Source organism: Micropterus salmoides, unplaced genomic scaffold (assembly GCF_014851395.1).
Source record: "Micropterus salmoides isolate LMB-PRFRI ecotype aquatic unplaced genomic scaffold, ASM1485139v1 Ms_hic_scaffold_15, whole genome shotgun sequence".
Taxonomy (NCBI): Eukaryota; Metazoa; Chordata; class Actinopteri; order Centrarchiformes; family Centrarchidae; genus Micropterus; species Micropterus salmoides.
In genome coordinates this window covers 27,756,424-27,827,749 of record NW_024040596.1, presented here as the reverse complement: position 1 = coordinate 27,827,749, position 71,326 = coordinate 27,756,424, and the positions used below count along the sequence as shown (strand labels likewise).

Sequence of the window (71,326 nt, the reverse complement as noted above, 5' to 3'; positions counted from 1 at the left end):
TATACCATAAAGAAACAAATGGCTGCCTGCAATGGTGGGGAAAAAAAATAAAAAATCTGTACAGCATTTGAAAATGCTCTCAAAAATATATAACTTGAAAACACAGTGTTGGTCCATTAAAAATGGAGTAACATGATCAGATTATTTTCTGCTGAAAGAGTAACTCCTTTTACCCTTTTTTATGCAGGTAATTCCAGTAGAAACATGAATTCATTCCGTCTCCTCTACTTTCAACATTGTCTGACTGCACGAAGCCCACAGGCGTAAATGCGCTTTGATTGCTTTGACATCTTTTGCAACGTTAACCCAATCTTGTCCTTTCACTTCCAGAAGCTCGTCACTAATAACCACATAAGATGTTTCTCACAGACGAAACTGTGGATTTATTTCACAGGAAATGAATTTGTCACCCTGGCATGTGGCAGGATCGACATTACCATTGTCTCTTATCAAGCTGCTGAAAACTCCACGGTACATTTTTTGAAATGTTTTTTCCTGTTATAAATGAACCATTAGGGCATGAGGTTGAATTAGTGGGCGTCGAGCTCAGCACTGAATCATAGTTTAAAAATGTACAGGGGGAAATTATTTAGTTGCTCACTCTGTTGCTGTTGTTGCTGGCTGTGGTTTTCCCAGTCATAAAGATTCTGTTAATACTGTGTATTAATTGTACTTGTAATCTAAAAATGAATACAATTAGCATAACATGATCTTACTCTCCTAGAATTGAAATGAAATATGTAAATCTGACATTACTGAGTAATAATTTAGCTACCAGACTGATGACTAATGCCAATGAATGTTTGACAAGATTGTTGTTTGTTTGATGCATGGCATGAAAAACCTCATTAGTTTTCACAGCGATTTGACTCAGTGTCATTCGTTAGTCCTAAACACTGTCCATAAATAAATGCACATCCATTTTTCTTAATTTCTCTCATAGCCATTCTAACCATATAAAAAGGGATTACCAGGATATGTACTGTCCCTGTTCTCCAGCGCTGCAGTGTCCTTCCTGAAAGATAGTTAAATTCCTGTGCATTTATTATTGAAACTGAATGACAAAGCTGCAAACTCCTGGTCTGATTTGAACCCATGTTTTGGTTTAAACCTGTTAATACAGTATTTGATTATTCTTTGCACTACACTAACAACATCAACACTCTCTTTGTGTTTTATTATCACACAAATCAGAAGCAATTTCCCACCTGCTGATATTTAAGTTTTAACCAGCCTGTGCTCACTGTCTCAGGCTGGAGGGGAGCCACATGGTGGCAGTGTCCACAAATACTGTCATCTCCTCTGTCCACATGAAAACGGCCCCTTCCCTCCCCCTCCCTTGGCAACCGAACTGGCACTCTGGGCAACTGTCCAACATCTTTAAATTCTTTCCTGTGTTAAGCTTGAGTCACGAAGACTCTTACGGCAATCATCAATCAGCAGAGAGGTCAATCTAGAGCCATTTGATAGTTCACGTTGCTAATTTGAAACAGTGGTCAGATCAGCTCACAACAGCGCCGTTTAGTCATTTTTTGTCACATTGTGGTGCCATGAATACATGGAACATCATACAAAATAAAGTAAGGGAAAGGTCATCGCTCTTATAAAGATGATGAGTAATGGTTACTTGACTTGATTGAGGAACAGATTCAAAAACACAAACTTTAAAATGTTTTGTTAATGGGCAGCAAGAAAAATCAGTTGGATTTGTTTTTTTAAGTAATAAAGCAACGTTCCTACTGACAGGTGCTCCACTACCTGGGCAGCCAGGGAAACTCCACCGCTCCAACGGATGTGAATGAATCTTTTTATAGACTCTGTTGACATAACATAATCTCATCACATCATTTCACCTGTCCAAGACCCAGAAGTTTAGCTCTGGTGGGGACATCAGAATTCTCCCATTTTTGCCCCGCATTGAAGGGCATTGTTTCTGGGTGACTCACAACTCACCTGGCTTCACTCTCCAAGAAAAGCTCCAAAGAGCAGAAACATGAACACAAAGATTGGTTTTACATTGACTGGACTGGGCAGGATTGATCATGGTCTCTTTCTAAGTAGGGCAAGGGTGTGTGTGCGTGCACGTGCATGTGTGTGCAACGAGCAGACACAGGAAAGCCAGCTGAATTTGGGGCTTGTGTTTCTTCCTTTTACAAACATACCACAATATTTGGTCATCTGTAGTGCCTCCAACAGTCATTCGATTATCCGGCTTTGCAGGACAGTACGGTGCTTTCCACCTACTAATGCAGTATAAGTCACTGGCCCTTGACTAACCAGCTACACGGCTGCCTCTGTACTGCCCGCAGGCTCCATATGACAGATGTTGTTTAGAGGTTGACCAGCCGGCTCCCAGCTTCGACCTGCTGTTGTCCCGGTGCAGAATGACGCAGGTATTGCACATTTTCCTTGGTTATGACTGTGTGACATCACCGGCTCCTCTTAGTGCTCGCTGTTTCCCAGTTCCCCTGACGCGTGATCCGCTCTTTAACGATCGCACTGTTGTGTGTAAACACCGCAAACAACTCAAAGAGCACATACACACACACAAACGCACCTTCACTGCCTCAGGTCTTGCTGTATCCAGGGAGGCACCTGTCATAAGTGACGTCACATACGAGTCAGTGAATGCATGCATGCATGCGTGTGGGTGTGTGTACAGGCTCTTGCTGGCTGTGGGATGTTTGCATAATCAGCACAGCAGCACACCTTGGTCACAAGGTAAAATTTCCACTGTGCTCACAGAAAAAGACCTCAGTTTCACACTTGAGTAGTCAGGGAATGGCCTACTTTCACAGATGGAACTGATTGCAGAGAGAGGTGTCAGGGTCCTGTTGTATGTCCTTTCTGCACATACAGCGTGTAACTAATAAGGGACTCTTCACAGTTAGTTTATAGAATAACTGTTGCATTTCAACTAATTTTATTAGGTAGGCAATCCTACTGAATGTACAGTATGTTTGTGTGTCTGCAGAGAAAAGCTACAGACAGCTGGTTAGCTTAGCTTAGCATAAAGACTGGAAACAGGGAAAAACAGCTGGCCTGGGAAGTAATGAAATCCACCTACCAGCCCCATCTAAAGATCACTAAATATCATGTTATCTCTGATTTGTTTAACCCGTACAAATACTGAAGTGTAGAGACAGCAAGTTGTGGTTTTATGGAGGATTATGTGCATGACTATTTCTTGGCCGGGAGCAGTGAATTCAGAGGAGTTACATGTTGGTTTTTGTTCTTATTAAACAAATGAGATATTACATGTTGATAAGCGAGGCTGCCCTGCGATGGACTGGCGACCTGTCCAGGGTGTACCCCGCCTTTCGCCCGATGGCAGGGGATAGGCTCCAGCCCCCCTCGACCCTGTACGCAGGATAAGCGGTTGATGATGGATGGATGGATGGATTTTATTCAGAGAGATGTGCTTTATTCTTTATACACAGACATGTTCGTGCTCTGCATTGCTTCACTTTGTTCTTGAGCTCTAAATTAATATTTGATCAGAAAATAAAAATAAGGGATTGATATGTATACTTAGAAATTAATAATAAATAAATACAAATTGTAAAAGAGCATATGAATATTAAAAGACAACTGATCTACAAATGTTCTTACTTGCTTTGACATGAATGGCTTAAAATAAACTTCTCCAGACATGACTGTTTTGTGAAGGGTACACATATGTGCACTGCTACAGATTTTAATGAGAGCAGATGAGAGCTCCTGTTGCACCCCATGACATAAAGCAATTTTTCTTTATTAAAAAATCTTTTTTTCTCACTTGATCTTAGTGGTATCTTGCCATGCAGATTGTTCTGGTTGTATTTGAGTACATTAGAGAAATCCATCTCTTTTTGCTGATGCCTTAGCGTTTTGCTGATAGCGCTCAAAGCATTGAAAAGTTACATTTTAAAGATTTGTGTGCTTCAAAAAACAATATCCTGGTTGCACAGATGTCACTGTGAAGGGTTTTGTACTTTTTACAGAAGTCATAGTGCCTTTAAACACTGTTGACTGTCTGCTCTACGGATTACGGAGTAACGTTTTTGGAAATATGGTGTTGAATTATTTTAATGTAATTTTCAGCGCTGTTAGAACCACAAATAAAATTAAATTTACCTACGTTGTTGTGGCGTGGAGGCAGACATCTCAGAGGCACATGTCTCTAAACTCCGACAAATAATACAGGTAAGTGAGACATCATGAATTTAAATGTGCAAAATAATATGCATCTCTTTAATATACTTAACCATTCTTTCATTTAATTGTTTTAATAAGAGTTGAACTGCAGTTCACCTGCCCAGGAGACATTAATGGCGGACCTGTTGTTAGCTTGAGCGATGTAACAGAGACCCATCTGTTCTGCTCCGATGAATGATCATAAGGCCAGACTGAAGCATCTAAATATAGACAGGACAAATTAAATTCAAATGACTCAGATGCTTGATGACTGAGGCGAGTGACTTATCCCTCCTCAGTGCCCTGCTTCAGTGGGTCAGTGTTCTGCCTTTTAGCAAACATACATGCACGCCGAGCCGAGAGTCACTTATTCCACTCTAGGTTGCCTTCAACTGTTAGAGGAAGGAGGTGGGGTGGTTGGGGGCGGTGGTGGTGGGAGTGAAAGGAAGATGGGTGGAGGGTGGGAGGGAGGAGAGAAAGGCTAAATCAGTTGGCGGAGGAGAGGAAGCTCTGTCATATCCAGGAGGAAGTGTGAGTCAGTGCTCGTACATTCTTAGAGGCTGATTCAGCGCTGCACAGGAAGTGGGAAACGCTTACTGCTGAGCTTTAACACCAGGAGGGAAAGAACCATGTCTGGGACGGTGTAACTGTAAAAAGAGTCCCCCTGGCAAAAAAAAAACAGCCAAACAAACACATGTTGGCCTAGGTGCTTACGCGTATGCTCATGCATGAAAACAACTCACGAGCTGCCAATCAAAAACAGACCCAAGACCGAGAAAACAGAAAGAAGGAGAAAGCCTGTGCTTCCAGCAGAGAGGCAAAGAGCTGTCAGAGAGGAGGAGGGCAAAGGGTAGCGCTCTGGGTCTTCCTCTTTTTCTTTGGTCCCCAGAAATCTCCCTTTCCTTCTCCCTCTCCCGTCACTTCTCAGATTTCACAGTTCCTGCTACGGCAGCTTAACCCATTCCTTTCCAGTAAAAAAAAACAACAAACATCTGAGAGCGTAAGTCACAAAGCAGGAAGTGATTACACTGACGTCTGTAAATACTTTATGTCTTGTCATTGTTACATCAGCAGTCTGCATTTGTCCCGATCAAGTTTTAATTTTGGTGTCACTGGGGGAGATTTTCCAGTTTGTGACCTTCATTTTAGTTAAATGCCAGGGTTGGTGACATCATGGTGGCATGTGGGTAGTGGTGGTGATGTTGTTTAGAGGATATTCCCCCCCGTTAATATGTGAGTGTCCCACCCAGACTCCCATGGTCGCTGCCTCCGTCCTCGTGATAAAACACCAGCTTATCACCAGTTTCCATTCAGCTTCTTGCCGCTTATATAACGTCAACCCAGGGAGGAAGTGCTGTCCGCTGTGAATGAAGAATGTATCTGTGCGTGTGTGCTGAAGGACAGAGGAAGACATGAAAAGAGTGAGACAACGCATGGAGTGGAACAGGTTTCCACTTGAGCGTAAACCCACCAAACATGCACGACAGTGGAAAAAGTGTGCTCGGCTGATTAATGCATGGGCACACATGCACGCACGCACGCACAGACACAGACACACACAGATCAACCCGTTCCCAAAGTCTCTCACACTTCTTGCACACACATCACTCTCACACTGTGTCTCTGTCTCACACAAAACCATGTTGTATTGTACGGGCTGTTGCTAGGAGACGAACTAATTCCAAACCACTTGAAACAGAGGGACTTACTCCTCATTTCTAAGCCAGTACGTCGGGGAGAAAAGGGAGAGTGAAGGAGAGGGACGGGAGTGAGGAAAGGGGGCTCTAAGAGACAAGAAAGCAACTCTCCCACGCAGAAAAAAAGCTTTCACTCTCAGCGGGAACAAGTCCACAGACTCATCAGTCTCTGGGTTCGACGTCAACTCTGCCTGCAAAAGCATTAGAGTGAATGACGACACACATCAAGCATCAAATGGTTCATGCAGCAAAATGGCTGTTCAGCGCTCCTCTTCACCTATTTAGAACGAGGAATATGAGAGTGACAGAGGTGGCCAAAAAGACTTTTAGGATTCATGTAGGAAAATTTAATTGTGATCTATTATATTTTGGAAGCGACGCCGTATAGAATCATTGCGTGCTCTCTAACTCAAACCTAAAGCATTGCATCAAATCTGGATATCTTTTTGTACAGCTATAGGGCTTTTATGGGGCTTACATACTGTGGGAGAGAAGAAGCTGTCATTTCAAAATAGTGTCGAAAAAAAACTGGCATGTAGCAAGTTTTTTATCCAAGAGACAAAAGTGAGCAATACAGATCAACAATTATTTAAATCTTTTCTTCACTGAAAATATAAATGACAACCTTTAAATCCTGTTGGGCAACTCAATTTAAGGTAAACCTGAGAACAAAAAACTTTTTTAACTACATAACATGTATATATATAACAAGACTTTATTGCATTTCATCCCGAGGGGAACGTGAACGTGACAATTTCATGGCAATCCATCTAATAGTAGTTGAGATATTTCACTTAATCCCAAAAATGTCAACCTCACGGTGGCACTAGATTGAAAATCAGGGGATCGCCTAAGTCAGTAGGATTTAGGGTCCTCAGGGGACCACGAATGTCTGTACAAATGTTCATGGCTATCCATACAATAACATTTTTGATAAATTAGTCTGAACAAAACTGGTTGTCCAATTGAGGGAGCTACGCTGTTAGCGAGGCAAAAATTGGTGGTAAATTTTGATTGGATTCTAGATTTATCATAATGTTGTTACACTCAACAGATAACTGAGAACATGGAATGAAACTTAAGAATAAAAACATTACCTCGTCTATGATAGTCCAAGTCCCGATTCCTGGACCAGCAGGAGCAAATGACATTTAACAAGTAGCCCCACCCTCATTACCAGCGCGCTTAAGCAGGACACTTAACCCCCAACTGTACAGAAGCCATCAGCTCAGACTGTGGTGAGTCAAGTCTGCCAATGTGTGTCAATCATAGTGGCAGTCAGGTGCTTATAATGTCATTACCAAGGTAAATGGGGGCCTCAACATTCTTCAGCACACACACACACAAACACACACACACAGAACAAATGGAGCAGAGAGACGTTTCCTACATCCTGTCATGTGCTCTTCATTTCCATCATGCCATCTCTTCACTCCCTCCCCCTTTAGTCCCTGCATCCTCTCAGCTGCTTCATCCCTCTAAGTCTCTCACATTGCGGGAGACAGAGCGATATCTCAGTCTTATTTCACAATGCTTTCCCCTCAGTGGGGTCCATCCCTGACAGTGGCTGGTCCTCTAGCCCATCATGTCACATGCTGTGGTGGCGTGAGGTCAGCTGCCTGTCTGTCCATCTGTCTGACACGACAGGGAACGAGCTGCGTTTTTTGCGTCGTCAGGGTTTGACGAATGCTGATCTTATGCTTGTCTCAGTGCTCCTCTCAGCCTTCTCTGACTGTGTGCATGTAAACTTAGGGGTTGATGTGAGAGCAGATATGAAGACCTGTCGCAGACTGCTGGTAGCTGACAATTCACCTCTGACCTGGTGTTGTGTCAGAAATACTCCTGGGTCACCTGGTGCAACTGCGCGGTACGCCTTCCTGTGTGTCACCTGCATGATGAAGGCCAAAGAAGAGCTACTATTTTTAGGACGGTATCAGTGAACCAAGGTTGACACAGTCATCAGCATGCATGAGTGACTTATTCCACTCAGGCTGTAGAGGTAGCAGACACTGGTATTTGAGTAGCGGGGGGGTGTGTCCTGAAACATACAGTGTTCACAGTCTAAAACGATCAGAACTTACATGATGTTAAATTAGAAACAAGATCTGTACAAACTGAATAAATAAAACAGCAATTAAACAAACACTTTTGCTGCTAACTTGACCATAATTAAGTACAGTAGCCCTACTGCCGAAGCAGATTGTACAAGGTTTACATATTGCATATAGCGACATGTTCAGTGTAATCCAACATCCTTTTGCAAAACTCACGGACAGATTCTGAGAATCCCCCCCCCCCCCCCCCCCCCACCTCTTCTACATGGGAGAAAGACACCTAGACTGAAAATACTGCAAAACATGAAAGGCTCAGTGACATTTTGCAGGTGAACAAGAACTGCTGTTGGTTCAAACACTGCAGCTGAACTTCAGTATTTACTCTAGAGATGACGAGAGGCTGTCTGACTCCTGTCCAAAGCTTCCTGCCACAGCAGACCCACACTGACACTCCTGTGCACTTTTTATTGAAAATACTGCAGCACACCACATTATTGGAAACCATCAAAGAAAGCCTGATTATTGTTACTAATTTTATTATAGTGAAATGTTACTTTAGCCTCAGCTGTACTTTGAAACTAACTGGTTTAACTTTTTACTTAACATTTCCAACAAGAAATGTTAACAGTCGCTTCATCAGTGAGTGTCCGCCTCCGGAGGCCTGAGTAGGGATTACGACGAGGGTCAGCCCCAGGGGTGACAGTAGCCAAACCCTTTGCTTTAAATCAGTGTGAAAGTTGCATCACTGAACTGTAACACTGGTTTATGGTGTGTGTTTTAACTGAGATGTTCCTTCTCAGAATGTGTGAACGCATCCCTGAACTGCAGGAAACCACAACAGTGAGACTGATGCTTTAGTGTAAGCTCACTGGTTCATCTAACAAGGCTAAAGTTTCCAGTGATGGAAAACACACATTAAAAAATAGATGAGAATTTACATCTTCCTTTTTGCCTTTGGTGAATGGCATACACACTCCCACATAGAAAATACTATTCTATCTATACTAGTCTATTATATATACTACAGCACACAGAGACTACTTTATAAGTCTATGTGTGCTGAGAGGATCCATTAACATTTACAAAAAGGTGCGATGGGAGTCTGTTTTCACGCAACCCCTCCATCCTGTCCCGCTTGCTGTCAAAAGCTACTTCAGCGTTTCACCTTGTGCGTAATCTTAAATGAAAATGCCGATTGAGTGGGACTAAGAAAGTTCATTTTGTTCTGATCTTTGAGTTGTGGGTGATGTTTATGATATCGCACCGCCACGTTTCAATGGTGATGACAGAATAGTACGCATGCTGGTTTCTTTATTAAAGTGATGAATCACCCTCATATGCATGAATCATGCATCAATAATAGCCTAATGTTATGAGCGATGATGAAGATGCAGGAAAACGCATGGCAAAAACAAATTTATTTTTATTAAGAGGAGCCAGTCTCCCCCTCACACTCTGCCATCAGCTTGGTGTTAGCTGCTTAACATCCACTTTTGCTCTTTGAGCAGAGGTCACAACTTTACACAGATGCCCAACATTGCTCCTGCAGTAGACAAAACGTTTACAAAATGTAGAAGCACATGTTTGAATAACTGCTCTTCACCAATGTGAAATGTTGAATCACAGGACCAGTGTCCGCAAGCCCCGGTTTCACCTAACCTGTTGATGTGTCCTTGATCAATGGAGTGAATCTTTCCTGGCCGCAGGGTCGCTGCTGTGCAGTGAACCCTGACCTCTGACTGTCCTGGGTAGTGTTGAAAACGAAGAATGTTCTTGAAAAATGTCACATTCATGTAAACCGTGAGGTGGAAAGGACAGGTTCACAAATGTTCACGCACATGTAAAAATAGGTTGTTAAAATAAAATTCCCTCATGTGGGAAATAGTGTTTGTTGAGCGCTTAATAGACATACTGAACAAACAATAAGATAATTTTCTTAACATCTTATAGACACAATGAACTGCTCGATCTTTTCTTGGCCAGGTTAATAGGCCATGCTTACTTTTTTTTGTAGTCTGTCTCATTATATAAAAAATGTCACCGTGATTTTGAATGAGGTTTGCTTACCTCTGGAACAGAGCGTGGAAGTTTTGGTTTCACCTCAGCTCTTGACGAGGTGACACAGGGCTGTGTGTCTGTCGGCTTGCTTTAGAGTACTCCTGCTTCCCATGACAGCTTTTTTTTTTTGTGTGGGCCAATTTGGAAAAGTGTCGTGTCCACTTTTCCTCCCCCGACAGGTTGGGTCAGGCTGTTGGGACGCCTTCGCACCAAACTCTGTGGTAGGTTCCTCCTCTGCCTGGTGAGTCACTAGGGTTGGTATGAGATAATAGAGTGTTGAACATGCTGTGATTTGCCTCGCTCACCAACAGTTTGAATTTCTGGTGAAGTGTGGTCAAGCCAAAGTAGAGACAGGCACATCATGTAAAACCTACATTGCGGTAATTACTAGTCTCTCCAGTCCATGATCTGGGATATCATCTTCCAAGAGATGTTTAGTCATTGGTTTTAACTTACGGTTTAACATAACTGTCATGACTCAGAGGGCGTCATAAAGCTTCAAATGCATTCACGCTCAGCCCTTGTAGCGGTTGTCTATGTGCATGTGAGATGGTTATCTAGACGCAGATGTGGTCAGCCATGTTTGTTTACCTCCATGCCTTTTTTTTCTGTGATCTTTCATACAGACGTGGAATAATTATGCCTCTATGTTTTCCTTTCTTTCCTCGTGTTTCCTGCCTGTTGTTATTTTGTGTGCGACATTCATCATGATGTCATGACACTCACCCAAAAACGCTCTTATCTGAATCTTTACCCCGACTGAATCCACACATTCATGCTTGTGACTCCCAGGCTGATGTAATACCAGTAGTGGAAGAACTTGGATCTTTACTTAAAGGTTCAGTGTGTAAGATTTAGTGGCATCTAGCGGTGAAATTGCAAATTACAACCATCTGTCTAGTCTACCTCTGCCCCCTACCCTGAGAGTGTAGGACAGCTACGTTGGCTGACACAGCACAAAGGGTGTCGTCTTCTGATTTCACTGTTTTTGCACCACAGTCCATTAAAGGAGGCCTAGTATGCTTTTCCACATTTTATGACTTATCTACAATGCTAAAATGTTGGATGTTCATGTTAAACATGGCTGAAGCTTCAAATAATGAGGTTAAATGATTTAAGGAAATCTCTGTGAGCAAAAACCTCAGATTTCCTCCTGTTCTGAACACTCTGTTTTGAACTGCTTTTTCTACCAAAGGCTCCGTTCCACGACATGCCGAGCCAGACGGAGCCGGTGTTCCATATATGGTCATTTACTCCACACAGCAACGGCACAGCGACACTCAGCTCAATACTCAGCGACAACAACAGCCTGGTGACATGCTTTAGGTCTTGGCCAATCAGAGAATTATTTTTTTGAACTTTGAATCATGCAAAGCTGCCATACAACAGTCACAGAACTACAATATAGGACTGGAAAAGCAGTATTATAGGTCTCCTTTAATAGACGTAGTTTATACAAACATTGACATGGGAAATATATTTAATCTCTCTGTGATTATGAACTATCACCAAAACTGCCTGCCAGCAATAATATCTGGCCCACGGCCAGATTACGGTGCTTTGATAGTGGCAAAAAATATAAATAAATAAATACTTTGATAGAGGTGCTGAAATAGATCTCAGTCATGACAACAACAGTTTCCTCTTTTGTCATGTCACGATCCTGTCCTGAGTGCTGTGTTTTTGGGTTTTGATTCTGAGGGTTTGGTGTTGTATCTGAATGTTAGTCCTGTCTTCTATTCCGTTTCGTTCTGAGTTTATTCATTTATCAGTTTGGTATCTGTTATTTAGTCTGTGTTTTGGTTCCATGTCTTAGTTCCCAGTCCGGTGTTAATGTCTTAGTATTTACTGCTGGTCCGTGTACTTCAGTGTTTGTTATTTTGATCTGTTCAGTATCTGTCTTAGAGTTGTTGAGTTTTGGGTTCGGTTCTATCTGTTGTCCAGTATCTGTTATATAGTTAGTCTGTATACTTCTGTGTTTTACCCATGTCTGCTATGAGTTCTGTTTTATCCCATCCTCAGTCTGTTTTCCCTGTTGGTGTTAGTTTTGTTGTGACCTGTCTGCTTGTGTCTGTTACCCCAGTAATCCCTCTGCATGTCAGTCTCTCTGTTTCCCCCCGCTCTCTCTCTGCCTGCCTGTGTCTCGTTAGTCCCTGTGTATATATATCTGTTGTTTCTGTTTAGTGTTTGTCCGGTCATTGCGGTGTTTTGTCTGCCTTGCTTGTCTTGTCACCCCGTTCCTTTGGATTTCTCTTTGGATAACCTTATTTTTGGACTCCGCCACTTCTCCTGTAAGTGCGCTCGCCTTATGTTTAATAAACCTTTTTTCACTGCACGTACTCTGCTCAGTGTCCTGCGTTTGGGTTCACCAACCTGCTCACCACACAGATCCTGACAAGTGGTTTTGCCTACAAAATAAAAGCGTGAGAAGCTTGTTTGCTGTAATGCTTTTGCTGGAGTTGAATTGAGAGTTTGACTGAAAGTTCTGAACGACATTAAAAGAGTCTATAGCCGGCTTGACACACCTCTGAAAGAGCCGTCCGAAAACGTGATTCCCTTAAATATACTCTGCCTGGAGATACTGGGGAAATGAAGAAGTGTCCGTAGGTTGAACACACACTGCAGCACATCCCGTAATGCGAGAAACAGTCATTACAGACTCCATTTGTTGAAGAGAGAAAAAAAATGTCCTGTAGGAGAAAATTTTCAGTACAAGTACCTCAAAATTCCATTCCACCATTGTTTTATACAGGAAACTACAGCCCATTAAACATGATCATTTGTAATTAATGCCTTATGGTTAATTAATTGGATGATTGGTTTAATAAAACTATTTTGTACATAGAACATTTACAGTATTTTTGGGACATGAGAGAGACATGAAAAAACATCGGCAACAAGGAAACCCCTGTCTGGACGTGAACTGGGGACATTGTGGTTCATGGTAGAAACCAACTCTAGCTAGTTAGCTAGTTCTAGCTAAGTTAGGCTGGGCCTGGTGCAAAGTAAGCTTTTAACGTTGTTTAACTACATCATCATAAACTGTTCCAAAAAAAGGATGTTTTGTTGCCTTTTTATTAATTAACATTAGCTAGCTATAGACTGGAGAAAAAACATTTAATCCACTATGCAAAGGCTACTGGCTACTGGCAGCAACTCATTCATTCATCAATGAATGAGTTGACACTGTGAATCAATCACCCATGATAACTGTCATGCCGTTTGTTTTTATTGGCCCTCTTGCACAATATATGCTTTAGTGATGATTGGCTCTTCAAACCTTTAAAGCTTTACATGAAGTATTACCACGTTTTTCTCAGCGCTTGGTGTATGTGTGAAAATATGGTTTTAAATATTGATACAGAAAGGGAATTAACCTCTGCACTTGAATACTAATAACTATATACTATACACTAATGTCTAATATCAATATACTAATAATTATATAGAAAGGTAAAAACTACAGTCTATGACCTGACACAGCACATTGGAATCACAACTCCTTATATGTGTAGTCTCTACCAGAACCGTGGAAACCTATACTAGTGACTGGCTGTCACTGAGAGGATCTGGTTGTAACAGGAGCCAGACTTCAGCCAAGACTGCTTTTACATTTTTTGACCTTGCTTTTGATTCTATACTATACTATATATATATACTAAAACATAGACATACTGAATGAGACTCTGTTGCATTGAAAAGTACCTAGCTGGAATAAGTAGACATTTAAAGAGAAATGACCTCTAAAATATCAGTGCACAATAAGAAATGTTTCTGGAGCTGCTCCTGTTTGGACCTCTGCACATTTCTCACTTTTCAGTTAGACGTGGTCTCTGCTGAGTGATACGAGCAGCAGAAAGAGAAGCTGGAGGTTTTGCATTGTATGTTCAATTGTTGCCGACTGCAGCTATAAAGAATTGAGACTACTCTCTACCTGTCGAATTCATACAAAAGGTACAGAGGGCAGCGCCAGGCTCTGACCAGGGCTTTGATTCCTGGGATGCAGACACGGCAGGTTCAGCGGAGACAGAAGAGGAGCGAGAGGGAGGTTGGGCATCAGGGAGGCAGTGACTGAGGGTAGTATATTTTCACATTTAACTCTAACTCTAATTAAGGGTTGATTTCCACCAAACCAGACTTGGTAATTGTTGAAACATTGAACCGATTAACCAAGATGGTTTTGGTGATGGTTCGGTCTTTCACATGTCAGCTCAAGTAAAAAGATTGTCACAAAGGTTTTGCATGTAAATAAAAGACTTACAGTGATTTCAAAAGTAAAATGTGATAATATATTCCTGTGAACATTTGCACATTTATAAAAGAATGTAGTGTATATTATGAAATACAAGCTTAGCAAATTTCTTTGGTGGTTTTACTTCTGTGAAATGAAATGTGCTTTATGATATCTTAAAGGAGACCTATTATACTGCATTTCCAGTCCTATATTATAGTTCCGTCTCTCCTCTATGGCAGCTTTGCATGATTCAAAGTTCAAAAAAATAATTTTCTATCTTATACTGGCTCTTCATGCAGGCCCTCATTTCAGCCTCTGTCTGAAACAAGCTGTAGATGCCCCCGTCTCTTTAACGCCCCTGCTCCAAAGCCCACTGTCTTCTGACTGGCCATTCTCTAATATGTTTATCAGGTTCCTGCATGTTCCTTTGTGGGCGTGCCTGGAGCAAATGGCCATGTTTATCATGAACATCTGACATTGTAACGTTATAGAAATGCCAGAAAATATGAAAAAGCATAATAGGTCCCCTTTAACAAGGTGAGAGTGAAACTTTAATTCTGAAGGTGTAAGGTTGAAATTTCTGTTTGATGAGGAAATAGATGTAAAAAAATTTATTTGTTGGCGTGTAGTTTATTTTGTTTATTAATTAGACCAAAAAAGATAGGAGAGCTTGTGTAACATAGCCAACTTGCCACGTGCACACATCTCCCAGCTGAAACTACAAGGGAGGGAGGGCTGAGCTTTTCTATCCGACTATCGAGGGGCAAAGTGGTATTACGAGACAGGATGGGCTGGGACTAGCTTATTAGCATGCCAATTTTAGTAGATATCTCTGCAACACAATACATAGACGTCTTCAACATGACGTCAGAACTGCTACTTCTTCACATTATGTTGATAATGGTAGCTCATTTTTCTGGTAATAGGGGACTGTGTGAAAAGGCACTGGCATTTCCAGGAAACTCTCAACCATGGCATAGGAGGTAGCGCATGTAGCCTGCTAATCAGAAGAGTGATGGTTCAGTCCCTCGGCCCCCAGTCTGCATGTTGAAGATTCCTTGGGCAGGATACTCCACCCAAAATTTATTCCCGATTTTTGTGTGAATGTTTGAAACTTAACAATTCAGCCTCTGCCATCAGTGTGTGAATGTGACAAAGTGTAACAGTGCTTTGAGCAGTCGGAAGACTAGAAAGGCTCTATACAAGTATGGACAGACGATACGCAATTTTCCATAAGTGTTCTTAAAAAACTGATAAAAGCAAATCATATTGGATAAAAAATTGGCCAAATGGATAAAACTAGGATAGGCTGACAAAATAGTGGTGATCATATGGGATAAAACAGGAAGAGGGCTCATTGGTACGTAGAGGGACAGTTAGGTAAAATACATGGAGAACAGACAGAAACATTGGACCAATATATTTTCTACAAGAAGGTAAGAGAAGGCTAAGGTGAGAAATAAGGTGTGGCTGAGTTGAGATAAAAGGCTAAGGTTTGGTTAGGTTAAGCCCAAATATCAATTTGGTTTGGAGTTACGCAAAGTAAGGTTAAAACAAGGACTTTGTTAAGGTTGTCAGTCAAGGTTAGGTAGCCATGTTAAAAGAAACCCTCTGCAGACTTTGTAGCTCTAATAGCATCACTCCAAAACAGAGACTGTTTAGAAAAGTGTTTGGTAATGCTAAAATGTCAAAACCCTGATGGTTGTAGAGAAATGTTTCCATCTTCTTCCAAGCGATGATAGTGTTAACTCTCTTCTTGTGACCCCGTTAAACTACGGAGACTAACAGAATATAAATCCCCCGCCAGGTTTTTCTACATGTGGAGGCTTGCCGGAGAGGAAAGCCCTGCTTTAGAGGTCACTGCGTGACACTCAGATAACTTATTACAGCAGTGACGCAGACCAGACAGGGACCATGTGTTTGTAGCGATGGTGTGAGTCGGGACAGCGGCTGATGACATCACTGATGCCCCCTTCAAATGACAGCACCTTCACCTAATACCCTGTCCTCCTTGAAAGCGTTTAAATGTGTGATAGAAGGAGACAGATGGCTCAATCTCTCTTTCCTTTTCTCTTTTTCTCTTTTTTTTCTCTCGTCATCACTCTTTTTTTCTCAGCATTCTGTTGTTTTGCACTCTGACTTCATGCCGTCCTCGCACCATGCACGTCATCAACAGCTTATCAAAGCAACAATAAACCGCCCACATTACCCCTTCCATTAGGGGCCATTAGCAACCACTTGCATTGTTGGAATTCTGATAGTGGGTCCTGATGGATTCGCTCAGCTCATGTAACATTGTCAAAAAAACAGGGTCTATGTGGCTGAACTTGAGGGCTTAATAGTGAGATGTAGACAAGACCTGTATCGATGATGAAAATGAGTCCAACGACTCAGTGTGGGAGACATAGAACAAATTTATAATAAATGCAAATCCATCAAAATTAGAGGTCCTACAGCTGTTGTTTTGTTTTCATCATGCAAAGACACCAGCTGTAACTAGGGTGCTATGTAGGAATATATACTGTATATATATATCAACAAAAGTTTTGATTACGTTCCAGTAAATATGAAATATTTTATTGCTTTTATTTCCCAACATGCATTAGAATGTATTTGAAATGTGCAGTCTCCACAGGAATACACTGTATTATCTCATTTTACTGCTTAGTTCTTTGTTCAGTACTGAAATCACATCCAGTCCTGTGTTTACATGCAAAACTTTTATGCAAACCGTTTTTTACTTGAGTTGACATGTGAGAGATAGAACCACTTTATATGTAATCATATGTGCAGCTTGTGGATTATTGTTCAGTGGCCTTTACCATTAAAATCCTCTTACCTAAAGGCTTGGTTTACATGTTTAGTCTATCTAAATACAACAATCACATGTCCCTGTCTGCACATTGAAAGAGCTATCGGTGGCAGTAATTTATCTTCCTGTCTTTTAGTGAAAAATTTGCTCTTTGTGTTTCCCAGTGGCCCATTTCACTAAAGTGATTTGCAAGTACTGCTTGAATGCAAATCACAGCTCGCATGTTCCAAATTTGGTGTAAGGGGCCACTGGACAGTCAGAAGGGACAGTAACACAAAAAGGGACTTTTTTACTAACAAGATAACAACTTTGTGAATCAGGGCTACGACTAATTGTTCTTTTCATTGTCTCTTTTATTGCATTTTCTGCAAATACACTAATCTATTAACCAACAAATTGTTTCAGCTTTATTCAACTTCAGCTGAATTTTAGAAGACTTTTTTTCAATAACGAGTAATGTGGAGTAATTTACTGCAGTGACCAATAACTCAATATTTGTCTTTGATTTGATCATGATAGGAAAAAATCCAGTCATTCAAAAAGCCTAGTGTTGTGAGGGAGCTTTGCCTCAGTTTCTTTTCTTGTCTGAGCTGTGGACGCTCATTATATTTTCACCTGTATTGCCGGAGTACTGCTGCAGGGATTCAGCCGTGCTGTCCGGGTCCAGTTATTCAAAAATACACAGTAATATTCCTCATCTTTTGGTGTAGAATCATGTCCCTTTTTTTGGCTTAGCACCATTAGTTTACAGAGCCAGTTCACCTGCCTCTGCATGGCAGCTACTTTATTCATGTACATGTTCCCTGCAGTTTGTGTGTGTAAAGAAGACTACCCCGAGAGAGGCTACCCTCAGAAATAACTAAATTACAGTTTAAATGTGTGTATCTGAATAAACATCTAATTCAGAGTTTTCCTCAAATGCTAAGTGAAGTAAAAAAAGCAGACTTGGGATGTAAAAGTTGCTTTCAGGGTCCATGGGCTTTCAATTAGGTGTCAGAAAGTGTGTGACTTTCTACAACACAATGGTAGGGATGCAGAATGTCTTCTAAATACATTGTTGGTTTGTTTTGGTATAATCCTGTGTGTGTGTGTGTGTGTGTGTGTGTGTGTGTGTGTGTGTGTGTTGGCTGCAGGGAAGACAGTGCTGTCCCACTAATAAGGAGCCAGTCTGACAGCAGTCTGACAACCTCCTGACAGACAACGACCCGGCTTTGTGCTGAGTTACTAAAATATTCTTGGCATCTCTTGCTCGGGGTTAACTCCTGGGATGCCACAAGCAACACTGAATCAATTTAGATTTTGCAAATCCAAGATTCTGCAAAAAAATCTTCCTTCAAATGTGATATTCAGTCTGACAAACGACAGCAGGAGTCACTCAGTTGTATTACTGTAAAATATTTTCTTTTTATTGAATTTTCAGGGTCAGGCATTTCAGATACATTGACAGAATAGATGAATACTTACTGTTTTTGAGCACCCTTTGTGTTATATAACAGCTGCTTATATTGCTAGCCAGAAACCCAGCAGACAATGTAGCTGTAGAATTGAACCACACAGAAATCTACATTGTATGCCAGGTTCAGGACAAAGCAAAGGTACATCTCTTCATCTCAAAGTCTTTTCAAGCAGGCATCCAGAAACACATCGGAAACATCACTTCTTGAAATTTCTGTCATGGAACATCTGTAGTTTAACATTATTAGCTCTTACCAAGGACATTTAAAACAAAGAGGACCTCACAGAGCATGAAGGAGAGAGAGAGAGAGGGAGAGAGAGAGAGAGAGAGAGAGAGAGGCAGAAACAGGGCGAATTAAAAGAAGAATGGCGGAAGAGGAAGGAGTGAAAAAAACACACAAAAAGCCTTGACAAGGGCCCCTTGTGGAGTTGTGACACAGAGAACATCCTGTCTGTGGGGTCACAGGATGGAGCCCCCCTGACATCGCAGCCAATAAGAGGACTGGAATGTGTCACCAGCCAATTGGAGTGGAATGGGCTCGACCGGGAAGTAGGCAGAGCCGTCAGAGACCCAGTAGCCAGATGTAGCTGCTGATTGCTACACAGGATCTACACTGCCTACTGAGCAACTGACAGCAGCCACAGAGCAGTGAACCGTGAAGGCTGGCCAGTTTGGTCGTGCCTAGGCGGGAAGACGATGCACTTCTGCAGACACAGCTGAGTCCATCTGAAGAAAGAGTGAGGAGAAAGAACAAACAGCTCCATTATAAACACACACAGAGGTCAGAGAGGGGGAAACAAGTTGAGCAGCGAGAGGCGAAGACAATTATGAAAAAGAGGAAAGAGAAGGCGTCAGTGGTGAAGGTGGAATGATGCAAGAATAGAGTAGAAGGGAGAGCGTAGTGGTATAGCAAACCGAATGGAGGAGATCAAGCAGAAGAAGAGGAGCCTGAGGGAGGGGAAGGATATGGGAGATTATCTGCTGACAAACATCTCCAAGCATGGCATTATCAGTTGCAGATTCCTGTCATTCCTTCCCATTAGGCCCTAGGCGCAGCAACCGCCATGCTGGGTCCAGCAAAATGGGAGCACTGACCCAATCTTAATAAATTACGACCTAGACACAGGTGACTGCGGGAGAGGAGGGGGGAGGGTTGGGTCCTTTCTCTGTGGTCGCAAATCCAGCCCTGCATACCTGAAGCCTCATGACCATATTGATCAAACATACTTTGACCAGCTGATAATCACTTGACTCCAATTTCTTTTTATTAAGGGAAGTGTGCTTGCTACTCTCTCTCCTCCCTTAACCCCCTCTCACTCCTCCCTCCTCGCATTCCAGCTCCCTGTCACCATTGCTGCTCTTTCTGCTTCTTCTGTCTTAGTCTTTGTTTCTACTCTGCACACTTGCATGACGTTGATGACAAAGGTTGGGAGTAGTTTCATTTATCCCACACAACTTTGATTTGCGTCATTTGTCTCTTTTTTCTCACAGCTGCACTCTCTATGACAGCTCAATGACTGACGCTACCGGTGAACTTAAGACTAAAAGATGTACTGCTCTCTCTGCTGAAGCTTTATAGTGTAGAATCTGAAGAGGTGCAAAGGGATGTGGCCCCAAGGCTCTGTTCTTTGCTGGAGGGAACACAGTTTCTAGAAGCAGCAGTGAGCTGGGTGAGATGGGAAAGAGGTGATTTTGTTGCTGCAAAAATCTATGAATGGCTTTCTTACCTCTGATTGGAAGGGCTTCAGGAACACATGGTTGTTCAGTGGTGTTTCTGGTATAAAAAAATCTGTCCAGAATCGGCAAACCTGAAACATGTATAAAAGAAATACTTGAGGTCAGAGACTCCGGTCACTAAGTTCAACAGCTATACAGGAATAATGTAACACAGATTAATGAAATGATACAGGATGTCGCTTTGCAAAAAAATAAGCTGTATGTTAAAGCTGTCACCAGCACTTTAAGTACAAGTGTGACATTAACATGTCCAGACTGGTGAGCCTGAGTAAGCTCACAGGGCTAGAGATAAGGTAGATAAGGTCTTATATGTCTAATCTCTGTTTTCTCTCTTTTTTCCATGCTTTAGTGATGCTGCCACCGCCGGTGGGCAGAGAGGTCAAATGTACGTAAAGCAGTTTTGTTTTTTCCACTGAAGTCTTTGGTTCGTCAGACAGGGCATGCTAGCAGGACAAACTCAGATGCCGAGGCAGACAGAGACAACAGAGGAACTGAAACTCTCTCACAACTTAACCATAACCAGAATTTTCAATGAAGTGATACCAGCTCACATATTTTTAGATACGCATCTCATAGCAGACTGATTTGACTTGAGGTTCAATTACAGATAGTGGTACCAAGCCATGTTCACCAGTGGGAAGCCGGTGAGGGAACGCGTGATTGTTGCTTCACTAGTGACTATACTGGTTGGAAGGGAACTTTAAAGGGGACCTATTATGCTTTTTCATATTTTCTGGCATTTCTATAATGTTACAATGTGAGATGTTCAAAGCTTCAAATAATGAGGTCAAAGTATTTAATAGAAATCCCTGTGAGCCAAATCCTCAGATATCCCCCTGTTCTGAACGCCCTGTTTTCACAGTTTTTTACTAACGGTTAACTACTAACGGCTCGGTATGATGTCATTCCAAGCTGGATTTCCATATATGGTAATTTGGTCCAGGCAGAGAATGCTGGCCACGTCCACAAAGGAACATGCAGCCCTATCCCTGTGGCAATCTGATAAAGACTTTAGAGAATAGCCAATCAGAAGACATTTGGAGCTTTGGAGCAGGGGGTTTAAAGAGACAGGAGCATCTACAGCTTGTTTCAGACAGAGGCTGAAATGAGGGCCTGCATGAAGAGCCAGTATAAAATAGAAAATAATTTTTTTGAACTTTGAATCATGCAAAGCTGAGAGGAGAGACAGAACTACATTATAGGACTGGAAATGCACTATAATAGGTCTCCTTTAAAGGAGAGATCGTATGAACACCTTGCATGTTACAACCTCCCAGTACAGCTCATCAAAGGTACCACAGAGTTACTGCAGACATGCCTGTCTGTAGCCCTCGCCAGGCCAACAGTAGAGTTAGCAGTGACGAAGAGCAGTGTATAGGGAATTGGACATTTAAAATTAGGGAAATAACACCAAAAAGAATGAATCTTTGGGGTTTAAGTGAAGGTTGCAGTAGATAAGAGGTTGAGGAAGGTGGATCTAGGAGGGGGCACTAGGACGCTTGAGGAGGGGTGAGGCCAGGCGTGCCATTCCATTCCTGCCTGCACTGGGTAAGTCTATTCCTAGAGTGTGGTATATGGCAGTTGATGTGGGTTTCCTCTTAGCTGCCTGGAAGATGACTGTGCCTGACCACATCCACATTCACACACACACACACACACACACACACACACACACACACACACACTCAAAACACATTCACAAAGTGACAACTGTACACACATGTACAGCAAATATACGCTGACATGTACAGACACACACACACACACACACACACACACACACATTCTGAGGGAAGCAAAGAGGAACTGAATCATTACCCTGCTTTAGCCTCAAAGTAGGGGGTGACCACTGTACAAGTATGTGTGTGTGTGTATTTGTGCAAAGACAAGTTGCACTTCTGCAGTAAGCAACATTGGTTGTGTGCTTGTGCTGTTTGTTGCTCAAGTATGTGTGGGCGTGTGTGTGGGTGGGTGTGTAGGATGTGTGAGCTGGGTGTGGATGCATTCCCTCTCTCTCTCTCTCTCTCTATGTCTATGAGTGTGTATGTGTGTGTACAGTATGTGCCTCACTCCATCTTTACAGTCCCAGATCAGCTACTGTTCCAGCGCATGAGGCTTATTATCTACAGTTATTCTTCCAAAAAGAATCTGGAAATGTTCATTTTGAATACCAAAAATTGGACACAAAAGTCAATCACTGGGAAGATTGGATTTTAGAAATACTATTCACCAGGCAAACACATTTAATTTTTTACCTTTTTTTACTGAAAGAAACTCAGCTGTGAGCATCGCTTTGCTGTGCTTGAAATTGTTACTGTCAACAATGGAGGTCAATTTCCTTTTGCAGCAGGAATCAACGTGGAGAACTTTATGTCCAAAGTGTGGACATCCAAACAAGTGTGGACATAAAGTCTGTGTGAAAATCCGTTTAAATCGTTCCCCTCGTTTAAATTTTTTTTGTTGTAAAATCTGTATCGTGTTCTTACTCAATGGTAATGATGGTAAGTATGAATATTTGGGCTTATTTTCACACAGTCTATTATTTCTGTTGGGTTCATGAACTGAAAATGAACGATCAAGACGTTGCACCAATCAGTATGGTTTCACTGACTGAAAGAGATGCCTAGTGTGCAAAATGAGACAAGCTCACAATATAGCGCTCACCAACAGCTTGCCACCAATTAAGCAGTCGTTCCATGAGGCCAGCAGCCAATCAGATATCAGATCTCAGCTCCCCGGGTCCCATTAGACCCCAGCCTGAGAGTCTGATTGGTTGTGATGGGTGAGTGAAAGCATCCAACCAAAGAGAGAAAGCCAATAGCTTTGATTTGGTGGAGACAGAGGTTATGGAAGCTTAGACTTCCTTGCCACCTCTGTTCGCTATCCAAAGTCATTCCCTGTCCCAGAATATTCTCCTGCTATCCAACCGATGATCACTGCCAGACAGGCCGCTGAAGTCACTTTCTACCCCCTCCTCTTGGTCCTTCTCGCTTTCTCCCCCTCTAACTTTTTATCCTTCTTACAAACTGAGGAGATGAAACAGACTTTATGTGTAAAGTGATCCCAAATGGTTTCTTTGGGTGCTGCTAGGTGGCTGTCAGGTCAGGTGAAGACTGAATCCAGGCCTATAGTCCAGAGCGCCAAGGAGCTTCTCCAGAAGGAGTCCGAGCCTCGAACACACGGCCCGTACCCCAGTCCCAGGCTCAGCCCCAGGACTATAGAGAGGGGTGTCTGTGGGCTCTTCCAGGGGGCTGGACTGATGGGAAAGAGCTGGCAAAATGAACAAGGAAAGCTAACTCCCTCCTCAAGCTGCTCTATGAAGGCCTGGCAAATGTGCAGAGAGCAAAGAAAGGAGGTGGCAGAAGAGGGAAACATAGAAGTATACACTAGGAGGACGGATTGAGATTGAATGGTGTCCTATCCTCCAAAGTCAGCGTAAGGGCATTCCTGTGTCCTCGTCCCCTCATGGCCTTTTTGGGGTCACAGGGTTTAAGCACGACTAGCACTGCACCCTGGCAAACACAGCCATAAAGCTGCTTCATTAGTCCCAACACAAGGTATAATGTTATAATGTAAGTTCTGTTTGAGAGCGCCACAACCTGGCTGCTGATACCTGAACTGCCTCAATATTAACACGCTCATTGATAAATAGCCCAGAGAGACTGAAGAAAGATAACTCAGTGACGGGGATGTACGAGGATTTACTGTAATATACCAGATGGCTAAATATTGTTGCTGTTTAAACTATCAATCCTTTCTGTCCTCTTTTAATCAAGAGCTTCAGTCTTGATTTACTAATGCTACTGATCCCACAGGAGTTAGAGGGATTTAGTTTGAGTTGCTCCAATGTTGCATTCAGCTTGTATAATACCTACATGTCCACAGTTCCTTACTGACGTCCTACTGCAGCCACTTTGAATAATCAGCTAGGCTGAGTCACTGTGTTAACTGATTACCTTTGGAAAACAAAAGGAACACCTTAAAAACGCGGCTCTGCGGGCCTTGCCCATTGATCCTGGTTTTCCATGACGTGCATCCGTCTCTGCAGCCTCTTCCTTGCAACACACACTCGCGCGCGCACACACACACACACACACACACACACACACACACACACTGCTACTTATTGGAATTCAGAGTGGGGCCCAGGTAGGGGAAGCTTTGCCCATATATGAGCAAAGGAGGAAACAGGCCAGGTGTGTGTGGTTAGTACACCATTGGAACGAGCGTTCTTGAGTACACAAAAAACGCACATACAGAAGACCCATGCACTCACACAGACGTGCACACCTAAACCAAACTGCATTTAGCCCTGTGACGTCTAAGTTATACCGCTAAGCTCTTAACTGTACAATCTGCCTGCGAATGACAGAGTTGTGAGAGTGACTTGTTGCTGTATAAACAGAGACGAGTCATGCGAAAAGGAAAAGGAGAGGAAAGAAACGGAATGAGTCAAGTGATTGTTAAGATTGTTCTTGTGCTGCTTAACCCAGTTTTAGTGACATAACTCTGTCGATGTCACAACGTCTTACCTCCTGATAACAGCCTGTGTGTGTGTGTGTGTGTTTCAATTACTGCAGAGACTGTGGTTCAGACTAAACCCTGCCTCTGGTGACTTATAGGTCCCTTCAGCCTTTCCCACCTCACTGAATCATCTGCATCTGCCACCTTTCATTATGTAGACCTCCATACGATGACTCAATAAGACATGATTGGTAGCCTGGACATTTGACGCTAACAAGCTGGTCATTTAACACAGACTGCCTCCTGTCCTCCATACCGCCAACTCCGGTCACTCTTGCAGTATTTTCAACTGACAGCAAAATCACACAACTCTAACTAAACTGTTTTTAATCCATATATCAGTATTATCATATATCCTTAAATAATTAGTATATCTATTGGTATGACTGAGGGACCTTTTCACCACATACCAATACTTTATAAATGCAACAGTAACTGTTTAATCATGCAGCTTTAATGAACTTTCTTGTACAGTCTGTCCTTATCCTGTCCTTTTTCTAAACTTTCAGCAGGAAAATACCTAATTAAAAGAAAGATAATATAGTTGAAATGCTTTTGATAACCTTTATTCGAAACTGCCATCCATCCATCTATTATCTGTACCCACCTATCCCTTCAGTCTGCAGGGGGCTGGAGCCTCACGGTGGACTAGAGGCGGGGTACACCCTTGAAAGGTCTGCAGTCTTATCGCAAGTCTGACATATCTGTATATAAATCAACAGATTCAGTTTGACCTTGTCTCTGTGTTATAGAATTGTTTCATCTGTAACCTTTATAAATTTGCTGCTAAAACACGATCCAAATTCTTGATTCATGCATTTGAACTTTGGTCCCCTTGGTAAGCATTTTTTAAATAATAATTACATAATAATCCAAGATGGAAAAAAACAATTGTAACTTTTTACAAATGAACAAGTGTGGTTGGTGTGCTCACCAACTTCCTGCCAAGTAGGACAGGGCAGGGTTCACTCTGTCGGCACAGTGATAAGGCAGAGGGCAGATTCCATGCTAATCTCCACCAGGGAATTTAATCTCCCTCATCAAGATACCTGCGATGCATCTCACCGCCAATCTCCCTGCTATCACACACTCATGCCGGAAATGCTGCCTTGATAAGCGCAGATAGATCCTTGCGCTCCAACCTGACAGTTTACGGCTGCCTCCTTATCACCACTCCTCATACTCTCTAACTTTATCTCTCTCTCTCTCCCACACACACAACTCCTGGTGCCATAAACTACAGAGTAACACCGGGCCAGACAGTGCTCTGAGGGAGCAAAGGAACTGCAGTAAACTTTGTCACTGTGTTGCAGTAAAACAGAGAGACAGAGCAGGGTGTACATGCATGTGTGGCTTTAGGCTGGGCTGCTGGCAGGTGCTGACATGATGGTGGTGACCACACGCATGCACACATGCATGTCTGTGAGAGGTAGCCCTCAGAAGTAATTTATTATTATAATTTGCTGCCACTTTTCCTGTTTGTTTCTTAAAAGGGAGCTGCCACAATACCTCAACATCTTGATGAGATCCAAACAGTTCCTTAAATTGCTCCCTTTTGTTTTACAAAAACCTAAACACGTGGCACGCAGGAGAAATTTCTTTCTCAAGTTTATCTGGGTGATTCAACAAGGAGCATCATTACGTATTAATGTTGGACACCTGCCCTCTGATTATATGACAAGTGAGTAAGAGTAATGATAGTTGGAGAGAGCATCGTCTTAGTCAGAGAGAGTGGGAGATCATTTGAAGAACAACAGCTGGGCAGAAAGCCACGACATTTAAAAGTCCACAGCTTTAAGACACACACACCCCACTGTTCAGTTTGTGACTAAGCCCCTTTTAGACAAACACATGTAACCCAGAACCACTAGCACTGATTCACGCAACGTCTCAAACACTCTCTCTCTCTTTGTCTCACACTCATTTCCACACAACACACACTCAAATACATGCACACATATGCAGCAGTGCTTTAAGAGGTGGTAACCAGGAGAGACAGCGGCTACGGTGAAGGGTAGACTCTAAACATTAAGTCTGCAGTCATCTGTCGTCATTCTCCCCACAGCCAATCACATCAGGACGCTGCCATGTCCATTCATAAAGAAGCCACACTGCGCTGTCCATGCTGTATGATATTGTATCAACCCCTCACTCCCCACCCCCCAACCCCACCCTCCCCCATATGCTGAGTTCATTCATACCCTCTGCTGCTGAGCAGAAGGAGTGGACTGTGCTATCTATGTCAAAGGAAGGGGGTAGAAACACAACGTGACTGAAGCAGAGAGAGGAAGTCGCGCCGCTGTGCAGAAAAAAAAATTGCCTTTTTTTATCACATGGCTGCACCTCACGTCAGCATTAAGACACTGACAGATGAGACCATGTCAGTTATATTATTAAAGCACTGACAACAGTACATACCATCCATTGTACTTCCCATCTAAGCCTGGTCACAGTAAGTAAGCCTCGCAGCAGAGTGTGAGCCCGACAAGTTTGACTATATGTAACAATGAATCAGCTTGTCTGTAATGTGATCGCATTGTGAGGTAACGCTTTCTCCACCACAAATGATCAATGAAACTCTGACCTGACACGCTGAGCGTGATTATACACCGGCTGACCTAGACTGACCATGTGACTTCACATTCAGGCATTTCCTCTATTTTTCACACTTTTTAAGCAACTATCAGGGATTGCTGAGTCTACGGACCGGCACTGAAAGCCTCCTGTGCTTCCTCTCAGTTCTGTGTGCTGCTCAGCGCATTAAGGATCTGGGAGCAGTTTCTCAACCTTAACTTGTAACATATGATATCTATCAACAGCAGCAGCTCTACTTTCTGGGAGTATTTTCCCTGTCTTTCCTTTTTCTTTCCTTTTTCACTTACCCGTCTGGGTGAGAGCAGTGTTTCCTCCCGGCGCTGAGTTTGGAATGAGGGAACCTCCCCCCCTCTCTCTCTTCAGATTCTTTTTCTCTGGTGTCTTTCTTTAAGTTTTTCCTCCATTTCTGGGTGCCCTTTGCTCTGTCCCCTGCTTCAAAGAGGGATTCCTGGTTCCCCTTCTCTTTAACTTTGCTGGGTCCAACAGAGAGTGAAAGAGAGAGAGACAGAGAGAGAGAGACGCTATTGGGTAACAATGTCTCACCCACGTCACTGTCCACGGTTGTGAGGGCAAGTCACACAAAACTTGCCGGAGCTCAACTCCTAAAAGATTTCATCCTTACATGTCTCCTCATCTCTTTCCCTGTCTTTTTTTCCTCCTCCCGTTGCATTCTTCTGAGTGTAATCAGTAACAGGCTTAAAGTGACAGCAGCACTACTACATAGCCGGCTCTCCCACATACACACACACACACACACACTTTCTCACAACACACACACAGACAGCGTGTGAGGCTCCCTCTGGGCTAAAGGTGCTTTCCCAGAGCTCTGGAGACACTACAGCCGTTAAACTCCCTATAAGCCCTGCCAAAGTTGCGCTATCACATGTTTCACAGCAGTCTCCCTCTCTTCTCTCTCTTTTTCTCTCACCCTTCACCCTCCCTTCTTTCCCCCAGCCCCTGACTGACACTGTCGGACATACTCTCTCACCCACACTCAGGACCTACGCTGCACTCTCTTATAGTGTGGCTGTTAAAGAGGGGGCTGAGCCTATTGCAGCAGAGGGCAGTGTCCTGTTACACAGCTCTCAATTGAGGTTAGAGAGAGGACATCCATTCAGAAAAAAGAGAGGAGGGGAAGAAGGAGGGGGAGAGGGAGGAGGAAAAAAGTAAGGGCAGCCTCTCCATCGCTCTCACTCTCTGTCTCTCTCTCTCTCTCTCTCTGTATGTGTGTGTTAAGTGTGCGTGTGCACCCGGTCTTCAAAAGCAGGAAACTCCCCTGCCAGAGAGTTTGGGCGTCTGTAGAAAAGGACCCTCTAAATAAGGGAAAGGAGGCAGGGACCCCCCCCCCACACACACACACACTCAAAACACACACACAGCGGCCACAGTAGAAGGGTCTTTATGACTTCCAGCCACACTGGCAGCCCCTCACTCTCCACCCATACACACATACACCCACATAAACAAATTCTATATGTGCATCTTGTCTCAGCTGCTCCACAGATTCTTGCGACACTTAAGAAATGAATTTAAATAATGCACATGTACATGTGTGACAAAAATTTTCTGGTGGTGTTTTGTGATGAGACAGACAGATAGGCTGCTGATTGTGACCACAAAGAGAAAGTACCAGTGTTTACAAGAATGGACAAGCCAATAAACAAGTGAGTAACCCCCTGGTGACCACAGCTACTAAAAAAAAAGTACCTGAGTGTACCAACAAAACACCAGACAGCGGATGATGACTGTTTTAGGACAGAAGTGAGGATAGTGTGAGACATAATGAAAGTGACATGTAGGATAGGTCATTAGCATCTATTGACCCCTAACTTGGTCGTCCTTACTTCTAAGCCTGACCTGAAACTGCCCTTGTCCTTGGTTCACCACCCTGTTCTCCGCCTCCCATCTTCCTGGTTCTCACCTACATCCTGCTATTTTACCCCACGTCTATTCTCTGCCACGCCATCCCTGCCAACCACACCTATTAACAGTCCCGTCCTACCCCACCCTGCCCCGCCCCTTCCCCTCCTCCTCCCTTATGGTGTTTGGGGCGAGGGTGGGCTGGGGTTTTGAATGGGAGTCTCAAACTTCAGGGACTGCATAGCTGGTTTGTTACTCACAGGAGGCCATGTGACTCATCAAAGCCCATGCTGCACCCATGCTACACTCCTGTTACACATGTTGATGTGTGCAAACACACACACACACACACACACAAATGCCTTTGTCAGGGTCCATTCACTATTTAGTGAGTCATGTAATGGGTTGGGTTAAGTAATATTTGATCTATATAGCCTACTGCATTGTCGCCTCTAAGAACAATCTAATAGGTCAGAGGTTACTATGAAATATTGTTCATCCAGCTCATGGGCAGCAGCTTCAACATCAGAGAGATCAACCTATATTGTATGGTTGTATATGTGTGGATAGAGACTGGGTGGGTGTGGGTAAATCACAGCCTGTCGTGTGTCGGACAAGGGATGGATTTCTGTGTGTTTCTCGTGGTGTTGAATGGGTGCTGCTGAGCCCTGGCAGCAGGCGGGGAGATGACTCAGGATTGGAGCAGGTAAATGACTCCAGACCTGTCGACAAACGGCAGCATTAACCTGCAGGAGTGACCAAGAGGAATCATAACAGAGCACCGTCCTCTTGTCTGATTGGGAACACTATCGCCTCTCACAAGAGCAAAGCTCTCTCTGTTAATTGTCTTTCAGATTATTCTGAAAACAAATGATATTCTTGTGTGGAGCTATTTTAGTACAACCATTTCATTTGGCTGCTCTCTGCCAAAAGCAGCAATCTGACAGATTATTCTTGATCTTGTTATTCAGCTGCTCTGCACGCCAGGGACAATGAGTCATTGGGAAATACATTTTTTTTATGTTAAAAAGAAAATAGTGCAGTAGTATAAATTTTAACTAATTTTTAATCTGCAATAATTTAACCAGAAAACAATTTCAACCCAACAGGAAAAACTAAATTGACAGTGTACCTATTTTTTAACTGTTTTGGGTAGAATTTAGAAAATTATGCAATAACCAATAATGTGTAATGTATTATCAGTAACACAATAACAAAAAAATCTTTCTGTATGATTTAATGTGATTTGTGATTAATTAATGTGTAAATAATGACAATTTCGTTTATTAAATTTAAAAACAACAATGTCATGTGTGTCTTAAAGAGTAAAGTTTCACAGTAACTGAGAGGTTTGCCATTTTAGAATGTGACTCAGTCTATTGTGGGCACAAACTGAGCACCGCCTGCTTACTTTCTCTGGGTGGATACAAGGGCGGAGATGTGTTTTAACACACATACACGGCACAGGCGGGGGCCTTTCCTTCATGTACTAACACACACACACACACACACACACACAATGGAGATTGCAGTGGAAAGGAAGCTGGGGATTCCTGAGATTCCTGTGGACAAAAAGGTGTGAACTCAGGCAGCCGAGCAGCCTGGGAATTCTGCTGCAGTTGGCTTGAGGGTAAGTTTAATGGCTGACCAGAGTTGCTAGTGACACACACAGAGATAAAAAAGAGCTGGAGAGATAAAGTCAAAGAATTCAAACTACGGGAAAAAAAAAAAAGAAGGGGTCAGAGAGACAGAGACACAGGCCCCATCCACGCTACTGCGTTTTTGTTTTAAAACGGAGACCTTTTGCTACTTTTGCATCTCCCGTCCAGACTAAAACGGCGAAAATGGAGACCTAAAACGGAGAAGTTGCCGACCCCGTTTTTTGTCTTAAAACTCAGAGTCTCTCTGATTGGATCTTAGTAGAAACACAATGCTTGAGTTTTTAATTTGGTATTTTTATTAAAATATTTTGTACCGTGCAAATAACACTTAGCCGACACTCGTATTGTGTATGCCACCGCATTTACTTTGCGACGACTTCCAGTCTGTTTTCCGCCGCCACAGCCGCTTTTAACTGCCGTGTTACATGTGTTGACATGGGTTAATGCGAAAAATCTGAATGAGCTACACATGGAGTTCCATCCTCCTCAAAGAAACATAATAAACAATTTAATTATAGTTATATATGTGTTTCAGCTAATGGACGCAAAACACCCAATGAGAATAAGCTGATTGTCTTTCTATAAATATGGCCAGAGAGACTATGAGAAAGATTGGGACAGAAAGAGGAGTAGTGACAGTATGTTTCCCTGCAGTTGTTGAGCAAAGTTTTCAAATTCCACAGTGCAGTAAAACGCAACAACAGCAGATTTTCCACCCGGCTGAGTGAAGTGAATAAGTAATTGTCTTCCTGAAAGTTATATATATATTACATAACATACAAAGAAAAATCCCCCAATTTTATTTTTTTTGAATTAATTATTTGGCAAGCTGTTGTTCTTCAATGTCAGCCAAATATTTTCATGTCTGTCATGCATGGTAAAAGTTGTCCTTAAAAAAACACACCCATGGAGAGTTTGTCATATATGCACCTGTCTCTGCCAAGAACGAAAGTCTCAGTCAGTGATAGACAAGAACATACGTAACAGTGACGTAATTTCATTCACTAAAATTACACACACACACACACACACACACACACACACACACCTCAGAAGGAACATGTGCTTTCAACCCACCCAAGGACATGAGATGGAAATATGGCAGGCAGACTCTCGTGCCCCTGGCCCTGGGCGGAAGTGTGTGTGGCATGGTCGACACTGACTATATTAGGCCAGTCTGTTTCTAGCATGGGGAGACAGTGAGCTAACAGATACAACTGTGATGTCATAGTCACGCTGTGGAGGCATGACTCTGCGTCTTATCTCCCGCAACTGTGTGCTTGTTCTACATTGCTCCCCTCTGCTCTTTGGTAACGTGTGTGCACCCTTCTGTTTCTACGTGTGTGTGCTTATTGTCCGGTGATAACCCTGGACTTTTAGTCTCACACACAGGGATACCTCAGCCGCTCTGGTGACAGACAAGCACCTCCAAGCCTGCAGAAACATCCAGAGCAGCTTGAGGTGTGATGCATTACGGTGGTGCTTGAGTTTTCCATTACTTGTGAAAGTGTCTCTAATTACATCACACACGAATACTTCTATTGTGATGCAATGGTTAAGTATTAGGTTAGGCTATATAAAGTAATAACTGTAGTATTAGGAACAGCGGAAGTATTAAAGGATAATTCCTGTTAAAAAAACCTCAGGTTTTATTTTCAGAACATCATCATTTCTATCAGTTGTGATAACATTGGGTTCACCAAAGTTTGTTTGCAACCTATCACTTGTGTTTCTTGTCCTTTTGGTGGATTCAATCAGCGCGATGAGTACAATCTTAACATTACATTAACATTAACTAAGTGGTGGAAGAAGTATTTACATCCAAAATGTACTTTGCATAACAAAAAGAACACATGTAGCAGATTGGTCCCGTTCATCAAGGTGAATTATATTTAATTTAACTTAATCTAACAAGTTAAAGGCCTCGAAAACAAATTTCTTTTACTGTAAGTGAGAGTGTCCTCCATTATGTAACATTAAAAAAAAGTTAATACATTTGCATAATTTTGATTATTTAAATTGAGACATATCTGTGTATTTTCGGTCATGTTACTTATGTACAAGCACCAATCAGGATTCAGCAGAATCAAAATGTGATGACAGTTAAAAGGGTCATTTGCATTTTTTCAGAGGCGGAAGTGCCACTGTCAATCACATCTGATCCTCCCCTCACCCACACAGTCCTGATGAAGTAGATTAGTTGTGCTTTTTTGAGTATTAAACTTTAATAATCAACTGGTGTTTTTTCCAAACCTTAACTTAAATGGCTGTTTTTTTTAAATCATCATAATAAAATGTTATAGACTTTCTGTTAATGTTGTAATTGTCAGTCCTTTGTTTGTTGTTGGATAGTTTAATTTATACCAATTCAGCGTATTTTATAAGCTTATCATATGTTTTGGATGTAACTAGAAACCACGCAAAAGTGTACTGGAGTAAAACGTACAATATTTTCCTCTTAAATACAGTGTAAGTACCTTAAAACTAAACAGTGTTTAGGTAAATGTTCTTAGTTTATTTCCACCACAAATCAGAATTATCCCTTAATTTTAGTAAGTTTAGTAAACTGCTCCTCGGGTGCTGCGCAATGTCAGGGCACTGCTCCTAATTAGGATGGGTTAAATGCAGATGACAAATTTTGCATGCATTTTACTGTATACAACTGTATGTACTGTATTGCTCTAAAAACACAATACTTCATGAGAGCAATGTATAATGCTGTTAATGTAAAGATGCATTACCAATGTGTGGGTGTGTGTATTCTGTTTTTGCACGACAGCATTGTGACTCCTTTAAAGGAACCCACCGGTGTCGCACTCCACCCCGTCATCCCTGCCCTGCGAGTCCCTCTCCCTCTTTCCTCTTCCTCTTCCCTTCAGAGGTGTCAGAGGAAAAACAGCTACAGTATGAGACTCTCTCTCTCTCTCTCTCTCTCTCTCTCTTCCACAACCACACAACATGGGCTTATGTGAAGGCAGTGACTCTGCTGCTGGCAGGCCCACTCACAGGATATAAGAGCTGTGAGCCCTGCCAAGGCGGTGAGGGGTCACAACTGTGACAGTTCCTCCGCTGGCTGGTGGCTGTCCGAGCAGCAACATCAACAAGCAGACGCCCTCATCGTGATGCTACAGGGTGGAGAAGACTTCTTGTGAAACATTCCACTCTCCCCCACCACTCTGACCAGTGTTTCCTGTTCTCACTTCCCTGTCCTTGCCTCCCACTCCTCGCCTGTCATCCTTTTCGACCTGTCCCACCTCTGCCTCGCCTCCACATGCCAATGTTATCCTCCAGCGTTTCCCACCACCCCATCTACTGCTGCTCCACACCCCTGGGCCGGTCCCCTGGCTCCAGCCCCCACGCCCCAGACTGGTGGACTCCCTCTGGGTTTCCTGGAGAACCACCTTCCATTATCAGAGCGACCGGCCCAGCCCAGTAATAGTGCTGCTGCTGAGCTCATTGGGCCATTGTGGGCCTGGGCCTGACCTCCAACTCTGAGGATGGAAATCTGCTGAAATGTAACTGAAATGACTATAGGCCTGTGTATTGATTAGGGGTCTCAAGCTAAAGCCTACTTAAATATATAGATGCTTGTAACTGACTCTAAGGAAGTGTATTAAAAAGGCATTTATGAACAGCTGTTCTGTAGCTCTTAAGGTGTTTCATGAAAAAACAGGTGTAAGGAAAGAAAAAGTAGATTTGTGTTCAAAACAAGGCTGACGGCAACATAAATAAAAGCTTCTGGAAACATGATGATAATTCTGAAGGAGGCAGAATCTAAAGCCAGCGATAACACCTACTTTAACCTATCTTAAGTGGCTTTAAACCCAGCTATTTTTTTTCTTAAGATGTGTTTTAAATAACACTTGTGTCGTCCCACTGTGGTCTAAACTGGAGCTAATATTTTTAGATTATCGATTATGATAAGAAGATAAATGATAAACCATTTAAGTCAATATTCAAGAACAACCTGTTTCAGCATCTTAATTGTGAGGATTTGCTGTTTTTCTTTTATTTGTTAATAGACTGAATAGTTGGGGGTTTGGACTGTTATTTAGACTAAATAAATTGAAGGTGTCACCTTGGACTCTAGGGATTTGTTTCATTTTATAGACTTTATGATCAATCAGATTAATCGATAATGAAAATAATGGTTAGTTGTATCCCTTGTATAAATGCTGTTTCCAGGGTCTTCAAACATTATAATCTTAAAGGACTGTTATGCATGAAAATGGCCACATTACAATACAATACAGAAGAGATCTGCACCAAATATTAGCTGTCAGGAGCTTCAGTCGATACTGATTCCAGCTTACAAAAGCTCACAAAGTCTCTGCACACCACTGCACACTGTAATAGTCACGTGTTGTGACTGTGTCCTTCTGCAGAGCGTGTCCAGGTCAGGTCACACCTCATAGTGAGCTCGCTTAACAGAGAAATAGAGATTATTATTTTGCAGCTATTTGAGTCATTTAATTAAGTATTAAATTCACCTACACTTTGATGAAAGCCACTATTGTGTAAGCTCAAGGCCAGAAACATGTTTACTAACCCGGCTAATTCACCAATGACGAATGCTCCCTATCACTTATGACTAATGGACTATGCATATGTATGTGCATGCACAAGTGTGGAATGTGAGCATGTCATTTACGGAAGATTAAATGGACGTGCAGTATGGGGGTTCTGTTTTCTCAGCTTCTTCTTTCAGAGAAGCAGACAGAGTGAGAACGAGCAAGCGGTTCTAGCAGATGGGGCTGGGTCTGAAACTGCCATCTGTCTCAGAAGTGCCAGAAAATGAGACATCGGGCAGGGACTGTGCTATGCAGAGTCTTGCTGTAGTTACATGACAAAGATTTAAGCCTAAAATATACAGGAAAGATCTGGGAAGTGGCAGAGCTGCCTACAGCGAGTCTTATACTAACAACATTGACGTTTAAATAATTAGAAACTTGCATTTGCTAAAATACAAAACAAAGATGCACATCCTGCCATCTCTGCCATCTACTGTAGGCCTACGTCATAACCAAGGAGCTGAAATCTCAGAACCCATCAGCTTTTCTGCAAGTGTGTTTTTCTCCAGAATCTTGACACTTTCTGAGACTGTTTCCATCACTGTCTCTCCTATCTGCAATATCAGCAGTTGCTTCTTCTTCTGTCACTGCTTCACCAGCGCTAGTACACTCCTCATAATAAATTTTAATGTTTCTTCGATTGCTGGCAGGGAGAGAACTCTAGCAGTGAGTTGCTTCCCTTAGCGGTCTCTTGTCTGGGGGCTCCGCAGCGGGCTGACTCACAGCCCCAGCCCACTTTTCCCTCCCACTCCTCCCTCCCACTCAGCCCCAGCCGTACCCCAGCGTGGGAGGCAGCGCAGCCCAGGACCAGAGCCTCCGGCTGGGCACACACACGCAGCCAGCTTGGGCCCACGGCTCTGGAGCTTTGGCTTTCATTCCCCTCACCCACACAGAAACAAAAACACACACACACACACAAACACACACACTGCCTACCCACATGCGGTACCCACACTGATTTTTAGACCACCTCTTTAATGATGTCATGTGCCGTACATCTGACGGGAGCAGAGGCAGGAGAAACACGTGGGAGTGTGTGGGCTGTACATGCTGTATGTGTGCTTTTGTGTGTGAATCATGCTGCCAGATTTTTTTTTTTTGGTGTACATTAAGTACACTAAAATGTTTTATATACACATGTCCTGTTGGCTACTGTAAGTAAAGAGCTTCTAAAACGGCTGACCACTGTAGGTTGCGGTTATTTTAAAATCACAGATACAGGGGAGGATTTTGATCTAATGAAAGGACACAGATGAGTAGGATGAATGGTTTCTAGATGTAGTAGATGCACTGGGGAAGTGTAGTATTTTAAGAGACGAGACCCTGGTACAATCTTGATCTAAAACTCATGTCTCCTAGTGCAAAAGTGCATTAACAAATAGCTCAATATCTCAAATTTACAAAAACCTCGATTTGACAATACGAGTCTGGTATCTGCTGCCAGGGTTATCTTCTCCATTTGATAAACTGAGTTCACACTATTTCTGCATCAGATAAAATCATAGTTAATGGTGATTCTTACCAGCAGGATGGGAGCTCTCGATTGCCAGTCTTTGCCGCTTTTTCAGTGATGTGCATCATGAAGAGTTCAGACTGTGAAAAACAGGTGGGAAAGGAGCACGTCACTCACATCATACTGACACCTGTATCGAAGTGAAATCTAGAAAACAATTTTTTTTTTTTACAAGAAATTGGTGGACTTGCACAAAGTCACACATTGTAGGATGCCTGTACTGCGAAGAGGAATCATATTCAGAAGGGCCAGATTGCTCATTAGAATATCTCACATTTGTGTGTGGGCGAGCTTTTAGCAGTCCTTCTCCCTCAAGTCCCCAGCGCTGTTCCAGAAACACTGTTCTCTGTCCAATACCAACCGGGATGCTAACCCCAGTCTGTCCGCTAAAAAAGTAAATCCAAGCACTAACTTCTGTTTCAAGCACAGTTCAGGGCATACGACTTTTTAATATACACATCCACTGTACCAAAACCTAACCTAAAGTGCTCAGTCTGCTACTATATTTCTCACCATGAATCAGATCATGTTATTGATCATACTGGAAGAAATTCGCTTCATTTTAACAGCACAAACATATTGAGTGATGTCTGCACTGAACTACTCTATGCTTTCTGATCTGACAACACATCAAGTGGAGGGAGCACCATGAATGTGAGTCCCTGCTGCAAAGTATTGGACTCACAGCAAAACAAACTTAATACAAGGTTTACATCCAATGAAAAGTATGTCTCTCTAAATATGATGATTTTGAGATGTTTTTCAAAGGACAGTGATGAAAACTATTTTTGCAGTGTGACTGTTTAAAAGCAATACTCAAAGCCAAAAAGCCAAATAAATTTACAATTCTGTCAACTCTACAGGGGGAAATAAATCCAACTTATGCTTTCATGTACTTTTGAACATGATGAATACCAAGTTTTTGTTTTAAATCAATCAAATTAAAACAATGTTCATTTGTTAGAAATATGTAAAATTGGGAACTGACATTAGTGGCACATTAATAACCACTTGTGTGTCACAAGTGCCCCCTGTTGGATACACTAACACTGTCTCTATAACTGGTGCATGGTTTTAATTACAGTCCTCTGAGAGAAAAATAATAATGGAAAAATCAAACAAGAAAAAGGTTTTTGTCACTGATATTGTCACTGTAAAATAAATTTGCAGTTAGTATGATACTTGCATTAAAGAGCACTACATCATTCCATTATTTCTTAGAAAGCCAATGTAATCAGTAGGTCAGTCACTCTCTCTACTCGCTCTCTCGTTATGTATGTCTCAATGTCTCTCTTTCTCTCTCTGCTCCCCTTGTCCCGAAGTCACGGGGTCTCCCCCGGGGTAAACGCATTCCAAAACACAAGAATTTCCTTCAGCCCAACTCACATACCCCCCACCCCCCTTCTCACGCACACGCACGTTAATAGTGCACAATAGTCTTGTATGAGCGAGAGAAGACCACACACTGTTGCAATGCCATGTTCAACGTCTCACCACATTGCAGCAGGACCACACAAACAATGCCAACGCTTACAGAGCTTATACATAATAATAATAATAATAATAATAATAATAATAATAATAATAATAATAAAGTTAAACGAAATTCGTAGAAGCTCGTAATTATTCGAAGATAACAAAAGCTCGTGCATGAACAGTTTACTCATCATAATTCGTGCTTTGTTTTTAGGAATAATAATAATAACAACACTTAAATTCAGAATGCAAATCGTAATTGATCATCTTAAATTGTATAGTTTACCTGTATTCTCTGGTCTTGTACAGCAGCTGGGAGTTAAGTTGCAGAAGAGAAACAGCCCGATTTGCAGACACCTTCCTCGAGTGCAGCGCTCCTGGATCTATCCGGTACACACAAAAACACAAAAGGCAAAGACTGAAACAAAAGATCACCGAGGGCTGAACAAAAAGAAAGCAGAAGCAAAGACAGCCGCAGATATAAGCGGGAGAAAGGAGGAGGATCGATTTATCTCTTGCAGTTTGCTGTAGTAATATTCTGCTCTATTACTCATCTGATGTGAGAGTCCCCTCTCTCTCTCTCTCTCTCTCTCTCTCTCTCTCTCTCTCTCTCTCTCTTTCTGTTTTATCTATCTGCTGCCTGTCTGACTGCCTGCGGGGCTTTTCACCGGTTCGCTCGGAAATGCCACTGACTGGCTCAGCTACCTCGCCGCGGAGGCTGGCTACACAAACTCACATCAGCCGGCCGCAGCTTCGTCCCTGCGCCGGCCGATAGTCAACCTCAGCCCGCAAGAAATCCCCCCCGCCGCCCCCTCAGACTGCGGGGACCGTCCCCTGTGCAAGTTAAGCGATCACAGAGACTAATGGCTGAATAGTGATGGCACTGTCGGTGACAACACCTAAAAGTACGTGTAAAGAATAGACCTGAAAAAGAAGGGGAAGAAGGAAGCGGAAATTTCTGTGGTAGAGCCTGGGACTACTAACATCAGTATCTTAAATCAAACCATAAAAAAACAAAACAAAACCCTCTGGATTTGTGTTTTAACAGCAGAACCACTTAATAAATCATTGTGCACTGCAATAATGCCAATCCTATGGAGTTAATTAATGATCCAAATATTAGATGTTTTAATTAACAGCAAAAAAAACAGAGATATAAGATGATTAATCAAGTTTCCAAAGCAAATTATCTTCTATTTTTGTTCTAATTATTTTCCTTGTAACTAAATGAGCTCAAGAATTGAAACTGTTACTGTTTTTTAAACCAGTTATAAAATAACATTTCTATCTTCAGCTTTAAACAGAATTAGATGCACATTTTTTCTTTGCTATGTGCAAAGGTTACATAATAAAATAGGAGCAATGGTTCCCAATGTGGGGTCCAGGAACCTCCTGGGGTCCTTGAGAAATTTCCAGGGGGTACAAGCACAAGCTGAATTTCACTTAAAGTCCATTTGAGAACAACAGGTGAAAGTGGACGGATGGCTATTAAAGATTTCATTCCCACACAGAGAGACATCATTCTCTGAGTATCTGCATCTATTTAGATTGGGATTGATGAAATGCAAATTTTTTGGGAGCCCCTCTGTTATCGCACCAGGTCTAAATAGCTCTTGACTGACGTTTTAACGCTTTTAAGAATGTAAGAAATGTCACCGTTTGGCATTATCATAAAACCTTTTTAAAGACCAGCTTCTTCTTTCTCTTGTGTCATTTTCTTTACTTTCACTAAATCATAATGCACAGAAAACAGCTTGAGAAGGAAGGAATCGCACTCAGCAATGTATCTTTCCAAAATAACTAAAAAAACTAAAAAGAAGAAAACAAGTTCAACAGAATTAGCTTAGAGCATCGCAGATTACATGCCCCTGCAACAATTTCATGTAGCCACATTAACTAGCTCTCTGCATGTATCAATTTTTAATCAAACACTAAATGTGAAACATTTTAAAATCATATCTTGACTGAGAATCTTCTCTATCTCATGCTACTCTCCCTTTGGGGAAATACACCTGCAGTGGGATTGTACCTGCTCATTTAAATTTATGCATCTACATTTGTATAAATTTCCTGTGAAATGTGCAAGATGATTTGTTATTGCTCACCTGCTTCTTCCCCCTTTTGCTCTCGCAGCCTGCCTCGTCGCTCTCAGTATGAGAGTGAGAGTGATTTGCTACAGCAATCTGGGAAATTAACAAATGTTTTCACTGCTTGTTTTCTCTCTCCACTGGCACAGGTTGAGGAGGTATGAGGTCTCTAAACCACACTGACAATATTACCAGCATGATGACTGGGGTTCATATTGTGAAATTCCCTGAATAAATTACTGTGCCCACTCTTTCTCTTATCTGGTTATGAGTACAGTTATGACCTCAGTTTCTGGTATTTGGGATGGGTTTTTCTTCAATGTAAACTTCCCAGAAATATATATATATAATATATATGAGTTTTTCAGTAAGCCTTATGACAAAATAAATTAACCCTCTACATGTCATCTCTTCATTGTTGAATATTGTGTTCACGTGACTTGAGAAGCTTGATTTCACCTTGACTGACAATCCTTCTTACAGAAAGAACAGACATCATGAAAAAGTGACAGGTCTTTCATATCTTACAGAGAGCTGGGGTTAATCTTGCATATTTACACAATGAAGGAGGCAGACAAAATCAAGTTCATCTCAATACTTGTATGCTCTTGAAATTCACCATTTGACCTTTAATTTTACTGTCAAACTTTGGTCATCCAGGACATGCATGACTGAGGCAGATAAGCAAGAAATCAGACGCACTTGAATGTTTTTGCTGTGTCATCATGAGCCAAACAAATCCCCCACGTTGGATTCAATAAATGAATGGCAGTTCAGTTGAAATGAGATGAACTGCACAGAAATTGAGATTTTAATGCAAAAAGATACGCCAGTAATAATGAACTCACACCTGTGTTTTTTTTTTTACTCCCCACAACATAGACACACGCAAAACACACAAAAAAACAAAACAAACAAACACCAGTTTAAAGTGAGCTCAGTTAGCACCTGCAGGGCATGCAAAAACCAAAGTGACTGGGGATAATCCCACACTTTCCCCTTCATGTTTCCCAACAGAGGGGCTGTGTTTTTGATTCTGTGTCTGTATTGATCTGACTGTGAGTGAGCAATATTGATTCCAGGTCAACACAAATGACCCCCCCCCCCCCCCTCCCCACCCCCCCCCCCCCCCCCCCCCCACCCCCCCCCACACATCATACACGCAGCGAGCACGCAACAAGACATCAGAGACACCGGGGAAAGGTTGACCTGTAATGTCCACTGAACTCCTGTCTGCCCGGACACAGACAGCAAACACGTGATGAAATCCCAACTTCGAGATACCGGGCTCGCTTTGAAGTCAGAGATAAAGACGTTTGCAAGGGCATGTTTTCACGTCGCATGCATTTGATAATGCATTGTGCCGGCAGCAGAGGAGATGAAACCACTGCGCTTCAGGAGGCTCCAAAAACTGCCCATAAAGTTTGACACTTGCGGAAATCTCAGCATTCTTTTCACCGCTAATAGATTTCAGAAAGCAGCGCTTTTGAGTTAAAATGCTTTATCTCAAATGCCATAACAGTAATCCTCTTTTAAGACTTGGCCAATTTCTATTTTACAAGCCAATTTGACAACTCAGTCCTGGTTGATCTTTTACATATGAAGCCTACAAAAAAAGCCACGCCGAGCTGTGTCATTCTTTGAAAATGTGTCCCTTGCAGAACTTCCCTTAAGCTATTGCTGGTTTTGAAATTTTAAGTCAGTGGCGTACTGTAGAAGACAATGGTTTACAATTAAAGTCACTGGTGTACCACAGTGGTAGTGAGGCTACAATACCTCCACCAGTATGTTTCAGTGCTGGTGTTGGCTCCCAGGCCCATTGTGTATATGAAGGCAGAGGTGTAGTGTGTTTTCACTGTCTCCTCCCTGGGAATTCCCCTCTGTTCCAGGCTCTAACAGCCTGTTGGAGCCGCAGCTGTACATATGTGTGTGTGTGTGTTTGTCGGGATGTATACACAGCTCAGTTATTCGCATTTCGGTGCACGTGTAGGCATGCGTTAATGTAAGCGTGCATGTGTATGTGTGTGTGTTTCCTCCCTGATTCCCAGGGTTCTGCGGAGTTAAAGCCTCTTAAATGTCCCCCTGGCTTTTGTCCTCATGTTTCAGCTGAATTTCCCCGCATTCATCCCACCATTCAGACTCTGTGTGTTCGAGCACTCAGGAATGCACTGGGTTTGACAGGCGCCTGAACTGTGTGTGTGTGTGTGCATGTACATGCGTGTCAATGAGCATACAACAGAAAGAAAGACCGAGAGGTTTAGAAAGGGGAGTGGATTTTTCCCCCCCTCCACCTCCTTTTGATGCAAAGGTGCTCAGTCGCACTCGGAAACACACACTCACCTTACCTTTGCACACACATACTTTTTACCTTTCTGTACACACACACACACACACACACACACTCAACACCCACACACTCTTCGAGTCACATGTGCTCTCACTCAAAGAGAGCTCTGCACCCACTCACCCTGACACCCACACAACCACCCACACACTCACGTGCACTGCCAAATAGCTCTCACTCTTTACCCTCCCACCCTTCCCTCCCCACCCACCACCACTGAGCACACACACACATGTCAACACACACACTCATGCACACACACAGTTTCACACTAAGTGCCGGGCATGCGCCCGATCTGGTTTCCTCTTTGCTTGCGAGCGACCCGCAGTGATAAAATAAACACAAATACGTGATAATCACATTCCAGACATTTCTCTCCTGCCGGTGGGAAGTTTCAACTGGTTTTCTGCAAGAGTTGGTTTGACTGTGGTGTGTGTGTGTGTCTGTGTGTGTGTGTGTGTGTGTGTGCGCGCAACAGAAAAAAAGAAGAAAGAAAATGAGAGAGAGAGGGAACAAAGAGATCTGGGGCGAAGTCTCACACATTCCTCAATCCTGCCAATATCCTAGTATACTAGACCATCACAGCTCAACACACACTCCCGCGCGCACACACACACACACACACACACAAACAGCAAGAGACAGCCAGATCTAAATAAAACTAAATAAAATCTAATTTGCACCACAGCTGTGGCATCAATCTACCATGAACAATTCCACTTTTTTTTGCAAATCATCATGCAACATTTAAACAAAACAAAAACTTCCACTGACAATGGCATCATTGACCCCCCCCCCCCCCCCAAAAAAAAAACAGCACTGCAAGGGATTAAAAAGCTGGAAAAGGTGAGTGAAACGAAGCCTGTGAGTGAAAACACACAAAAAATGCATCTCTTTTGATTGCTAAGCCTCTGAATTGCAACAAGAGACAGTCCTACCATATGTTATTACTGATTGACTTGGTTTTTTTTGTAGAAAGAGAGAAAAGCAGTGAGAAAGAGGCTGCATATGTGAGAATCGGAGCGTTGTGTTGAAAGAGCATAGATGCATGGGACCTACCTGAGCACATGGCCCGCATGGCGTGCACACTTCCTCAGTCAACATGCTTTGTTTCTCCTCCTCTCTGCTGCATGCTTCTCCTCCATCTGTCTGTCTCTCCGCGTCTCTCTTCTTGTCTTTCTCCCCCTTACCCTCTCTCTCTCTCTCTCTCTCTCCCTCTCTCCTCCCCTCTCATGCTCTACAAGCCCTCTTCTCTTACCTTTAGTGCTCTCTTCAAACTTCTCGGCTTTTCCCCCCTGGTCCCTCATTTTGCACTTCGCTCTTCCTCTCAGGCTCAATAAAGTTGTCCCTCTTTATGCAAGTGAGAGTGATCCATGAAGGCAGTCTTAACCAGAACGTCTCTCTCCTCCCCCCACACGGCGTGGTGTGTGTGTGTGTGTCATTCCCCTCCACACAAACAAAATTTTTCTGACTTTCTTTATTAGTTGTCTACCTTTCCTTTTTCTCTTACTTTCTTCTCATTTGTCGCCCTTTCTTACTCACTCAATTACACCCCCCCCCCCCCCACACACACACACACACACACGCTCACTCATTTCCTATATTTCCTCCTCCATGGCACATTACACCTTGACGATGAAATCCAAGCTCTATTTCATTCCCTCTGTATATTTCTCTCAAAATATATCGCCTGTTCGTACAGTCCATTTAAACGGGCAAATCTCAGCTGTTTATACTGAGGAGGGAGGCTGAGTTACAGAGATGGAGAATATGAGAGATGGACAAAGGGAGGGCGGAAGAACGGCAACTGAAGATTGGTCATACAAGCTGGAAACGGCCTTGCACGGAGCTCATCGGGTATCATATGGTAAGAGGAAAAAAATGGTGTTGAAATCTGTGCACACATGTTGCCAAACCGTGCACTCAGTTTAGCTATCCATGCGCTTGGAAAACAGCACGCACAGATTCATATTGAAGCACGCCATCCAAAATATGCATCTGGAATTCAAAATAAAAGCTGGGAGTTTTTAAAATATAATGCAATGTTTAGTTGTCATACCAGCTAAATAAAAGCACCTACAAAAGTGGAATAGTGAAAGTAATAAAATATCCAAACTCAAAATCACGTTTATCTGGCCTACTACTAAATGGCTATGCAGAAAACCATTCGGGGGAAACATAAATGCTGGATGGATTTTGTTCACTGGCAATGTGTTTTCTAGTCCAGGAAGTGCTACTTCGTTATAGCACATAGGATTACATAAAAACACTCACTTAAGGGAAGATGGTGGATTTAGTTCAAGATGTAAAAAGTAAATACATCCTGCCTAGTGTGACTACTGACTATTTCAATATTAAACCAAGGTCACATTCCCTTTCCGTAACCTTAACCAAGTCCTCTGAGTTGCCAAAACATAACCATAAAATGTAAGTCATGCTTCGGTTGCCACAAGCGGATATTGTTAGGAAAACAAATGAAACATGTTGTCAGTAAACACTTTGCAGACACAGTTTGTTCAATGTGAACATTTTGCATCTTTGCACAAAGGCCTACGTCCATTAATTTTTTTTGCTGATTACAGTATAATCAACAACAAACAAGAACAAACATAAGCACAGACTGTTTAGGTTGTCTTAGAGCAAACAAAGCATTGCACTGGCTTTTAGGAGAATCTTTAAAAACATCCACCTGTTCCTGATCATGTGAACCTGAGGAAGGACTCCTAATTGACCCTTTGCTAAGCCACGCCCACCTTAGTTACTGTTGCTAAGTCTGAAAAACTGTCTGACCTGTCAGACTTTTATCATGGCGTTGCCACTGTCTGTAACTGCTCTCTCTGGAGAAATATTGCCTAATTTCTGAAAAAAGCGATCTCAGAAAGAAGCAGGGAGTTTTGCAGTTGCATTATACATTTGAAAGTTGTATTCAGGCTGTCAAACCGACGTCAAAATGACAAAAGCTAAAGCCTACTGATCAGAGTAAAAGTGAACCACTGCATCACCTGGCTATTGAGAAAGAGGACAACGATATGAGGGATTAACACTATTCTTGCAAACCTGGGTAGGTCTCTGTTCACTATTACAATCATTAAAAAGTTGCATTAGCTAACTAACATTACATAAGGAACAATCCACAGCCTACATTTTTCTGGATTTGTTTTAGGTTTTAGCGACTTTACAAGTGCCCCAGGAACAGTGTTTGACCATATTTTGGAAAATATTACAGCAAAAGAAAGCTAGAAAACGATTCTTTTTGCATTAGAGTCAATGGAGCGCAGCCATGAAAGTGTTGGACCTCAGTCAGTGCGAGTCCTATACTGCACTGTGATTGGCCAGCTTCGCATTTGGGGCGTGGCGTAGTGAAGGGTCAATCATGCACATCTTCTCTAATAAATGAAGCCATGTACACATTCTTGGTCCATGCTGGAATTTCTATGTTCGTTTTATTTTGTCATTATGTAGATAAAGAAATTTAATCCGGGCAGTATAACATTTCTGTTAAAGTATATTTGCTGTTGCAAAACAGTGGTATATAAAGATAATTTCTTTGTGGTATCCTGGGTGCTTATGTAACAGAGTGAAAATAAGCGAGTCACATCATGTCAACCATTGTCCAAATTCCTTTTTGATTGTTGAAGCACATGCTATAGCTCATCTGGTCTGAACTTCATCCTCACATATGAATTGTGCATTAAAACATCAAGTAGGACTTGCACAGTGTCTAATTTAAATTAGCATAATTACACACTGCTCTGATTGTCACTCTGTTATCTGCAGCATAATGGACACATTATAGTGTTGTCATATATATTTTTTTGCTTTCATCAAATGCCTTTTATTCTGAAGGTTAGAGGTCCACATTTCCCAGTTTCCATGAACACGTCTTTACTGAGTAATTTCTTTCATTATGTAGTTTATTAATGTGTACACAGATATGAAATTTTAATATTGCATGAAAAAAGGTATGCTGTGTGAGTGACAGTCACACACTCCTCCCTGGGATCCAGCAGCCAGAAGTTTCCCCTCACTGGATGCAGAGAAAGCAAGAAAACACATATGTGTGTTGACGTTGCAATCAGAAATTCCAAACGTGGTTTAGTAGGGCAGTGGCAACCCAAACACAGCTCAGGGGGCTACGCGAGGGGATGGATGTTGTCCATAATCTGCCGTTGTCTTTTCCATTCCCCTTCCAAATATTATCCCATGTTTCCACCGGCTCCATAATATTGTGGAAGGGAAGTGGAAGGGGTATCTGGGCGCTTTTGCATGCAGTCACAGTCCAGTGCGAATTTGTCCCATTTTTTGATGAACGAGCTGAGAATTTGTGTGTCTTGTCAAACATGACTTGTTGTTTTTTCTGCCTTTCATCTTTGACACAAATTATGGCCCATCTGACGTCTCAGCGGAGGTAACTTCCTCCGATGTGATCCGTAATGTCACGTAATAACACAGACACATGAGCCTGTCTGCCACCATGGTACACATTTTCTCATGAGAAATTACACATTGAGGCTAGAAACCGAGAAAAAGAGCAGGCAGGTTGATTCGTAATGCTTAATTTACCCGAGAGGCACACTGCCTACTGTTTGAGCCCACGCCCGCCAACAATCAAGGCAAGATAAGTGATTTCATCTTGCTTTCTGCTTTTTATGCAGCAGATTAGAAACTCTTCGGGAACAGCCTTCTGAATGACCATCCTACATGCCCACCTCCTCTTCGCATCCGCCCTTCTTCCCCTGGCCAGCTGTGTGTGTGTGGGAGTGTGAGGGTGAAGGAGGACCACTCTGCGTGGGCTGAACAGTGCCCGGGCTTCTCTGCTGCGGTGTTAATAGGCCTTTTTCTCCCCTCAGCGGGACACAGAGAGCTGTCATTTACATGGAGGTAATGGAGTGATGTAGAAGTGGATGGAATATGTGTGGGCGAACTATGATGAGGGCCTAGCACCTCTCTCTCTCTCTTTCTGTGTCTCCCTCACTCATTTTTTCCCTACTCTTGCTTTTCTTTCGTCTTTCTCTCATTCCCTGTCTCAATATAAGCCTCATTCTCTCCTTTTCTTGCATTACTCATCAGGAGGTCATTGCGATTGCTGCAGATCAGAATAAATCAACAAAAAAGTAAACATTAGAAGTCCTTGACGAAGCTCTGATATGAATATTTTTCTTGTCTAAAGTCTGTTCCTGCAAGTCAAAGAAAGAACAGTAACTGTAACAGGAGCCAGTTAATAGAAATAAATGTCTCTGCATGCTAATTGGATATTCTTTCATAACATATTAACAATCATTTGGCTATCAAAGATTTTTTTTGTCTTGCTTGGCAGTGGCACTGTGTCAGTGGCTGAGCTTGAGTGCCAACCAAACACATGGCAGGATGAATTCACTCTGTGGGAGAGTAAAATAGCCTGTGTGGAAGGGAAGGCAACCATCCAGCCAAGCTGCTACCATGAATTTAGTTGTTCAGTTAAATGACATGAATTTCAGTGAAAGGGTCTAATTATTTTCTGCCAGTTGTGTCAGCAGTGACATTGAATCGTCGGTTGAAAACTTTCATGCTCCCTGTATCTGCTTTATCCAAACAAATTATTGTTTTGCACAGGGATGAATTCTTAAGAGATTGGACATTCATGAACTGTTTTTATATTTGAATATATATATAAATATGTAAATGGAAACAAAGGTTTCACCATCAGAATCACTTTACAGTAAAGGAAGGATAAAAGAAAGTTGAACAACATTATATTGTTTTTTAAGTATCTGTTAGGAAGCCTTTAATCATATCACGTGATTCATTATTACAGGAATTGTAGATATTAAAACGTTTTCTGAGCACTGTGAGGACTTCTTCTCCATGTTGCCGATATAATCACATGCTTATGATAAATCTGAAAATAGAATTTTCTTTTTTACTGATATGTTGAATTCTGAGTGCAGCTGAACCACACAAAAGGAGAAAAGGACGAGTCATGTGAATAGACAAAGGTCTGCTTCGTCGGAGATGATTTGCAGTTTCTCTTCGCGTCAAATGAAACAAAAAATGACCTCCAATGTTTTGAATTTTGCATCTAAAATCAATCTGAGAGGAAACAAAGCAATTGTTTTTTTCAGAGAAATCAGATATTGTTTGCGCACATCATGTTCTGAAAGCAGGGGTTTCTTTGCCAAGAAAGGTACTTTTGCTTTGCCTGTTAATGCCGAGGCGTCACTCAGTTGAGGTCTTTGATGAAGGGATTGTCCATGGGAAAGTTTGGGATGGTTGTGGTGACAGTAAATGACACAAAGTGTGTGAATGTTCCTCTGAGTTCCACAGTATGCATTTCCTTGGGTTTATTGTGATAACTTTGATGTCAATGAATCTTACTGGACAGAGAAAACAAAACAAACGATATGGGAGAATTCCCCAAATTAAAGCAAAATGGTGTAAACAAGTAATGCCTACATGGTAATTAGCATAAACCTCATTTATTAGTTCTATTCTACAATGTTTTCTGTTAAAATGTCTGCCTTTTCCTACAGACCATGTATACTGTATTCCTGCTTGTTGCAACTCTTCATTGGAGCTATATGATGCTATAGCTTTGTATCAGATTAAATATTAAAGATGTACTTGTCATTATTTGAACAATGCTTGGCTACGCAACATGCAGATGTGAGCCACTACTAAATTTTTTGATATTTTGACAGAATGAATAACTCTAAACTCCTTGAATGATTGATACTAAATAACATAAAGACACGAGATAAAATAAATTGTGGTCTTGATAAAAGTCGTGTTGCAAAGATAAACATTTGCAGGCAAAGATTCCAAAATAAAAATACGATTGGATTAAGCAGCATCGAGTTTAGTTTAGTATCAGGAGACACACATGGAGGATCGGGGGATTCTCCCCTCCTCTTCCGAGAGAAGGGTGGTCCATCAACTTGTCACTGACAGGAAACACTCACCACAAACCAACGTCTTCTCCCACCCAGAGCCAACACACACAAACGCACACGTGTGTGCGCACACACACACACACACACACACACATGCACGAACAAAGAACCTTTCACCCTGCATGCACCATATGAAATGAACAACCATCAATCTTACCCTTGCACACTTGCTTTAATAGTCCATATGGCTGTGACAGTGACGGGGAAATACTAATATGAATGTGAATAATGTGAAAAAATAACAGAGGCATGTACGCGTGTGTGTATGTGTTATTTCCCTTCACCTTGGATAGGGAATTCCCCTTCGGTTTTTTCTCTGCGGAGGGGAATCTCTGCTTGTGTCCCCAGCAGAGAACACACCTCTCACTCAGCGGGCTGGAAACTTTTCCTGTGTACTACACATACACACATTTTTATATATTGGTCAAGCAATTTAAAGGATAATACCTGTGGTTTGAACTTGTTGGCCCTTTACCACAAATCAATTATGCTTTAGATTTTTTTTTAAATATCGGTAATGTTTCCCTTGGTTCCCATTAATATATTAAATATAAGACTTTTAATCCTTCACAGAGATCAAATCTTAAACTGTGCAGCATGAATTGGAAAATGTAAAATATACTTTCTGTAAAGCAAAATAAATGTAAAGCAAATGTTTTCCTTTGCAGTAAATCATCTAAAGGAACATGACACATCCAGTGTTGAAGTTCAACTGTGCTTTGCAGTTTATTCAAAAGCATGAAAACAAATATGTTTATATACTTGTTTTGATGAGACCCAGTTCACATTATAACAAGATATTTTTCATATTATTGTGAAATATTTTCTTGTTATTAAAGACAAAATTATTATTATATTATTATAATTATTCATTTTTACCCAGAAACATTTCTTGGAACATCCATCACATCTCCTAATCTTATTATATCACAGAACTTTCCGTTGCTACACAAAATTAATGCATCTCATTGAAACTTTTCACATTAGCATGTAACATGACATGTTGGCATGTTCTCATAACAAGAAGCTTCCATATGTTCAACAGAGAAAAGGGTCCATTTACTGTAATGCCTCAAGAGAAGATATTAGATCCTACATTGACTAGAAACATTTCCAATGACTCGTTTTTGATTAAGTTTTATTTCAGCAATTTGTATTGACTGTCTCACTGATGGAACAGAGATGTGATAAAAATGAAATAATTTAAAGACTTTAAAGTGGGGTTTAATGTGTGCTATCTTTCTGAGCACAATCAGTTGTGTACTGTGTGACAGAGACTCGAGTGTCCTTGTCCCTGCTGATCCATAAGCACGTCATGATGCAGTTAGTTGAACCTTCACCGTTCGATGGGGAAGGCACTAGAGAAAAGTCAATTGGATGTTCTCCCATTTTAGGGCAGGACATAGAGAGGCATGAGAGAGCTGAGTGACATTTTGATTCAGCCAAGTTTAGCTCTGGAGGGGCAGCAGAGAACATTTACAGTTTTCTGCCACTGTGTCAAACAAGCGTTTTATTTGTTTTTTTAAGCTTTAACATACTTGAAAGATGGTGAAAGAGGTGTGGTTTGATCTCTGCGAGATTGCAACAGCTTTGTTTTTATACATTGTAAAGGTGAGAGATGTGGGCGTGGTGCAGGGAAGAAGGTGCCGGAAGGAAGTTAGATATTTAGAGCAGTATTTTATCAGCCTCTTTCCATCCCACCCTCAGATAGATGGCATCACACGGCTGCCGGTTGGTACAAACGGGATTTAAAGCAACAGTGTTGTACTTTGTTTTTCTTGTGCCCCGCCTAACCTTTCCATCCTGTCTGGGGAGTCTAGCTCATTTGACCCCATCTGCCCCATTACATTACCCATCATAGCCGTTTGTTTGTTTGAGTGTTTTCATTTGTGAATATATATATGTGTGTGAGTGTATGTGTTTGAAAGAGAGTCTAATAAATACATAAATGCAAGTGTGCACAGGTGGGCAGGTGTGTCTGTGTGTGTTTTACCGTTGTTGGAATTCCCAGGCCCCTGTCAGCTGTCAATGATCCAACTGTTTTGCCTAAAGCCAAGCAGTAAGTGTTTTTCTTAACCACAACAGAGTTTAGTTCATTTATCGGGTGATAGTAATCAAAAGTTACATGTCAGCTTCATGTAGACCTGAAATGTCACTCCATGTGGCTAAATAATTCCATTTGAATAAGAAATGCGTCTGGTTCTCCGCAAATAACATCATGGAGCAACTCACTGGGAAGACCAATCTGGGAGGAAAATGTCCTAGATCAGCATAAGAAATTGTATTCTAAAAAAGAAAATTTCTCAATAATGGAGCAGGGGTAGATTTTTTACAACTGTTAATGACTTAATTTAACCTTTTTTATAAGGGACAAAAAATTTCAGGTACATGTTATTATTCAAAGCAGAGCCTCTAAACAGGTCTGGACTATTCTTTAAAATATGTTTTATCACAGAATATACAAGTAAAGAAAAGGAAGCAGGAAAGGATGTGCTAAAACTGAAATAGACACAGAGCTATGAGAAGAGTGTTACCTTCATGTCGACTGGATGCTGCTGATACTGATATTTCACATTAAATTTATTTAATTTAATTTGTTACAAACTTGTCTTAAAGTACATATGTCACAACATTCTTTTCTTCTTTGTTTATGTCACCTCTCCCCCAAAGTCTGTGGAGCAACAGAAATAACACTTATAACGCTAATATACACTGTAGGCATAGAAGCGTAACTTCTACTGGCTAAAGCTTTTCTCTTAAGTATGACAAAGCTAATAAGGCTTGATGTTAATAAGGTTTAATTCCTGAAAAACTGAATTAACTACATTGTTATAGTAGTTCTGAGGTTTAATAAGAGTTTGTAATACTCATGATAAATTAGACCCTCAAGTGAACTTGAGTTATTTCTAGTAATGCATCACTACTTCATGACTACTTACAATTTTTGTGTCCCTTCAAGTAGAAAATCCCCACACCAATTACAGAGTTTTAATTGGGAAATCACCGTGATATCATCAGCCAGAGACAGAACTTACACATGTTTATTTACAATAATATTCTCATCCCTAAACCAGACTATTAATTAGCACAACCACTAAACACGCAAGCGTCTTAGCTAATAATTATAAATCTGTCACATTATGGTGAGCTGTTGGTCCTACGTTTGATGGTCTTGACATCTTCACGCGTCACCAGCTTCATTTCTGAAAGTTTTTTAATTTAAGCTGTCTACACTGGCTGTTGTAAAAATGTAACTGTGAGTGTATTCTGTGTATTCTCAGGCATCAAGTCTATCTTCTCCTGACTTTTGTGTATAACTGCAGTGATTGTGTGTTACCTTGAGTGCACAGCAGTGCTGTGGCTAAACAGATCCAGTGTAGACTGACAGAGGACTGCAGCTGCTAACATGCTGCTTTCGTCAGGTGGCTGGGGGAAGACGAGGGCAAATCCAGTGTTGCGGAAGTTACTCAGAAATTGTAATAAGTTACTAGTTACATATTACTCCTTCTAAAACTAATAATATTAGTTAACTTATTACTGGGTATTAAAAGCAACTAGTTACGCTTACTCATTACTATATTATTGTTACTATATTATTTTCACTACCTGGATAGGTGTATCTCCCTCGTTCTCCAGTCAGTTCAACAGCTGACTTGAACAACATAAGGTCCGGCGCCTTACACTACTAGTTACTGAGGAAAGTAATAATTACTCAACAACGTGTTACTGCCCAACACTGCTAAAATCACAGCCCATTTACTACACAGTATAATGCACTATATTTACCCTCTGCCATTTTATTTGAGTATCCAGATTCTGAGATTAAAATGTATGTTGTATGTCGGGCCTCAAAATTTCCATGGAATGAAAAAGTAGTGTCCATGGCATACACACTGCTGTCTGCTAACAATCCCACAATGCATGGTATCACATTTATGGATGCCAAAGCTGCAGTTGTAGAACACAATTTGTCAGGAATGATGCAAAATATCAGTGAATCATAAGACATCTCAACCTTCTGCTCACTATAGAGAAAACTAATGATAGTTAATTATATAAGGAGTGGTGAATGAGTGAACGAGGGAGTGATTTTGGACACAGCTAGGGTGTAACAACTCACAATGTGCACTGAGCTGAACTGTCAGCGATTCAGCTTTTGGTTCCCTTTTTCTCTGTGGAAGTAATGATGTAGTGACTGGACTAGTTGATTGCTTACACCTGCTGTAAGCTATAAATGTACAATTAGTGCTATGCCATTTACTAATGATGAGGACCTGAAACATTTGTGTAATTCTTTGCTGCTAAGAAGAAGAAGAAAAAAAAGGAAGTGAGGAACTGCATATTGTGAGTACAAAGCTCTCTATTATTCTTGAGTGATGCAACTGATCTATGCTCTTTTGTAAAGGGCATTGACGGCCTTAACTATGTTTCAATTGAAATGGGGCCCACCCTCCAAAGTGCCCCCGACTGACATGCAAGAAATGAATAATTCACTCACTTTTAAAATGAACGACTTATTTCACTCAATGTGTACAGGTATGGACACAGGAAGTAGGGGTGCAGATGGGGTGCAGCACCCCCTAAAACCTGGCATTAAAAAAAATGCGAGGCAGCAGGGAGTGAGAGAGAGAGAGAGAGTGTGAGAGAGAGAGAGCTTCTGTGGATGTGCAAGAGATAGGGAGCGTGAATATGGACAGAAGTGGTAAGGTGATTTAAAAACTTTCTTTGATTGCAAACCCTAATGTTCCTCTGCAGCTCAGTGGTTTATCAGTGAAGTGTCTGAACCACACTGAAGACTGGAGTCTCTTTTAACAGGGACAGACAGACGCTTGTCTCCTCTGTAAAACGTCTGGATTCTCACTGCACTGCATTATTATAAACTATGATGAAAAACTATGAAAACTATGATCGTGGCTCACAGTCTCTCCTTCTTCATCTACTGCATTTCTCATGCATTAGTTTCTGTTGTTGACTGTTTAGCTGCTGTGGCTTCTCGGTTGTTCAACTTTGCTCTCTGCTGTAGCGTAAAACATGCTCAAATTATTGGAAATTGTTAGATGTAAGTTATCCTGGCCATTGAAATTAATACAAAAAATGAGAATATTACCATTTAGTATGACATGATTTTATAGACTGACCTTCTTTCTGCATCCACAACTGGGGTACAGTAGCTTTTGAAACTCACAGATGCTCAAGGCCGCCACTGGAAAAGGGGTCAGCACACTTCAAACTAAGTGCTCGCAGCATGCGCGGTTTGAATTTCTCTCGAAAGTTCTCATTAAATCATTCTTTACACAGCTACTTCTGCCACTGTTTGCACATACAAGCAAGAACAGCACTGTGGCTGCCTCCGAGGAAAGACACCTTGCTCCGCAGCCTTTTTGCCCTTCACATTTTCAGAACAGCTATCAACGCTTTTGCCTTCTGATGTGGTGGGGGTATTGCATGAACTAGTTTGTTTTAAGCATACACCAGCCTTTACAGTAACAAAATCTGTTGGGAAAGTCTGGTGATGTAACTCCACAGGCCTTTTTCACATTTTAACATGTTATAGCAGGAAGAGCAAATGAGTCATTAATAATGGCTCAATTTTATGTAGGTGTGCCAGTTTCAGGGTCCTGGTATTATGCTGGCTCTCTGGCATGGCTTCGCTGGGAGAGAGCCATCGATCAATTTACTTATGACACCTGTACATTAGGCTGTGACAAGTCAAAGTATCTGCTGTCAAAAGCCCTAAGCTCCATGCAAGTAGTTTCTAGTTCAGTGCTGAAAACAAAAAAGAATCAGAATCATGCAGATTATCATTTTCACAGTAGACTGTGAAGTTGTATGTCTAAACATTAACTTTAGTTTGAATGAAATCTATTTCTTAAGACATGGTCACACTTGAAACAGTCTTATGATATTCACACCATGCACCAGCCAAAGATCATCTAAAAAAAGTGTCAGTTTAAAGATGTAAGATCTGTCGAGATGCTTCCTGCACCGTACTTCAGCCAATCCAGTTCATGCCTGTTAGAGGCTGATGGTTAGGCACATGGACCCAAAATCCTCTCATATTGGTCATATTTTCATTTTGTTTTGTGACATTAAATTTGCCATTATTGTAGAAAAATATAAGAACACACACACACAAACAAAAGATTATGGGAGTTTTAGGGACACACCTGTGCTGCTGTTCCAGTTAGGAGAAAACACCTCATGTTGTCAAACTGTTGCTGTTTTAGAAGCTTGTTAGAATTCAACACACTGCCGCCACACACGTACACTGACACATCACATCACCATTTTCATGCTTCTCGCACCACCTCCCCAGGGTCACATATTACACAGTAAAATGTTGGATTCTTCTCCTCCTCCCCGTGTACTTAACCTTGTGTCTCACCTGCGTGTTTTCAAGAAAACAGCCAGAGAAATCCCAGCTTCAGCGGCTGGATGCTGCAGGGTTCGGTCGTTCTTTGGATGTATATGGAGGAGGCAGAGGACTCATGGGAAGACGTCTCCCTGGAAATGAAGCACCGTCCACCTTTGTGTATCAGTTCTGCCTCCTCTCCCCAGCTGCTGTTACACCTACGTCGTCCTCCACCCTCGTCCTTCCCCATCTCGTTGCTCTCTTCCTCCTCCTCCTTCTCAATCCTTCCCCCTCCTATCTGCTTCACATCAAAGAGGAAAAACACATGAACACAGTGGTTGTGTCTTTCAGATGTGGTGCAAATATAACAGAGCGGAGAGTGTTGGAGCTATTGGAGGGTTGTAGTTTCAAATCTCCTTTCGATTTTTAGATTATGTAACATTATATAATTGCATCTGTAACTGTAAGAACATTTGGGACTCTTTGACCCATAATATTTTTTAGCAAAACTTCGATTTCAACTCCCCTGACATTTTACCAGTGAAAAAACATTATTAAGCATAATGCTATCACCGGGCCAAGAATGCTGACTGCTATGAAGACAAGAGACTGACATAGAATTGAATCCTCTACTGCTGCCTTCCAAGCTCAGGAATGGCTGATTGAATGTGTTGTTTTATAGAAAACGAACATCGATGACTTTACTGGGACGACTACTGACTGATTTATGTTGCTTTACTTGTTATCTATTGGAAGCTTGCTGAGAAGGAATGTATACATGAGATGATTCCCCCTATTCTATTCTATCTTTTCATCTTCTGTATCTCCTTCTCTATCACCTTTTTCTCCTTATCTTTATTTATCTGTTTTCTGCCCCACGCACATAACACTGTCTTTAATCAGCCCACACCCAGTATTTTATTTCTTAGGGCGAACGCTTGCCACAATCAGAGCACAAATGTTGGGTGTGTTAGCTGTCATACCTGAATATCAGCAGACCACTTCCCTTCTCTTAACAGCAAATCATAATGAAAATTGTAGGTTTAGAAGCCAGAAAGAAAGGAAGGGAGGAAAAAAAAGTGAGGAGCGCTGTTTGGTTTCTAAGCAACGGTTAACGCTGGGTGCAGCGAGAGCTGCAGGGTGGGTTCCTGAGTTCCCATGTTTCTGCCTTCGTCTCCACATTCTCTTCCTGAGGAATTTGACCCACCTGACCTCTCTGAATATGTCTGGATTTACCCTCCCCTCCGACACACAATCACAGTGCACTGTAATCGAAAGCCTTTATGAGAGCAAATCTCCCTGCCTCTTTTTTGCCTCTTCATCACAGAGGTAGCCTTGGCCACAAAGCCATGTGTACTGTAGCTGAATGCAAGTTGATTTTAATGGCTCTTTTGATCAAGTTTTGTGTCTAGTGTCTCAAACTGTGTATTGGCCTGATTTTTTCCACATGTAAAGGTGTGTAACTTGTTGCATGCCGTTGCAGTTCAAATATGGACCCCGATGCAACAAACACTTTGACCCTAAAGCCGATCAATCGAACGAGATCCACCATCCAAGAAACTCAACACATTTTAAAACAGAAGAAAGCCGTCACTGTGCCCAAACAGCCAGAGAAATCCCTGCTTTAGCTACTACTGTATATGTGCAAAGACATGCCATAGAAGGTGACTCAGTGACTGATGGAAAGGAATGATAAATTGCATTGCTGCTAAATCTGTTCTATAGTGTAAGTGTGTGTGTTTGTGTGTGTGTGTCAGAGAAAGAAGAGAAAGTGTCTGTTTGCTTGCGCATGCCTGCAATGGGGTGAAACATGGAGGTGTATGGGGGATGATCAGACAGAAGGCCATCCGAGAGCATGGTACACACTCCATCTGGACACACATTCACTGTGAAAAAGAGTGTGAAAGAAGAAGAAGGAGACGCACAGAGAGAAGGTGAAATTATAATCTTGAATTTTAAAAAGCAACCTGTAAAATTTCCACCAGCATCTCACTTCTCCTTTTGACTGATGTTTTTCATTTTATTCATAGTTTGAATAACATCCATTTGCACATATTACGAGATGATGTATCTACCACGTTTTTTTTGGCATTTAAGTTTGTATGCATTTAAAGATTTTGACATAAAAGTATATAGTAGTTGTTTTGTTACAACACATTTGTGGGGATGCCCACTTGCTTGTAACATTTATTGTCTTACCCATTTTAAGTCATTTGAGGGGTGTATCAATAATATCTATGTACAATTTTACAGTGGATGAACACATATCTTGCATCCCTTTTAACCCAGCCTATACATCCTGTCATAAATCTACCGTAATGTCAATACCAAGACCTCTTTGCCATATTAATCTCAGTCGTTTCACATATTCTAGTTTCATTTAGCTCTTTTTATAAAATAGTGATGCAGAATTATATACAAGATTATTTTAAAAGTGTTAGACCTTATTCTCTTCTTCCTCTTTTCTCTATGGCCCAAAGACAGACCCCACACTCACCCCCTTTATCAGTTAGACTGTTTTTCAGTTCCTCAAATGACATAAATAATGTATTTCTTTTGCCTGTGCTTTCCCTGCACAGATTGAGGGGTTATTCCACGTGGAAGAGTTGCTCAGTTTATATTGTGTTCTCATGCATATTGGGAGTGTATAAAATTAATTATAAAATTGGGGTTCTGTTTCTGTCTGTCTTGCTGTATTGTTCTGTGATAACAGTTCTTAACGTTAGATGGAACTGCAAGTGCGTTTTCCACCTTTACCCACCCAGGGTTAGAATCATAATTTCCCCAACGTCTTACTAGTCTATTGATTTCAAATGCAATGTTATATGATTCCATGTTCGGCACAGCCAGTCCTCTCCTATTATCTGTGGAGGCCAACAGATCTTTCAGAGAAATTCTCAACTTGTTCTAGATCTGAATACAACCTACTACCTAAATAATAATTTCCCACTGGAATCCACATAATTTGATTTTGGCCAATTTATTTTATAACCTGATATTTCTGATATAGAAATCTATCTAAATAAAACACGTGAATTGAGGACACGTGGTCTTTGATAGTAGTAGAGTAATAAAATATCATCTGCATACAGAAACATTTTGTGTTCCTTCTCCCCTTGTAAAACATCTTTGATGCCAATTTCTGCACTGATTGCAGAGGCCAGGGGTTAAAAAAACAAAGATAAAAGGACTGAGAGGACCTTCTTGCTTGGTCCAGCATGTTGGGACAAAGAAGGGCGATCTCAATAGCTCCAAAGTCAAATGTTTTAAGAGTTTACTGTAGAAAGCCCCACCCGACCCGATCTTATGCCTTTTGGACATCCAGGGAGAAGGCAGCTATTGGGATGCTCTCATCACGATTAAACCACATAAAGCATGAACATGAGCATTGTCTGACATTGTCCGAGACTGACCTTCACTTTATGAATCCCGTGATCTGAATGTATTAGGTGTGGTAGAATCTTTTCCAACCTCATAGCAAACATTTTCATCAGATTCTTCATTAATCAGACAGGTCTAAGCCCCCATCCACACTACTGTGTTTTTGTTTTAAAACAGAGAACTTTTGCTACGTTTGCACCTCCCGTCCAGACTAAAATGGATAACGAAGACTTAAAACGGAGAAGTTTGAAAACGCTGTAGACTCTGTTTTTGTTTTAAAACTCCTGGGTAGCATTTTAGTGCGGACGGGCAAAAACTGAGGACTATAGAAACAATGACGCAGCTGCTCACGTTTGGCTCTCTGATTGGGTCTTATAAGTCATGCAAAGCAGAAACACGATGCTGCTGACAGAGTTTTTGATTTAGTATTTTTATTAAAATATCTTGTACCATGCAAATAACACTTATAGCCTACACTTGTAAGTTACTATGCATGTCGCCGTTTACTTTGCGATGACTTCCAGTCTGTTTTCCGCCGCCACAGCCACTTTTGACTCTGAATCTGGTCTGATTCTTCCTCTGCATTACTTTATTCTTTCTCCAAATCTTCTGTAACTACGGAATAGACCATCTGCTTCATGTTTACACCAGCACGCGCATGCCCAGTATACGTGAACGGCCACTAGATGTGCGTTGTCAGCCTTTCTAATGTAGACACAGATCAACTCTGAAACTCCACTAAAACACTGGTGTGGACGGAGATAGTATTATTTTAAAACTCTGTCTTAAAACTAAAATGGAGTAGTGTGAATGGGGCCTAAAACTTCCTTTGTCAGTGGAACCTTTACAATTAAAGGAATCAGAGCCTTACTAAACGTTTCTGGAAGTTGCCCCCAGTGAAAGTGGTTCTTCATAATATTCTCCGGAAAAATCATCGGATCTCATTAATGAAATAGTGCTCTAGACCTATTCTGTTAATGTGGGGCCATCTAGATCATTTTCAGACATTTCTGGCAAGTTAGTATTTAAGAAGAATATTTTGAGCTTGCCTGGCTCTGGATTCACTTCTAATTTATAAACGTGGTTGTAAAACTTACTCTTACACACTGTTAGTTTTCTGTTCTTTAGCTTCTTTCTATGGTCATTTATACTGCAGGTTCTGTCATCTGTCTCTGTTAGCTGCATCTTCGATGGGCTGGTGCTGCTCCTCACACTTTTTAGCATCTTTTTTTGCTGTTCGGTGAAGAAATTCAGACCTCTATTGTTGCTCCGGGCTGTTGTAACAACCCATAGGAAAGCAAAATCCAAGATGAGATCTCATAGTTCCTTCTTTTCTCCTAGACACAAATGAGCTGCTTTTAATACCAAGACGAGACCAAAGGCCTTTTCTCCCACTTTTCAAATTCATCTCAGGAGAAACAACCATATGAAATCTCATTTATGTCTTACTCTGATCAAGAGATCTAAAACTGATCTTAATTAGTCTTATTTAAGTCTCCTGAACATTGGACCATGAGATCAGAGAAAGAGCTCATTGAAAACTCAGCTATGACTCCTGGGATCTCGTGATCCTTCTCAAATATTTCTCAGTTTTCTCATATTGGCCTCAGGATGTAAACCTCATCTCTGTCTTACTCTGATCAAAGGATGAGATCTCCAAAGTATCTTCAATAAGTGTAATTTCAGTCTCCAGAATGTGGATCAGAAAACAAGCTCCAAGATATTTCTCAGTTTTGTCTTAGTGACCCCACTTAGGGGTTATTTTACTCAAGTACTTTACTTACTTCAAATGTTGAGGTTGAGTATTTTCTTTTTATGGGGGTTTGTACTTTTACTCCCCTTAATTTGAAATCATTTTTGTATTTATTGTTAATTATCTGTTACAAGTTACTGAGAAAAATAAAATACATTTTGACATTGAAAATAATGCACTTTCAAATGTCATGTTTTCCAATTTGTTAAGGTAGTCACAGCCAGCATAACTGGACCACCAATACTTTGACATGATGATTTTTAGAGATTAATTCATTAAGGACCGGAGCAATAAGCAAGACATTAATGAACTCAAAAAGATACAATGATGACATCTCATCTGTTACTTTCATTTATCCTATTGTAATCTCAATTCAGTATCCAATTGTCTTACCTAAGTCTCAAAACCTCAATCTCTTTTCATCTCATCCTTTTCTCCTAAGTGGTTTTAGGAGCAACAATTCAGATTGGAGTGATCTCAAAAACATATACTATTGAGATCTTAGAGTTTTCTCAAGAGTTAAAGAAAAGACTATTCAGAGAAAAGGATTTTTCCTCTGGGAACAGCCGTTGTGGTCATTGTTGACTGTTGTTACAACAGCCAGGAGCACTAACAAACCATCCATCACCTTCACAACGACCCTTCAGAGGTTAAACGGCTGGAATTTCATACCAGTCAGAACTGAAGAAGCCTCTTGGATGAAAGGTGAAACATCTTCAAGTGTCTTCAACCAAGTCCAGTTGCCCCTTGATTTTAACCTTCTTTGGATAACAATGAGCATTGTATTGTACTATTTCTATTTTCACTGCATACACTGTTGCTCTAAACTATGCTTCCCTGTTTACTGTGTACACACTGAGTCTTCTTTGAAATTGGCAGTAAACCTTCCAAAAAAAGAGAGGATCAGTGAGAGGATCACCAGACTCGTTAGACTGAATCCTTTCGATCCATCCAATAGTGGCTGAGATGATTCAGTCTGGACAGAAGCGGTGGACTAACGCACACACTAACCCACTGACACTGCCATCAATAAAGCCCAGTAAGGTTAAAAAACCTCCCTAGCCAATAATTAAAATCATACTTAAAAACAGAGATTTACTGTACACGAACAGATGAACAGTCAGCAGCTGAATCATAGTTTAACCACCTAAGGCACAACTATTATGGTGAAAACCGACAACCATCTCATCATTTTCTTGAGCTTTTCCCATGGTGTTACAGATAGCCCTTAATGCCATGTGTGAGTGATACAGTCTGTTCACGAGGAGAGGGCTAAACAGTCACTTCACAGAGAAAAGTTTTGAATTTAACGTGAATGCACAATCAGAAGCACAACTGATGGATTTTCTGCTTTTTCTTGCCTCACCACTGGGTCTTTTTCATAATTTTGCAAACTGTGTATTGTCAGCATCATCAATTTAAATACATTTAACTGTCCTTCATTTGCATTTATTCATTGTTTTCGTGGGAGGGTAGTGTACCACAGTTAGTCGTCCTGGAAGATTTTGTGCGTTGGCATCTGATAAGCCTCAAAAAATTGTTGAGGTAAGAAAAGGGAATGAACATTTGCCATCAACATCTTGAATAGTTCATAATAGTAATGACAGAAATGAGGTAAGCACTTTAGCTTTTTAAAAAAATCATTTTAATTCAGTTGTTTTGTGGGTCAGTACATATTCCACATATTCAATAGTTATAAACGAACCACACCCACATTACAATCGTATTATCTTAAATCTTGCAAACTCACACGCAGAGGTGTTGAGAGAGTTGACCTGTGGTCTTATAATCAGTGTTCACTGCGCTCCAGTGTGTTATATAAGAGAGCAGCGAGTGCTAGTCAGATCCTCCTACAGATGCCTGAGCAGTCACGACTAACGCGGATGTTCTCCATCCATCCACTCAGCCTGGCTAACGCAGACTTCACCTTAGCCTCTGCTCCTCAGTCCCACACAAACAACAGCAGGCACATATGCACACACACATACATACTTTGTACATGTGCCGTTCGGCAAATTATTCCGGCACACATTTACAGGGTGCATATGTTCATTCCCACAAGTATGCAAAAAACACATTACAAATAAAATGAAGTATGTATGATATGAGATTTATGAGTTTTGGTTGGAGAATATGAAGCAAGGGGGTGAATGGAGGAGAAGAAGTTCAGAGAAAAGGCAGATCTAAAATCAGATCACTCATCCATATCCTCCCAAACGTTAGAGGACAAACACCCACAGCGCTTAATGTTTCTGCTTTGTGATATACATGATATGATCGACTCCAGCTCATTCTACAAATCCCTGAGGTCCCACATCCTTTTAGATGTATTTTTTCCGGTCTCAAGGAAAGGGTTATTTCACCATGGACCTGAAGCAGCCTTTGGGACCTGAGTACCTCGGGCTCTGAGAAGCCTGTAGCTGAGAATAGCAGGCAGATCCTACCTACCATCTGATGTTCTCATGCAGCGCTGTCTGCAGGGAGAGAGATGAACCCTGATGAATAAATATGAAGATAACCTGCACCTCTGCTGCACCTTTTCTCTTCCCATTTCCCATATGGCTCTACTGAAGAGAAGGATGGGGGAGAAAAAAAATTTCAGATTTTCAAAAGAAGCCTCTGGGCCATTGTATTTGTCTATGTGCGTGTGCATGTGCTTGGTTGTTTGAGTATGCGTGCATCTAACTATTTCTCTTTGTGTGCCACCATCTGAATGTGTGCATACACATTAGTGTGTAGTTGCTGTGTGTGTGCGTGTGTGTGGGCGGCACTGTGTAGGAGTGTGCAGTAGCTTTTTGACAGAGCCTCCAGTAGCATGTATTTGTGAATCTTTTGTTTTATTCTCCATCTCCTCTTCAGCTCTGCAGTAATCACACCTAGCAGTGCCGCTCAAGTGCTGCTGCCCTTGAATTAAGAGAAACAACAAGGGCTCTTTAAAGACTAATTCTCAAAGGTCATCCTGCCTCAGTCATCAAAGCTGTATGCTGACTGTAATGACGAACAGTGTGTATACATGAAAGATTTATCATTTATCGTTAAAATATGATAATTAACATTCTAATAATAAAGAGGAAAAAGTCTCCTGTCTTCTACTACCATAAATCAGTGCAACAACCGAACAGAAAACAACAACAACAATCACAAATATTAAACCGGAGCCTGTTGCGTTGGTGAAATCTGTTTTGAATATGTACATACTTTGATATCAGCTGTGGTTGGTGTACTTCCTGGGCACAGATCGTGTTCTGGTAGGAAAAAGGTGTGGGTGGGGGATCATCCATTCAGTGCCAAACTATACCTTGTTTTGACTATCAGCAGATTTACAGTGACAATGAGAACCAGGCCGAAAAAAGTGCTTTACAGGAAGAAGAAAAGACAAACATGGAATAAAAGGGACAGAGAAGACTATACACAAAAACAGGGAACATGAAAAAGTAAAATGCTTGGCTCAAAACACAAATACTGTTTTGCTATTGCCCCTATATTGATCAATTCAATTCAATTCAATTTTATTTATATAGCGCCAAATCACAACAACAGTTATCTCACAGCGCTTTTCATAAAAGAGCAGGTCTAGACCGTACTCTATGATGCTATTTACAGAAGGCCAACAGTTCCCACCAAGAGCAAGCACTAGGCGACAGAGGCAAGGAAAAACTTCCTTTTAAGAGGCAGAAACCTCGAGCAGAACCATGGCTCAGGTGGCCTCGACCGGTTGGGGGTGAAGGAGAGAGGGAGAGAGAGAAAGAGCAAGAGACAGCAAGAGAGAGAGAGAGAGGAGAGCAGAGGGTTTCTGAGCAGGAACACGGGGGCAGCAGGTGACCCGCAGCCACAGATCCAGACTCCACAGCTCCAGAGCCAGAAACACCTGCAGGAAGTGATAGGAGGAGAGGAGACGGACGAGAAAGCACAAGACTACCGGAAAGGGGAGAAGTTGTGTTAGTAACATGCAATAATGGGATGAGGTTGCATACAGAGGGAGAGAAAGTAGAGGAGAGAGGAGCTCAGTGCGTCATGGGAAATCCCCCGGCAGTCTAGGCCTATAGCAGCATAACTAAGGGATGGTTCAGGACTCACCTGAGCCAGCCCTAACTATAAGCTTTATCAAAGAGGAAAGTCTTAAGCCTACTCTTAAATGTGGAGATGGTGTCTGCCTCCTGAACCCAAACTGGAACCTGGTTCCACAGGAGAGGAGCTTGATAGCTGAATGCTCTGGCTCCTAGTCAGAGACTCTAGGAACCACAAGTAACCCTGCATTCTGGGAGCGCAGTGCTCTGGTGGGGTAGTAGGGTACTATGAACTCTTTAAGATAAGATGGTGCCTGACCGTTAAGAGCTTTGTAGGTAAGAGGAATGATTTTAAATTCAATTCTGGATTTTACTGGAAGCCAATGCAGAGAAGCTAAGACAGGAGAAATGTGATCTCTGTTCCTGTCAGAACACGTGCTGCAGCATTCTGAATCAGCTGAAGAGTCTTAATGGATTTTTCGAGAAGCCTGCTAATAAAGAATTGCAGTAATCCAGCCTAGAAGTAACAAATATATGGACTAGTTTTTCTGCATCATATTTCGACAGGATATTCCTGATTTCGCAATATTACGTAGGTGAAAAAAGGCGGTCCTTGAAATTTGCTTAATGTAAGACTTAAACGACATGTCCTGATCAAAGATAACTCCAAGATTCCTCACAGTGGTGCTGGAGGCCAGGGCGATGCCATCAAGGGAAACTATATCTTTAGATAATGCGTCACGGAGATGCTTAGGCCCCAGAACAATAACTTCAGCTTTATCTGACATTAGAAAATTACAGGTCATCCAGGTTTTAACATCCTGAAGGCACATTTGAAGTTTAGCTTACTGATTAGTTTCATCTGGCTTGATCGAGTATCATCTGCAGAACAATGAAAGCTTATGGAATGTTTCCTGATAATATTGCCTAAGGGAAGCATATATAAAGTGAACAGGATTGGTCGAGGACAGATCCTTGTGGAACTCCATGACTAACTTTGGTGTGCATGGAGGACTTATTGTTAACATGTACAAACTCAAATCGATCTGATAACTAGGACTTAAACCAGCTTAGAGCGGTTCCTTTAATGCCAATGAAATATTCCAGTCTCTGCAATAGGATCTGATGGTCAATGGTATCAAATGCAGCACTAAGATCTAATAAAACCAGTACAGAGACAAGTCCTTTGTCTGATGCAATAAGGAGGTCGTTAGTAATTTTCACCAGTGCTGTCTCTGTGCTATGATGAACTCTAAATCCTGACTGAAAATCCTCAAATAAACTATTGCTCTGTAGAAAGTCACACAGCTGTTTAGCAACTGCTTTCTCCAGGATCTCAGAGAGAAATGGAAGGTTAGATATAGGTCGGTTGGCTAAAACATCCGGATCAAGTTTGGGCTTTTTCAGAAGGGGTTTAATTACAGCTGCTTTAAAGTACTGTGGTACATAGCCTGTTGATAGAGATAGATTGATCATATCTAGTATAGAAGTGCTGACTAAGGGTAAAACATCTTTAAGCAGCCTAGTTGGGATGGTGTCTAAGAGGCAGGTTGATGGTTTAGATGAAGAAATTATTAAAGTTAGTTGGTAAAGGTTGAGGGAAGCAAAACAGTCCAAACATATATCTGGTTCTACAGCTGTTTCTAAGGTTCCTGAGTTTAGAGATAATTCGGTGCCAGTTGAGGGCAGGTCTTGGTGAATTTTGTTTCTAATTTTATCATTAAAGAAGCTCATGAACTACTGAGAGCTATGGGAATACTTGGCTCAATAGAGCTGTGACTCAACCTGGGGTTGTTCCTATTTTCCTCTATTAATGACAAGTAGTACGCTGCTCTGGCATTACGGATGACCTTCCTATAAGTTTTAAGACTATCTTGCCAGATTAAACGAGAATTTTCCAGTTTGGTGGAACACCAATTCCTCTCAAGTTTCTGCAATATTTGTTTTAATTTGTGAGTTTCAGTATTATACCATGGAGCTAACCGTCTTTGTTTTATCATTTTCTTTTTTAGAGGGACTACAGAGTCGAGTGTCATTCGCAGCACTATCAACAAGATGATCGATTTGGGAGGGACTGAAATTAGCATAGGAGTCCTCCGTTACTTTGTGACTTGATAATGAATTTAGAGCTGATGGAATCACATCCTTAAATTTAGCTACAGCACTCATCAGACAGACGTCTTGTATAGAAATTTTTGCCCAATGGCGTGTAGTTCAGAAATACAAACTCAAAAGTTATCAAACAGTGGACGGACAAAGAAGGATTCTGTGGGAACACTATTAAATGTTCAATTTCAATACCATATACCAAAACAAGGTTGAGGGTGTGGTTAAAACAGTGAGTCGGTTCATGAACACTGTTCTGTATTGTTAATTGTTGTCTCCCCCCGGTGGTACACTAAAGAAATTACAGTCACGCTCGTTCTGCTACTTCCTTTGATGATGTCATCAGGGAGTGCTCAGTAATATCTTCCGACAGCTGTGTCTCGTATTCGTGTATCAACCTCCTTTGGAAAGTTTTTCTGCTCACGTTCACGCTATTAACGATCATCGTCGGTATGTAATGTTCTTTAATGTCATCTCTTTATGCATAGGAATATTATCATGAGACGTATGTTGTTATATCGTCGTATAGATTTTCGGGGGTTTTCTTCGCCCCGCTGCGGCATTATCAGAATAGTCTGAGCTAAGTTATGTCTCAAGTAAACCTTTAAATAGTCATTTCATTGTGTAAAATAGCAATTTATTTGTACTAGTATTGTTTAAAACATGTGATCAGTCTCAATGTGGAGATTCAGTACTCATTTATGTATATTTTTGGTTTCAGTTTTACCCTACTTTTGGTCATCATTAAAGAAGTAAACGATTCACCTGAGTCCAGTGTGGTGACTAGAGGAGGAGTTAAACTGTCTGTCAATTTACACAAAGGGTTGTAACAAGGACGGAACAGTAAAACGACGATTCATAGACGAGCTGACCTACAGCAGACTGGACCCTTCACGCTATACCGCTGAAATAAAAGTAGCCAACACACACGATGTTCCAAGAGGACGCTCAATCAATCGAATCATGGAAGACAAGATCTCAAGCTTCCCGCACATCCAGCCGCTCTAGCAGATCAAATGTAGCCGCAGCTATGGCACGCGCAGAAGCGGAAGCAGCCAGAGCTAAGGTAGCATACGCTGAAAAAGAGATGCAAATTAAGATTCAAAAAGCACAATTGGAAGCATCATTGGAGAAACTGAATGTAGAAAAGACAGCAGCTGCGTCCTTAGCTAAAGCAGAGGCTTTGGAGGCTGCTTTAGAGTATGAAAATGATGAGCATGGGTCTAAGCTAAGGGGTGGATCAGAGCAGCGATCTCACAACGCCATGCAAATGACTGAAGAGTATGTACAAAAACATAGTGTACTGGACAGCAGTCTAAAGCCAGGGGCGCAACTACAGGGTTCCCCCACTACCACCCAACCTCAGCCAACACCGCAAGCGCCTACACCACTCACTTATCAACCCACACAGATTAAGCCTGAAAGGAAGGAAGACCCACAGATTGAACCACACCGTTCTCCGAAATGTTCTTCCACGATAAGCCAGAACCCTGCACACACACTAATAGGAGAAGGAAAACACACTGAGCACCCGGGTCACAGAATCTACGACAGCTATTACCTGCCATTAGCCACACCTATGAGTAACCACCAACAAGCATATCAAGAGGCTCACATAGGGGCTTATGACGGCCGGCACTACCCACCAAGTAGGTTTGTCCAAAGAGAACAACGAGACAACAAGGTGCCCAGAAGTTCATCCAACGAGAATAAAAATGTGACCGACTTTGTAAGCTTCCTTGCCAGATGAGAAATTGTTTCAACAGGACTGTTGAAGTTCGATGATAGGCCTGGAAATTACAGGGCATGGAAGGCGTCTTTCCTGAACACTGTCAAAGGCCTTAATCTGACCGCAAAGGAAGAAATAGACTTGTTAGTAAAATGGCTAGGACCAGAATCAGCAGAACATGCGAAACGCTTGAGAGCTGTACACGTCAACGACCCAGAAAAAGGGCTGTTAATCGTGTGGGAGAGACTAGAAGAGTGCTACGGCGCGCCCGAGGTCATCGAGGACGCACTATGGAGGAGATTAGATAACGTTTCAAGGATTTCAAATAAAGACAACCAGAAACTCAGAGAGCTGGCAGACTTGTTGACGGAGCTACAAGCTGTAAAATCAGAAGGTGAGCTCCCAGGCCTAGCATTTCTAGACACAGCACGCGGCATAAGCAGCATCGTAAAGAAGTTACCGTTTGCTTTGCAAGAAAGATGGATGACACAAGGCTCCAGCTACAAAGACATCTACAGAGTTGCCTTCCCTCCATTCTCTTTCTTTGTCAACTTTGTCTCCCAGCAAGCAAGGACACGCAACGACCCAAATTTCATGTTCGTTCCTTGTACCGGAGATCAGCCCAAGACAGACAAATATACTCATAAAAACATGAGCTACCGTACACCTGTGTCAGTCCATAAGACTGACATCTCACCGACCATAGTTACACCAACCGACCCTACACCACCCAAGATAGAAGATCCAGCAAAGACATGTCCGATTCATAAGAAGCCCCACCCCCTTTACAAATGCCGTGCGTTCAGAGAGAGAACCCTCGAAGAGAGAAAAGCCTTTCTAAAACAAAGTGGTATTTGTTTCCATTGCTGCTCATCAACATCTCATCTCGCAAAGAACTGTGCGAAGAACGTTAGATGCATGTGATGACGACACCATTCGGTTCTACACCCGGGGCCCGCTCCATGGTCCATCAAGACCCTGAAACCTACACACGAGCAGGGCGGGGAGGATGAAAGTGTCGGTCAAAACGTTGCAGTGACATCAAAGTGTACAGAAGTTTGTGGCGGAGACACAACTGGAAGATCCTGTTCCAAGATTTGTTTGGTCAAGGTTTTCCCTACCGGCCAACCGGATAAAGCAGTCAAGTTGTACGCCATATTGGACGAACAAAGTAATCGGTCCCTGGTAAGGTCAGAATTCTTCGAACTCTTCAATGTTAAAGGTGGCCGTTCTCCATATTCCCTCAGGACATGTGCGGGAATAGCAGAGAAATCAGGGAGAAGTGCGCACGGCTTCCAGATACAATCTTTGGACGAAGAAGTCACTCTCACCCTCCCTACTCTGATAGAGTGCAATCAAATTCCCAATGACCGATCTGAAATTCCCACTCCAGAGGTATCGCAAAACAAATTCCAACTCTACATTCCCAGGCTCCCATAATGTTGCTGCTCAGCAGAGACCTCATCAGAGTCCACAAAGTGCGTAAACAAATTAATGGCCCGCACGACTCTCCATACGCGCAAAGGCTCGACTTGGGCTGGGTTATAGTGGGCAGTGTCTGCCTTGGTAAGGTCCACAAACCAGACATAGTGAACACCTTCTACACTAACACACTGGAAAACGGACAAGCATCTCTCTTCGAGCCATGTCCCAACCGCTGCTTTGTGAAAGAAACACATGACAGCACTGGGTCCCTCATTTGCAAGAACAGCAAAGACCACATAGGATGCACTGTGTTTCAGAGATCCAAAGACGATGACAAAATGGCACCTTCATTTGAAGACGTGGCGTTTCTGAACATCATGGAACCAGGGTTTTACAAAGATAAAGATAACAGTTGGACAGCTCCCTTACCCTTTAAGACACAGAGACGTCGCCTGCCCACCAACAAGGCTCAAGCTCTTAACCGTTTCAGATCACTCCAACGCTCCTTCAACAAGAACTCAGAGCGGAAAGAACACTTCTTCACATTTATGCAAAAGATATTTCAGAATGAACATGCACAAGAAGCACCCCCGCTCTAACCTGAGGAGGAGTGCTGGTATCTACCTATTTTTGGGGTGTATCACCCTAAGAAACCTGGACAGATCAGAGCAGTCTTCGACTCAAGTGCTAAGCACGATGGTGTCTCTCTTAACGATGTCCTCCTGACTGGTCCAGATCTAAATAATAACCTCCTAGGCGTGCTCCTTCGTTTCCGCCAGGACTCCGTTG

At 41.9% G+C, this 71,326-nt stretch overlaps 2 long non-coding RNA genes across 2 annotated transcripts; both read right to left on the bottom strand.

Moving 5' to 3' along the window:
- Positions 1 to 18,410: 18,410 nt before the first annotated feature.
- LOC119904592 lies at positions 18,411 to 31,891 on the bottom strand. The gene is made up of 3 exons (XR_005444726.1): positions 27,631 to 31,891; positions 20,215 to 20,295; positions 18,411 to 19,213 (listed from the first exon to the last, which is right to left on the bottom strand). It is a non-coding gene; the product is annotated as an uncharacterized LOC119904592 (long non-coding RNA).
- Positions 31,892 to 31,900: 9 nt separating this feature from the next.
- Positions 31,901 to 44,017, bottom strand: LOC119904591. The gene is made up of 3 exons (XR_005444725.1): positions 43,915 to 44,017; positions 38,711 to 38,807; positions 31,901 to 37,028 (listed from the first exon to the last, which is right to left on the bottom strand). It is a non-coding gene; the product is annotated as an uncharacterized LOC119904591 (long non-coding RNA).
- Positions 44,018 to 71,326: the final 27,309 nt, after the last annotated feature.